The 72,089-nt window shown below is 30.4% G+C and overlaps 4 protein-coding genes, 2 long non-coding RNA genes and 2 other non-coding genes across 9 annotated transcripts in view; 6 read left to right on the top strand and 2 right to left on the bottom strand.

Annotated features, from left to right (window-relative positions):
• Positions 1-74, top strand: part of LOC148202268 (uncharacterized) — a 5,015-nt gene extending 4,941 nt beyond the window's left edge. The window contains exon 2 of the long non-coding RNA XR_015785015.1: positions 1-74. This exon is cut by the window's left edge and continues 375 nt beyond it. This is a non-coding gene — a long non-coding RNA (uncharacterized LOC148202268).
• A 3,158-nt stretch (positions 75-3,232) lies between these two features.
• On the top strand, positions 3,233-3,305 carry TRNAF-GAA (transfer RNA phenylalanine (anticodon GAA)). Its single transcript has one exon. It is a non-coding gene; the product is annotated as a tRNA-Phe (tRNA).
• Positions 3,306-8,136: 4,831 nt separating this feature from the next.
• Positions 8,137-8,208, bottom strand: TRNAN-GUU (transfer RNA asparagine (anticodon GUU)). Its single transcript has one exon. It is a non-coding gene; the product is annotated as a tRNA-Asn (tRNA).
• Positions 8,209-14,668: 6,460 nt separating this feature from the next.
• LOC148202265 (uncharacterized) lies at positions 14,669-20,528 on the top strand. The gene is made up of 6 exons (XM_088110792.1): positions 14,669-14,978; positions 18,478-18,979; positions 19,052-19,178; positions 19,257-19,535; positions 19,627-19,731; positions 19,811-20,528. The coding sequence occupies exons 1-6, from the start codon at positions 14,669-14,671 to the stop codon at positions 20,342-20,344; spliced, it is 1,857 nt and encodes a 618-aa protein (XP_087966918.1). The 3' UTR covers positions 20,345-20,528.
• Positions 20,529-21,075: 547 nt separating this feature from the next.
• LOC148202264 (Ycf1 protein) lies at positions 21,076-21,674 on the top strand. Its single transcript, XM_088109575.1, has one exon. It carries the CDS (start codon positions 21,219-21,221, stop codon positions 21,672-21,674), a length of 456 nt encoding a protein of 151 aa, XP_087965701.1. The 5' UTR covers positions 21,076-21,218.
• Positions 21,675-27,928: 6,254 nt separating this feature from the next.
• On the top strand, positions 27,929-29,591 carry LOC124831084 (uncharacterized). The gene is made up of 3 exons (XR_007028235.2): positions 27,929-28,445; positions 28,574-28,690; positions 28,958-29,591. It is a non-coding gene; the product is annotated as an uncharacterized LOC124831084 (long non-coding RNA).
• An 8,168-nt stretch (positions 29,592-37,759) lies between these two features.
• Positions 37,760-41,508, bottom strand: LOC124831081 (LOB domain-containing protein 18-like). Its single transcript, XM_047304973.2, has 2 exons — positions 40,893-41,508; positions 37,760-38,344 (listed from the first exon to the last, which is right to left on the bottom strand). The coding sequence occupies exons 1-2, from the start codon at positions 41,199-41,201 to the stop codon at positions 37,961-37,963; spliced, it is 693 nt and encodes a 230-aa protein (XP_047160929.1). The 5' UTR covers positions 41,202-41,508; the 3' UTR covers positions 37,760-37,960.
• A 28,548-nt stretch (positions 41,509-70,056) lies between these two features.
• LOC124831080 (65-kDa microtubule-associated protein 3-like) overlaps positions 70,057-72,089 on the top strand; it is a 4,865-nt gene continuing 2,832 nt past the window's right edge. For both annotated transcript variants that reach the window (XM_088110341.1, XM_047304972.2), the window contains exons 1-6: positions 70,057-70,186; positions 70,778-70,865; positions 70,998-71,195; positions 71,291-71,536; positions 71,756-71,965; positions 72,048-72,089. The exon at positions 72,048-72,089 is cut by the window's right edge and continues 114 nt beyond it. In XM_088110341.1, coding sequence (XP_087966467.1) covers positions 70,791-70,865; positions 70,998-71,195; positions 71,291-71,536; positions 71,756-71,965; positions 72,048-72,089 — 771 coding nt within the window. In that variant the 5' untranslated portion in view covers positions 70,057-70,186; positions 70,778-70,790. The remainder of the gene's footprint in view (positions 70,187-70,777; positions 70,866-70,997; positions 71,196-71,290; positions 71,537-71,755; positions 71,966-72,047) is intronic.

Raw genomic sequence — 72,089 nt, 5'->3', positions numbered from 1 at the left:
TATTTATGCATTCAATTCTAAACTAAACATGCACTGAATCTATTTTTGGGTTATAGTTTTAAACTTTTCTCACATATTCCAAATGTATAGTAATGAATTTCCACATACTAATTTTTTTTAAAAAAAATTCAAGTATCCTAAAAGTAATACAAATATCATCGTGTAAGGCTGAATTTAATCTAAAATATTAGTATGTTATGTAATTATATTTAACATCACACTCAAAGGTCAAGTTCTTAAAAATGCTATAAGTCTCCCTATACAATAATTATATTTATATGTAATATCTTGTAAATAAATCTAATTATAAATAAATTTAAGATTAATTATGTTTTTAGTTTCTCAAATTATGTTTTTATCTCTAATTCTCTTAGTTTGGAATAAAGTGAAGGGATAATATGAAGTTTTGGAAAAAAGATATGAATATAAATAAAAGAGATATATATGGAAAAAGAACATTAGAATGCATAATGAAGGAGATGCGTAACGTCCCAAGGATAAGCATATCAAAGACTAAGGCCTTGTTCACTTGAGTGGATTTGAGGGAGAGTAATTGAGGGGATTTGAGAGGACTTGAAAATAATTTTTTTTGTTGATTATTTAAATGAATTTGGAGGTAAATGAGATTGGATTTGGAAGTAAATTTTTTTAATCTGTCACGTCAATCAAATCCTACACGAATTCTCACAATCTTTACTTCCAAATTCATTCTCACTTACCTCCAAATTGACTCAAATAAACAACAAAAATTTTTTTTCTTACCAACTGGATCTTGTTGCACCCGGCAAGAAACATGCATGAACCATTTCCCGAAGTATGTGTCCAGATAATCCAAAGTCTCGATAATTAGCTCTCGGTCTTCCGGTCGAAAAACAACGTCGATGAAGACGTATAGGTGCACTATTACGCGGTAGTGATTCTAATTTTCCAAGAATTTCCCATTTATCACTTAACGACGGAACTTTGCTTATTTCTTTTTTTGAGGATCGGCGAATCAAATGATATTTCTGTTCCAATTTTTGTCTCTTCTTCTCCCTCTGAATAACACTTTTCCTTGCCATAATGGTTAATTTGCTATTAGCATCAATGATAGAAGTCGGATCCTAGATGTATAAGTGGCTTCTCTTCCCTATAGAAGGAAATGAGATTCTTGCCAGATATATATATATAATAAAGAATTCAATTAACCGAATTTGCCCGATGTAGAGGCAATTAAGAAGGCTGCATAAGTAAATATATAACCTACGGAAAAGTGGGCTAGTCCAACCAATCTTGCTTGCACAATGGAAAGAGCCACTGGTTTATCTCTCCATCGAATCAAATTAGCCAAAGGTGTACGTTCATGAGCCCATGCCAAAGTTTCAATCAATTCCTGCCAATATCCGCGCCAAGAAATTAAGAACATAAATCCAGTAGCCCAAACAAGATGTCCAAACAAGAACATCCATGCCCAGACTGATAAACTATTCATACCGAAAGGGTTATATCCATTGATAAGTTGTGAAGAGTTCAACCATAGATAATCTCTTAACCATCCCATCAAATAGGTAGAAGATTCATTAAACTGTGAAATATTACCCTGCCATAGTGTAATGTGTTTCCAATGCCAATAAAAAGTAACCCATCCAATGGTATTTAACATCCAGAAAACTGCCAAATAAAATGCGTCCCAAGCGGAAATATCACAAGTTCCGCCTCGTCCCGGGCCATCACAAGGAAAACTATAACCAAAATCTTTTTTATCAGGCATTAACTTAGAACCACGCGCATCCAAAGCACCTTTTACTAAAATCAATGTAGTTGTATGTAAACCAAGAGCAATAGCATGATGAACCAAGAAGTCTCCAGGCCCTATTGTTAAGAATAGAGAATTACTATTCTCATTTACAGCGTTTAACCAACCAGGCAACCATATGCTTCGTCCCGCATTGAACGCCGGACTGTTCGTTGAAGATAAAAGTATATCGAACCCATAGGAAGTTTTACCATGAGCAGATTGTATCCATTGGGCAAATATAGGTTCAATCAAAATTTGTTTCTCCGGAGTACCAAAAGCAAGCATGACATCGTTATGGACATAAAGTCCCAGAGTATGGAACCCCAGAAAGAGGCTAGCCCAACTTAAGTGGGATATGATAGCTTCTTTATGGTCTAACATTCTTGCCAAGACATTATCTTGATTCTGCTCTGGATTATAATCTCTAATAAAAAATATAGCTCCATGAGCAAAAGCCCCTGTCATAATGAAGCCTGCTATATATTGATGATGAGTATATGGAAACTTACCAAGTAATAATTTTCAAATTCAGAGAAACCCTGGAATTCACAATGGGCAATCCTGAGCCAAATCCTGTTTTCTGAAAACAAAGAAAAATTCAGAAAGTTATAATAAAAAAGGGATAGGTGCAGAGACTCTATGGAAGCTGTTCTAACAAACGAAATTGACGACTTTTTTTATTGCATTAGTAAAAGAATCCTTTCACCAAAATTACAGGAATGGATCACTGAAATACTCTTTCAATTTGTTACTTTTTCTTTATTTTATTAATGAAGATCGATTTGTGATAAAAATATTCACAAATGAAAAATGTGAATCAAATCAATTCGAAGTTGAAGAAACGATGGAATATTTATTGATGAAATTCTTCACTTCATCATAATCGGATAAAACCCTTGAAGAACTGATAAATCAGATGAGAATAAAGATAGAGTCCTATTCTACATGTCAATACCGACAACAATGAAATTGAAAGTAAGAGGAAAATCCGTCGACTTAAGAAATCATGAGGGTTCAAGTCCCTCTATCCCCAAAAAGCCTGTTTCATTTTCTAATTTTTTTCCTATATCCTCTCTATCTTTAAGTCCTTATTTATGTGTTTTATTGGATTTCTTATTTCCCAACTAAATTGGAATTTGTATTTTCATCAATTTCCTATCTATCATAATTTTCTTATCTATCATAATGACAAGGGACTAGTTTTGTAATAGATATAGCTAGTTTTGGAATAGATATATATGTGAAACACATAGAATTTTTTTGAATGAGAAATGTCTAAATTAATATCTTATTTTTGAGCAAGGAATTTTCATATGCGTAATTAACGATTAACAATACAAAAGAATTATAACTACGGAAACTAACTTACAAACTTTTTTTTTACTTAGTTGATATAGATTCATTAACATATATTTAAAAAATATTTGAAAATACAAGTATTAAGCTTCAAGAATGGTCGGGATAGCTCAGTTGGTAGAGCAGAGGACTGAAAATCCTCGTGTCACCAGTTCAAATCTGGTTCCTGACACAAGATTCATTTGTATGAGTATCTATCCCCCATATTCATTTAAATGAATATGGGGGGTAGATACTCATACAAATTGGTGTTCTTCTAGATTCTGATACATAACATATTTCTTTTATCTATTTAGGTATCTGTAGATATACTTTTCCTAGATGATTAAAGAATAGATGCATTTTTTAGGTATATTCCCTTATCTATAGTATCTATATATATAGATATATATAGATATATATATATATATATATATATCTATATATATATATATATATATATATATAGATATATATAGATATATATATATATATAGATAATGAATTCTTTATCTATTTTTTTCCTTTTTTTTCTGCGATAAAAAAAAAGGTTTCTATTTCCATAATATTCGAGTGGTTTAATTAGTTGGTTAAAAGACCTAAAAGTCGAAGTTCTGGGGTGGAGTGAGAATATTAAGAATTCATCTTAGAAGGATTACCAAAAAAGAATCGAGCCCCTTTTAAACCCTATCATTATTCATTCTATTATTTCTGAATTTTGTGATTTCTCAAATAAAAATATCTGAATGCGACTTCCATTACTCTGTCTGATTTAATGTGAATCAATTATTTTGTCTGATCTATAAGAGAATGTACTTCTATTCTTTGAATATCTGGGGTTGCAGAAGTTTGGATTAGTTTCTTATTTTTATCATTTAGTGAGCATCTTGTATTTCATAAAAATTTGGAGCGATATAATCTTTACGCAAAGGCCATCCTATCCAATTTTCGGGCATTAAAATACGTCTTAGACGCGGATGACTATCATAAGAGATTCCCAACATATCATAAGATTCCTTTTCTTGAAAATCCGCACTTTTCCAAACCCAAAAAATTGAAGGAATTCTGGGATTTTTTCTTGATACAAATATTTTTATGCATACCTCTTCGGGTTGATTTATACCATACTCTATTCTTGTAAAATGATATACACTAGCTAAGAGTCCTCCGGGTGCTACATCATAGGCACATTGAGAACGTAGATAATTGTAACCATATACATATAAAATGACAGCAATGGAATGCCAATCCTCGGGCTTTATTTGTAAAGTCTCTATTCCTAGGTAATCGAAACCCAAGGATCTATGAATTAGTCCATGTTTGACTAGCCAAGAAGACAAACGACCTTGCATTTTTTGCTTCTCCTAAATTTTTTTTATGTATTTGGTATTAGTATTTTCTATTTACATTACGATGAAATTTTTAAAAAAGGAATTGCTTTTTATTATTGTACTTTAAAAAAATGTGTCAGACGATATCTCTGAAGTAGATGGCGGTTGATAGAAAAATTCTTGACCATAATTGCCAGTATAAGTACTGTATCCAACATGAAACTTATGGTTGGTGGTAAAACATCTATTCTCTCGTTGAAAACTCATTGGATCTTCATAAATTTCTCGAGATATTTTCTTACGAAGTTTTGTTATAGCATCTATAATGGCCTCCGGTTTAGGTGGACAGCCCGGCAAATATACATCTACAGGAATTAGCTTATCTACGCCTCGAACAGTACTATAAGAATCGGTACTAAACATCCCCCCCGTAATTGTACAGGCTCCCATAGCAATAACATATTTAGGTTCGGGCATTTGTTCATATAATCGAACTAAAGAAGGGGCCATTTTCATAGTTACAGTGCCCGCTGTTAAAATTAGGTCTGCCTGCCTAGGACTCGATCGTGGTACTAGTCCATAACGATCAAAATCAAATCGTGATCCTATTAATGAAGCAAATTCAATGAAGCAACAACTAGTACCATAAAGAAGCGGCCATAAACTGGATAATCTTGACCAATTTGAAAAATCATTTAATGTAGTTGAAATAACTGAATTTTTGGTTGTTTGATCAAGTAAGGGAAACTCAATGGAATTCATAATTGTCTCAATAGTTTTTTTCTAATTGTCTAAATAGTCAAGAATTAAGACCATTCTAATGCCCCCTTTCGCCATGCATAAACTGAACCAACAATTAGGATAAGCACGAATAAGAAAGCTTCTAAAAATACGGATACCCCTAATACATCGAAACTCATTGCCCATGGATAAAGAAAAACCGTTTCAACATCAAAAACAACAAAAATGAGAGCAAACATATAATAACGGATTCGAAATTGTAACCAAGCATCGCCTATTGGTTCTATTCCGGATTCATAACTAGAAAGTTTTTCAGGTCCCTTGCTAATGGGGGCTAAAATTCCAGAAATTAGAAATGCCAAAATAGGAATCAAACTTGATATTATTAGAAATGCCCAAAAAATATCATATTCGTAAAGAAGAAACATAAAAGTACTCCTCTGAATGTAGAAAATATACCGAATTCATTTTCATTTTTAGTTGAAAGTCTCCATTTTTTTAGACTAGCTTAATATACTAATATTAATATTAATATTATTCTATCGAATATGAATATGTTCGAATAGAAATTTACAAATTGTTTTTCTTTTTGAGTAATAGTCTTAGTAATGAGATCTATTCGATCCTAAATATTATTAATATTATTAGTATCTGTAGGAATATTAGGGCTATACGGACTCGAACCGTAGACCTTCTCGGTAAAACAGATCAAACTAATTATTATCTAAATGATTGAAATTGTTTTCAAAACCCAACATGCATTTTTTTTTGCATTGAGCTTTTTCATTAACTGATAAAACTATTAGTTAGTCCACCATCTTTTTTTTTTTTACAGTAAAGAATAAAGAGATGATTCCCTATGCTCTTCTTTTTTATTTGTATAAAATTCAAAGAGCACTACCAAAGTGTTTCAAAGAAGGATTATCTTGACGTAGGTCTGCTTCTGGCCTAGATCAACTTAAGTTAAATGGACTCTTTATCCACCTACTAAAATTAAAATAGAAGATAAGAAATGACACTTCATACACCTTAAAGTTCATAAGATAGGAAGAAAAGATAATCTTTTTTAGGTCCCTATACCCTTTATTTTTAGCATTGACGAGAAATGGGTATTCACCTTATCAATATCTCAAATCAATTATGGATTCGATTTTATGGCGAAACCCTTTGTCAGGCTAGTGTTCTCTTGTTTTGTTCCTTAAAATGGAGTAAGACACGGATTTCTTACTATAAGATAAACTTTTTTAATTACAAGATGAACTCCTCTGAAAAAAAAAAACATTGGCGCTCGTGTAAACGAGGTGCTCTACCTAACTGAGCTATAGCCCTTGTGTTTTTGATACATATTTTATCATAGTATGAAGATAATTGCTTGTCAAGATGAATATTACATGATCGAATCCCTTGAACGGGTGTTGGTATTGCTTATCAGTAATTTTACATTTATAATCAATTAATCTGATAGATGGGTACTCTTCTTTTTTTTTTTTTTAGGAGGAGTCATAAATTACCTACTTAACTCAGTGGTTAGAGTATTGCTTTCATACGGCGGGAGTCATTGGTTCAAATCCAATAGTAGGTAAGGTGTAGTTATAACTTATTAGATACCTTTGACTGTGGTATCTAATAAGCTTTTCTACTTACTTTTTTCTTCTGACTGTTTCTTTTTTCTTTTTATTGTTTTCGGATATTGGGACGCATCAATTTCAACTTGTTATGAAATAACATTGATAGCCTCTACTCGTGTTCTAGCTCGTCTAAGAGCTAGATTTGCTTCAATTGTTTGTCTCTTGCCTTCAGCCTTATTCAAATTAGTTTCTGCTATTTCAAGAGTTTGCTGTGCTTCTTGTGGATCAATGTCACTACCCTTTTCCGCATCATTTACTAAAACAGTTATCTCATTATTATTTATTCTAGCAAACCCCCCCATCAGAGCCATTGTTAACCATTGGTCTTTAAGACGTATTCTCAAAATACCTATATCGACAGCTGAGGCAATAGGCGCATGATTAGGTAATACTCCAATTTGTCCGCTATTAGTAGGTAAAATGATTTCCTTCACTTCTGAATCCCAAACAATTCGATTGGGGGTCAATACACAAAGATTTAAAGTCATTTCTTCAAATTGCTCTCCGTTTCTAAGTTCGTAGCCTTCGCAGTAGCTTCATCGATATTACCTACCAAATAAAAGGCTTGTTCGGGAAGACCGTCTAATTCTCCAGAAAGAATCAAATTAAACCCTCTAATTGTTTCTACTAGACCAACATATTTTCCAGCCGAACCGGTAAAAACTTCTGCTACGAAAAAAGGTTGTGATAAGAAACGCTCAATTTTTCGTGCTCTCGCTACGGTTAAGCGATCTTCTTCGGATAATTCGTCCAAGCCAAGGATAGCTATAATGTCTTGAAGTTCTTTGTAACGTTGTAAAGTTTGTTTAACTCGTTGCGCAGTCTCATAATGTTCTTCACCAACGATTCGAGGTTGGAGCATAGTTGAGGTTGAATCTAAAGGATCTACTGCTGGATAGATACCTTTGGCGGCTAATCCTCTTGATAGTACAGTAGTAGCATCTAAATGTGCAAATGTCGTAGCAGGGGCAGGGTCAGTTAAATCGTCTGCAGGTACATAAACTGCTTGAATAGAAGTTATGGACCCTTCTTTGGTAGAAGTGATTCTTTCTTGTAAAGAACCCATTTCAGTACTAAGAGTGGGTTGATAACCCACAGCAGAGGGCATTCGACCCAATAAGGCAGATACTTCAGATCCTGCTTGAACGAAGCGGAAGATATTGTCGATAAATAGAAGTACATCTTGCTCATTGACATCTCGAAAATATTCCGCCATAGTTAGAATACAATAGAAACAAAGACAAGGGAAACGAGTTATCTACTCTTCTTAACGGTCAAAGCAAACCCTTTCATTCCGAATTACAGATTTCGGAATCCATTCAATCTCCCCAAGTAGGATTCGAACCTACGACCAGTCAGTTAACAGCCGACCGCTCTACCACTGAGCTACTGAGGAACAACGGGAAATTCGATCTAATAGAGTTCAATTCCCGTTCTCAACCCATGACCAATAGGAACTCGAAGTTTCCTTCGTAACTCGTCAAATTTATTCACAGCGGCTCCCTTCCATGCCTCATTTCATAGGGAACCTCAAACTGGCTCTATTTCATTATATTACATCCATAAACTAATTCCATTCATTTCATATCCCTACACTACAGCAAAATCGTTAATTTCCGAAGGAATAATACCGAGGGCCTCTGCGGCCTTCGGTAAATTTAATTTACCGAAGGATGTACCGACGGTCATGTAAGTGGTTGATTACCGAAGGCTTTTTAAGTTTACCGAAGGCCCCATAGGCCGTCGGTATAAGCATCGACCTAATGAATTGAAAATTTGGGATTTCCCTCTCCCATTCTGCAAATTTTAGTTTCCACATAAGCTTTCCCCCAATTTTTTGTGTCTCACCTCTGAACCCCCAAGCAACTTCCTCTTTCGTTCTGAAATCAAGATTAACCCCTTCTTTGCTGCAATTGTTGTGTCGACGCTAGGATAGGGCCGGTGAGGAGGGTGGTGGTTGAGGGAGTACATTATTCCGAGGGGGCTGTTCGAAGGTGGTGGTCGCGGCGTGACGTTTAGCTTGTGGCGACCTCAGGACAGTGTGCTCAGAAGTTGAAGGAAGTAGGTGGAGGGACTTCCTTAGAGGGTCGTTGTGGTCTTGTGTGGCTGTCTGGTGTAGAAGGCTTGCCATCGTCATGTGCTTTCTTGGTTGAGGTAAGTTGTGCTTTTAATAATTCATTATGAGTTACAATGTTGTTATTTGTGTTTGATGTTCTTGTGGCAGTAGTGTATGATGTTGTTTGATTGAGAAATTTTATTGGTTTGTTGCCTTTGCTTTGAATGCATGGAACTGTGTGCTCTAAACTTAAACTACGAAGTGAAGCTTTGAACCTCTAACTTCCCCTTGACCTACTTCCAATCAACGTACACATCATGTTATATATTGTAAATGGTTGATACTATAACTTTCGTAATCAGAAGTAATTTCTAGGTTTTTGACCTGATAACCTCAAGATGCACCAAATTGTATGAATTCCATGATGATGAAAGAACCAGCAGTAGGTAGCGGTCCAAACTACAAGTCCTAGCAGCAAGTCACCTTATATGGCTTAGGTAAACAAATAGTCTCGGTTTCATACATAGCTCCTAAACCAAGAGCCTCTGCTTCAAACATGGATGGTCCAATAGTCCTGATATACAGTTTCAACTTTCAACCACATAGAACTTGTCATATATAAGAAGCAAAGGAATGAAGCTTTAAAAAACATTGAAATCCACCTGCAACACTGAGGTTTACATGTGTTAAAACTTTATGATCAAAAATTGAAAAGGAGGGAAGGAGATAGTAACACTGACCAATAAATAAAGTTTTCTAAATCTGGTTGTGATGAAATATGCTAAGTATGTAACATTGTAAGTGTGTGTCACATGAAGTTGATGAAAAACCACAAAGTGTGATGGTCGAAACTGTTTCAATCTTTCCACTGCTTCCAAACCCCTTATTTCATTTGTTGTTGTTAGCACCAGTACAATTCCATTCAAAGCCAATTTCTTTCATATTCCAAACAAGCATGATGAAGATTTGAAATGTAGGAAGTGTAACATACTAAGAATTTATGTTGGAGTCAATTCACTATATCCTAAATTTAAAGACTTTAGAGATGAAAGTCCACTGATAATGCAATATCAGTGTCATTGAAGTTGTTGTAAATACACTAAAAGTGAAGGACCTCAAGATGTGTTAGTACTCAAAAGTAGTAGAAGAAGCCAACCAATTTTGAAGTTAAAATTAAAAAAGATGCTAATCACACATCATCATCATTATAATACATATCCTTACCGTTGAATACATTGAACCTGTTGTGTGATAAATACCTGTTGGATGATAAATATAAAGACTTGACAGATGGAAGGAAATTCAAAAAAACTAGGATAACAGTGAAACTATCCAGCTCTGTCTTGACACTCAAGTGAAGGACTTCCAGATTTTCCAACCCTGCAAAGTATTAAAATTAAATGGAAATAATTATTCATCTTTAACATAGTGATCAAGAAATAGAATGTGTAGAATAACCTTCACTGTGCGCATAATGTAATGCCCAATCACTATAGCTCAAGTTGAGACTCTTCAAATCTTTGAAGACAACAAGATCAGCCAAACTTAAACTTAAATTCTGATCTGTTTGGCCATCAAAATCACTATAGCTTCCCAAAATTTTGCTACTTAGACCTAAAAAGTGAACTTAGTAGGTTACAAAATGGGAATTGATCTAAAGTTACCTAAGTCTGTGTATTCTAAACATCCTAACAAGTTTAAAGTTGTTAAAGAAAGCTAAGAAACATGACACAATACATGAAGTAGTGAAAATTGATGGTTTAAGAAGTGATTTTGCATATTGGCTGGAAACAGACCAAATAAACAGTGCACAGAAGTTTGAAATGGTTAAATAAATGTGCACAAACATTGAAACAACACAGAAACACATAGAATCAACAATTGATAGTGGCAGTTCCCATAAATACAGAAAATTTCACTAATAATTGTTGCAGAATGGAGAAACAGCAGAGTCAAGGGTGGCAGTTCCCAAAATGATCAACTGAACTAGTCTTTTTGAGATTGAGTGATAATTTCTTATTGTTAGCACTTCAAACATGTATGAATGTATGAAATACACTTGTCTAAAGCATTACAATCAATAATTTTTTGCCAAAAATAGTGTGCTCAGGATGAAACCATTAGAGTAAATGCCTTTTAGCACCTGTATAATGTTTCTTTTTCACATGTTTCAATTCAAATCACAACCTAGCTTTTGTTACAACCCAAAGCAATTACAAATGCACTAATTCAAAATCAGAGTTGGATTCAACTTTCACTAGAAAAAATGACCTGTAAATTCAGGTTTTGAGTTGTGAAACTGCACAACATTGGTTATAAGTCAAATTAGAATTTTACAACAACTTTAAATCATCAAAACAAAGTCTTTTGAGGTATTATTTGGCATAGAAATAGTAGATTCCAAAATTTGATCTTATAACAACTAATAATGTAGCAAATTAAACAACTACACACCTCATTCTAAGTTATAATGATTCAAACAGGTAGCTATCAATGCAAATGACTGTAGAAAGTGTAAATACACTAAACTAAGCTTGAAAACAACAACTATGCATGATGAAACTCGAACTGGACATTGCAAGGACATTTAACAAGGTGAAAACCATCACTTTTTGAGTTAAAATAGAAGTGGAGTGGTGATTTTGAGTTACAGGCTGTTTATAACTCATTTTAGAGTTTAAAGACAATTAAAATCATCAAATAAAGTTACCTGAACATTCAGTTGTGTGTTTAAATCAGTTGCATATGTTTTTTAGTATCAAACCACCAAACTAGGGACCTTTTGTAGTGCAGAATATTTTTTCCAGCTAAGGTTTCATTCTTTTCTCTAGTTGCAGTGCATTGGTAGTCATTTATGAATGATATAAGGGAATGAGACAATGTCTAGCCTTGATTATATGTGCTACATCACTTAAAACATGAATCTGTTTCAAAAATTCTGCACAAAATGGGATCAATCTGGTGCAATCTCATAAATCAGGTTCTGCTGACATTCTTTTCCTATCAAACTGCAAAATATTTTGGTTTCATTTTAAACCGTGAATGCTATTGTTTCTTTAGGTTTTGGTACATATCAGTTCTTGGCTTGCATTTTAAACCATTGAATTTACTGTGCAAGTTTTAGATATATTAAATGATTGTCCAGATTTATGTAAAGTTTTAGATAATTTATATATTAACACTATATATTATAAGAAACCAATAATAAAATATGTTTATATAGTATGGAATCGATGTTGAATAATAGATATTAGTAAGCAGAGTGTAATTGGACATTGCAGATGAAGAGAGTTGGCACATACAGAGTATATAAAATGGGTGACTGGGGTTGATGACAATGCTGGCTAGTCTGCTAGGGACCTTAAATTAAAATATAGTTTGAAAGAAGATTGTTTATTAGTGAAATGAAGTGTATTTAATAGGAGAGTGAAGGCGTTGTTTTATATCATGAGCTCCTAAGATCACGAGCCACGAGAGATGGAGAAGTGGAATATATTACAAGGGTTTGGTTAGCGAAAGAAAGACAAAGAAGACAATTGGCAGAATAGTGGTGTTGGCTTTGAGCTCTCAGCAATAATTGAAACTTTAAAAGTGTTAGTTTAATTCAACTTAGACATCAAAGATAGATAAATCTGGTGGACTCCATGTTTCCTCTCTTTCTCTCTTGTTTTCTTTCGGCTAACTTTGCTATGTGCATAACACGCTACAATCTAAGCCATAACCTTCCCTTCCCATCTCCATCATTACATTATGGATTACCTTTTCTGTCTGTTTCTTGTTTCAAGAACACGGGCAAGCATAACCTTTATCAATGTCTATAATATCTCAGCTCATTTGACATGATTTCTTGTTGCTAGTTTTTTGGAGGAAGACCCACTGTTCAATGCAATAAAGTTGGTGTCTGCTTTGGAGGTCTTGCAAATTAGGAGGAGTTAAGCATCTGAAACAAGTATGTACTCAATCATATTTTATTGAAGTTTTCAAAGTCCTGTTTTTGGTGCCTGAATGTGCATTTATTGTAAACTTTGTTGGGTATGTGCTGATTTTAGCATTGTAAATAACCTTATTGGAATATTTTGAATTGTGGACTTGTATTTGATTTAAATTCTGATTTGTATGGTAAAAAACTACATAACAGACCTATAATCCGTGCCTTTGGTTCATGTTTATGGTCCAAACTTGATCTCACTCTCTCCCTTTATGTCCAACATCCAACCACATTTAAAGTAAGTCTTAATGTTTCACCAAGAAACACAAAATACTAAAGTAGGCTACCAAACTACACATACACTGTTCTAAAAAGTTTAGAACAGTTAAACCTACCTAGTACAAAAATGACACTACCAAAAGTACCTAAAACTGAAAACATGAGTACCTAGAACCTAAAACTAGTTAGCAGAATAGGATAAAAGTCATAATATGGACAAGGTTAAGAACCTTGTCCTTCCTAGCCAGTTAGTCTTTGGTTGTTTCTTACATTAGTGTGAAGGACCATTTGAACAGTGCACAGTAGTTTGTAATGACCAAATACACTTGCATAATTGGTTAAAAAACAGAAAGGTACACAACTTCTCAAAATGACTATTGTAGTTGCTATTTATGCAGCAAAAAGTGCTAAAACAGCACTATAAATGACCAAAACAGCAGAATCAAAGATAGCTAGATCAATAAACATGTAGGAAAAATCCTAAACAACAAGATCTAGCTTGAACATCTGAGCTAGGAGAATTAAAATGGGCTAAAACACCAAAGAAAAACAATGGCAAACAGCAATAAAAATGAACTCTGCACCTTACAAAGTGGCTGGAAAAATTAACAGCAGTGGCTAAAATGAGCAACAGTGATTGTGAGGTTCAAATGATTTGTCAAACAAGTTTATATCATCAAATTGGATGTGTGCAAACACTTAAACAGCCAAGGAATACACTACAACAGAATTTCACTACTGCACTTCCAAATATAGGCAAAAATGATGGTTTAAAAGGTGATTTTGCATATAGGTTCAAAATGCACCAAATGAACACTGCACACTAATTTCAAATGGTAAAATAACAGATAAGTGCAGATTTTTATTATTTGTATATAACAGATAAGCTTTTCAAGGGTCTTGTTTCTGTAATTTGTATATAATGTGGCTGGATTTTCAATGTGGCTTCATTTTCAATGCTGTAACAAGTTTAATACAACAATTACAACCTTTATAAACTGCCAAATAGCACAACATCCCTGCTGCACGAAAATAGACACCCACTACAACTTTTTCTTCTTCAAAAGAACTTCATAAAGTGCACTAGAATTGTTTGAATTTGCAAACTGCATAAAGACATCCATGGTTAAATTGTTGTATATATCCATGCTTTTATAGATATTTGATTGTCTAAATTATGTTGATGTGTATATGGTATGTTCATTTACCTTGTATTTCATTTCTTAGCCTATAACTTCATTAAGTGGAGTAGTCATTTAAGTACCTATGGTACTACACACATTCTCAAATCAATGAGAAGGGTAAAAATACACTAAACACTTAGAAACTAGAAATTATTAGGAAGTACTCTAGAGAAGAGAACTTTTGTTTTAATAAGTTGTCTCCTCCAACTTTAATACAGAGCCCCCCTTAGTATGTCTAAGGCATTTCAATACCGAGGACTTCTCTTTGCATGCCCTTATTGAATGCCTATGACCATAGTGTTGAAATTGCCTTCCATGTTCGACTTGAGTAGCAATAGGTTTATTACTTATGTGACATGGAGTGTTGCTGTTTTGGCTAAGTTTTTATTTGTTTGGCTTGTCACAGAACATGGCCCATTTTCCCAACCATCGTGCATGGATGTACGACCGTTGTTATAGTGGAAGGAGAGGTTTGAAGGAATCATTTGTCATTGGAGTTGAAGAGTTCGTGGAGACGGCTCGACGATATCAATATTATGCCCTTGATGGAGGGATTCGATGTCCATGCATGAAGTGCGAATGTACAAGCATTCTGAAAGATGAAGTCGTCAAAGTTCACCTTTACCAAAAAGGGTTCATGCCTAATTATACGGTCTGGACATTTCATGGTGAAGAAATTCCTTCGACCTCCACTGCAGCTGAAAAACGGCTTGCATCAGGTTCGAATACTGTTGTACATACATGTGAGATAGATCAATTTGCCTACATGCAAGAGATGGTCGACCATGCTCTTCGTCACCATGCTGCAGAAGCAGACGATAGTCATGATGAAGAGCCTCCAAATGAAACGACGCAGAGGTTTTACAATTTACTGACAGAGGCAAATCTACCTGTATTTGAAGGTTCATCTGAGTCAAAATTGTCAGTGTGCATTAGACTCATGGCTGGCAAATCTAATTGGAACGTTCCCATTCAAGCAGTGGACTTCTATACAAAACTGATGTTAGATTTGACACCACCAAACAATTTGATGCCGAAGAATTATTACCAAGCCAAAAAATGTGTTTCAAAGTTGGGATTGGATGTGAAGAAGATTGATTGTTGTGTTAATGGATGTATGTTATTCTATGACAATGACAGTGGCAAAAATGATGCAATGTTGGTGGAATGCAAGTTCTGTGGCTCACCTCGATATCAGACAATGCATGCTGGACGGAGGCAAAAAAAACCAATTCCATTAAAGTCCATGTTCTACTTACCTATAATTCCAAGATTACAAAGATTGTTTACTTCAATGCAAACAGCAGAACACATGACATGGCATGATGGTAACAAAACTCCGGGACTTTTGCGTCATCCTTCTGATGGTGAAGCTTGGAAGCACTTCAATCGTAAACATCCATCCTTTGGTAGTGAACCGCGTAACGTCAGACTTGGTTTATGCTCTGATGGGTTTACCCCGTACATTCAGGCGTCTGCATCACCGTATTCATGTTGGCCCGTGATAGTTACCCCATACAATCTACCACCTGAGATGTGCATGACAAAGCCTTACATGTTTTTATCGTGTATAATACCAGGTCCATCTAATCCCAAATCATTGATTGATGTTTACTTGGAGCCTTTGATTGATGATTTGAAGAAGTTATGGAATGGTGTTTGGACGTATGACGTTTCAAGGAGGCAAAATTTCCTTATGAGGGCAGCCTTGATGTGGACTATTAATGACTTCCCAGCGTACGGCATGTTATCTGGTTGGAGCACACATGGTCGATTAGCTTGTCCACATTGCATGGAACATACAAAGTCATTCCAATTGAGTCATGGCCGGAAAAGTAGTTGGTTTGACTGCCATCGACGGTTCTTGCCCATTGATCACCCCTTTAGAAGAAACAAAAAGGCATTTCGAAAAGGACAACTTGAAACGGATATGCCCCCGCCAAAGTTGACTGGATCACACGTGTGGAGAAGAGTGAAAGACTATCCAAAAGTGACTGAATCTGGTCAGAATAGGCTAGAAGGGTTTGGGGAATGGCATAATTGGACTAAAAGAAGCATATTCTGGGAACTTCCCTATTGGAAGGACAACTTGCTAAGACACAACATCGATGTCATGCACACAGAAAAAAATTTCTTTGACAATGTCTTCAACACAGTCATGGATGTTAAAGGTAAGACAAAAGATAATGAGAAAGCAAGAAAAGATTTACCTTTGTATTGTGGACGAAAAGACTTAGAGTTGAAGGCACAAGGTAACGGCCGATTATTTAAACCAAAAGCAAATTACACCATGTCAAAAGACGAGACAAGAATAGTGTGTGCATGGATCAAGGAGCTTAGAATGCCAGATGGATATGCTTCTAACTTGTCCAGATGTGCCAATGTTCAGAACGGTACTATTCAAGGGTTGAAGAGTCATGATTGTCATGTATTCATGGAGACTTTCATCCCTCTTGCGTTCAGTTGTTTGCCAACACACGTGTTACATCCACTGATAGAAATCAGTAACTTCTTTAAAGATTTGTGTTGCACGACACTAAAGGAAGATTCCCTTAAAAAGATGGATGAAAATATCCCGATTATTCTCTGCAAATTGGAAAGAATATTCCCTCCTGCATTCTTTGATTCAATGGAGCACATTGCAATACATCTTGCATATGAAGCTTGGCTTGGGGGACCCGTGCAGTACAGGTGGATGTATCCCTTTGAAAGGTTTATGGGAGAATCCAAACGCTCAGTTAAAAATAAAGCTAGAGTGGAAGGCTCAATTTGTGCAGCTTACTTGCACAGAGAGACAACTTATTTTTGTTCACATTATTTCAAGAACTTCATGTTGTCCCCCACTCATGTCAGAAATGAAATGCAATGGCAAGTTGAACGACGTGAAGGTGCATTATCAGTTTTTCGACAAACAGGCCGTCACGCAGGGAAAGAATTCACTCACTGGTTAACTGATGCTGAATTCAACTCTGCTCATGTCCATGTCTTGATCAATTGCAGTGAAGTAAAGCCGTACCTTGAGTATGTCATCATCCATCTCTAATCTATCAAACGGTTTAATTGTTATACACTAATTAATTTCATTTGTACCAGCTCATTTGTTGTGGCTGAGCAAGTCGCAGAAGGAAACACTTCTGCTAGAATACACTCAGAGTTTCCGCATTGGTTTAGAAATCAGGTCCGTAGTTTTTCCTCCGTTTAGAGCAAGGTAAATTTGACCATTGCTTTTATAATTTTGTTACTACCTTTGTAGGTTTTTAATCAGGCATTAACTCCCACGGTTCAAGAGTTAAGACATCTCTCCAATTGGCCAATGAGATGTGTCAAAGAATGGCACACTTACTTCATCAATGGTTACAAATTCCATACACATGAATGGTCTAAAGGAAAGAAAACATCAAATTGTGGCGTGTATGTCAAGGGCCTAACAGAGGGGTCTTATGATGATTTCTACGGCATCATTCATAAAATATATGAGTTAGAGTACAACAGCACTACTTCTCCAAACAGAGTGGTACTCTTCTATTGTGAATGGTTTGATCCTTCTAGAGCTGGTACTAGAGTCGATCCACGCTTTAATATTGTCGAACTGAACCAGAGATTAAGATATGGGCCTTTTGATCCTTTCATTCTACCATCTAATGTGAGACAGGTTTATTATGTGTCATATCCACCATTTCGCAATATTGACAAGCGTGGTTGGGCCGTAGCAATACAAACGAAGCCTAGAGGTCGCATAGACTCAAATGAAGTTGAGGAAGATGTAGCCTACCAACTTGACCAAATGTCACAACCACAAGAAATTATCGAAGTTGAACGTATAACCGCATTGGTCGACCCTGATGGTGATGGAGATGAATTAGAAGCAACAGTACAAGGTGATGAAGAACAAGAGGAAGAAGAAGAAGAAGAAGAAGAAGAACAAGAAGAAGCAAATGAAGAAGAAGAAGAAGAAGATGATGATGATGATGATGACGATGAAGAAGAAGAACAAGAAGAAGAAGACGATGATGAAGATGAAGATGAAGATGATGATCATGATGACGATGATTGAATGTTGAACATCTATTGTAGCAAATTGGACTATCATTCCATTACCATTATCTAAAATACCATCTTTAAGTTGTATGCAATTACTTGTACATTGACTTTGAAAACAATTCATCCTTCTTTATTTATTTATATTTATTCGCTTTGTTTGTAACCATTTCAATGCAGTAATGACAGGACAAGGTTCAGAGCGTCCTGATAAAGGAAAAGGGGTAGCAAGGCCTACAAAGAGGCAACGGCAGACACCAAAGTATGTACTTAGGGTGCCTGCTAGACTACCTACCCCTGCTCCGGGTAGTTCATCATCTGTGGGGCCTCCTCCTACCCCTATTATACAGACTCCTACACCAGCAGTAGACCCCACTCCTCCTCCTCCTGCAGTACACCCTTCTACTACCACTGCAGTAGACCCTTCTCCTCCTCCTGCAGCACACCCTTCTACAACCCCTGCCACAGACCCTCTTCCTCCTCCTATTATTGCCACCCCCACTCCTCCCCCTATTGTTATTACACCCACTCCTCTCTCTGACCCTACTTCTATACCTTCCTCATCTTCTGTACCTCCTTCTGAGACCGTCACACCACTTGGTGATCCAGATTCAAGTGGTGATGGTGAAGATCTTGACCCGCCCCTCCATGATCGACCATGGATTGAGCCCTATGGTAAAGGGTAAGTTTATAATCTGTTGATATCATTTGATGTTTAAACCATATTGTAATTGAAATGAGTTTTGTTATGCAGGTTTATTCCATCTAGGGTTGCTTCCCAGGCCATCACACGTTCAATAAAGCAACAGTTTTTAACTCCATGGCCTACTTGGGGAGCAATACCCAAGGACGACAGGAAGCCATTCTGGCAGCGCTTTCAGGTGAGCAATCTATTACACTAATGTTGGGAATATTTTAGTATGTTCTGTAATCAATGTTTGTTCTCTTTAATGTTACAGATGAAGGTGCAGTGGAAACCTGAACATGAAACTCAGATACACAGAAATTTCCACATGAAAGCATCTCATCGGCTGTCAGAGATGTTTAGGGATGCCCGGAATGCAGCACAGCGCCCTAACTGGCTGGGTGAGCACATTTGGAACTCTTTACTGGCCCATTGGAATACAGTAGAGTTCCGCAATAAGTGTGCCAAAGCCCAGCGGAACAGAGCGTCTGAAAGGGGTGGCACCCTGCATACTGGTGGGTCGATCACCATTCATGAGCATGCCATTCGTATGGTATAATCTCATTACATAACTTTTTCTTTCATACACAAGTTATGTATATTGTATTTCATATGTACGCTTGTAATTCTTAATTATGTTACAGGCACAGGCTCTAGGACGGGCGGTCCATGTTGATGAGGTCTTTGCACAGACTCATGTTCGGAAGGGAACTAATGAATTTGTTGATGAAAGATCTCGGAAGACTCATGTAAGCAAATAACACTATTACTAATTTTTTATTTCTGTTATACTGTCGTTCTCTGACATTGCTTTTAATGTTTCAACAGGAAGACTTTTCTACGAGACTTTCACAGGTTAGATCTGAACATGAGTCAGCTCCTACACCGGATGATGCCAGTAATGCAGATGATGACATCCGTAGGACGCAGTGCTGGATCGACACCGTTGGTGGGAAGAAAAAGGGACGAGTGTATGGTGCGGGACAGCTTGCTGCAAACTATACAGCATCCAGAGGAGGTACTCTGAAGCACCAGCCTTCTTCTTCCACCAGTACTCCTGACGAGGTTCTTCAACTCAGGCAGGAACTCCATCAACGTGACCAGGAGCTCACTGATCTCAGAGCAGAGTTTTCAAATTTTAAGGCCCTGGTCATGACTGTCTTGCCTCAAACCTCACAGGACGTACAAAATATCCCTCCCACCCAATCACGACCGTCCTCATCACCTGCTGCCACTCAGCAGCCCACTTCAGTCCAACCCTCATCAGTCCAACCCTCATCAGTCCAACCCACACCAGTCCAGCCATCAATAGAGGAGCAGGATGATGAAAATCATTCTGATGATAGTTATGTACATTATTAGGTTTCATTTTCTCATTACTTGTTAGACAAACTTTTGGATATTAGAACATTTTGAGTTGATATCATTTCAATGTTAGATGTACTTACAGACTTTGGATGTTACAACATCCTTGTGTTACATTGTTTTATGTTTGAACTATAAATACATTATTTTTACATTAATGGATGTCCTGTGGATTATTTGATGTGCCTTGGATATTGATCATTGATTGGATCTTTGAGATGCACATTATGCATGTTTGTATGTGTTTGAAAATTGTTATGCAGGTCTGTTTGTAAATTAAATTTGTTATACAGGTCTGGGTTGCAGAGGGAAAACCATTTCTCTAAAACCTGCTCTGCATTTTACCGAAGGCTTTTGCCCTTCGGTAAATGCCCTCGTCTGGCCATTACCGAAGGCTTCCGCCCTTCGGTAAATACCCTCGAATGCTCATTACCGAGGGCTTCTGCCCTTCGGAAATTACCGAAGGCTTTCGCCCTTCGGTAATTACCGAAGGCTTTCGCCCTTCGGTAATTACCCAGGGCTTTCGCCCTTCGGTAATTACCGAAGGCTTCTGACCCTCGGTAATTACCGAAGGTCAGAAGCCCTCGGTAATGGTTAGCGACAAGGGATTTACCGAAGGATTTTTGGCCGTCGATAGGCCTTCGGTAAACGTCCATTATCGACGGCTTTTGGCATTTTCCGAGGGTTTCTGGCCTTCGGTAATGCCCTACTTTTTTGTAGTGCTATCTTTGGTGTTATTGAGATAAGAGATGTCGTTTCTATTTCTAGTCTATCTATTTCTATAAATGGAAAATTATGCAAAATTTAAAATTGAAAAATCGTTATATAATAATCCAAAAATTGCAATAGAAAAGAAAAAGAGAGGTTTGAGATGATTTTTCAATCTTTTATACTGGAGAATCTAGTATTCTTATGCATGAAGATAATTAATTCGATAGTTGTGGTCGGACTCTATTTTGGATTTATGACCACATTTTCCATAGGGCCCTCTTATCTCTTCCTTCTTCGAGCTAGACTTGTGGAAGAAGGAACCGAGAAGAAAATAGCAGCAACAACTGGGTTTATTACGGGACAGCTCATAATGTTCATGTCTATCTATTATGCGCCTTTGCATTTAGCATTGGGTAGACCCCATACAATAACTGTCATAGCTATACCCTATCTTTTATTTCAGTTCTTCGGCAATAGTAAAAAAAACTTTTTGAATTATGGATACAAGAATCCAAATTCAATACGTAATTTTAGTATTCAAAGAAGATTCTTTCAGAATCTTCTTTTTCAATTTTTACACTTTTTTTGTAAAATTAATAAAATGGCTAGAAATTGATTTTTGTGGTAACTTCTTTTAGTGTATATTTGATATTAAAGTCTTTACATTTGATATTATGGTAATAAATTTTGAGATACATAAATTTGGTAGAGATAATATTCAAACACTCATAACTTTTACTACAAAATTCAACTATGCACTATACATGAAAGTTGATCAAAAAGAGGTGAAATATGTTGATCAATCTCCAACATCTTAAAAAAATTCCATTTAGTAAAATTTTATTCATTTATTGTTTTGTGATTTTTAATCATTTTTGTACGCTTATTTAGTTTACATAGCTATACTAGTTATAAAATTCTGAAAATTTGTAGGGTCTTTTCTTATGCCAAATAGAGATATATCAAACCTTTATATATATATATATATATATATATATATATATATATATATATATATATATATATATATATATATATATATATATATATATATATATAATATATATATATTCTATATTTCATGTTAAAAAAAATATTTTGTCATTTGGATCTAGAGTAAAATAATGATTTGTTAAACTTCACTGTGCATTCTATTCATAAGGCTTCTTTCAAGTATCCTTTCTAATAATGTAAACATTTCATTAACTTTATACATTCAATCCAAGTCACCTTAATTATCACAAAATTTTAGAAAGATATATAATATAAATAATTAAACTTAGGTACCATTGTTTTAAATATTTGTTGAAGAAAAATTATTAAAAACTATTTATTAAATTTTGACCAATCTGCCCATTTCGTCATGCTTATGACGCAATGTGACATTTCATAATGACAAGTTCAAAAATTTGATTTAACTTGATTCTATTCATTCGGATAGGCGGATCGATACGTAGAACCCAGCCCATTTTATTACCTGTAATCATATTATATTTGGATGTTTTCAATTTAAATTTATTTTATTTAAAAGATAAGTTAATGTAATTAGTTTTATTTTTAAATTCAAAATAACAATGACATTGTAAGAATCGAGAATTTTAAAGATTTTGGAGTGGACAAGTGTGTGGGAATAATAGAACCGAATGATTATATTAAAATAATATTACTATATAAAGGAAAATTTCAAATGTTCGTCCCATTTTCTGATACAACCATTTCTCTCCATATCTTCTCTTTTCTTTTCTCATCCTTCTCTCTAAAAATCTCTCATCTTACTTCATCTGATTTTCAATCAAACCGAGCTTAAGTAATCTTGGAGTCAAAAACATCATTTTCCACCGATCAAAGTCTTGTTTAGAGCTGTGAGCTATAGGTATTCTTGGGATATTTTGGAAGTGTGAACAAATTTCTGAAAGGGTAGAAGATTCTCGTTCGGTTAAGAGGTAAGGGAAGCTAGTTAATTTAATTGTGATTTTCTATGTATGAAATTATTGTTTGGATGGTTGCATGTGTGTAACTTGAATGTTTGATTGAATTGTGTTGAATCTGTGAATGCTGGAACCTGTGAACTGGTTGGAGTTTCTCTACATAAGTGTCCGGTTTGTTCTAAACTTAAGAAAATGGGTATGTGAATATGATAGTTTGGGGTTGGGAGTGAAATCTAGTATGAGACTTTTTGGGATGATGTTAGAACGATTTTAGGTACCTTTGGATAGGCTTAAAATGGTATATGAATCATGTTTAGAGGATTAGAAGTTGGGAAGTGGTAGAAATTGGTGAAGATAATTGTTTATCTTCTGTAGAATTATGCAGATCGTCGAATGTCATTCATTGACCTTTCGGCTTTCTTCTTGTGTTCGGTCTTAACTGAGTTCCACTTCTGTAGAGCTTTTCAGTTAATGATCGATCGGTCTTGTACTAGTATTCTGTTTTAGTAGCGATCGGTCATAGTGGGTGTGTGGTCTCTTAGTAGCAATCATTATTAGTGGGTTGTGTGGTTCCTTAGTAGTGATCGGTCATAGTGGGTGTGTGGTCTCTTAGTAGTGATCGTTATTAGTGGGTTGTGTGGTCTCTTAGTAGCGATCGGTCATAGTGGGTGTATGGTCTCTTAATAGCTATTGTTACTGGTGGATTGTGTGGTCTCTTAGTAGTGTTTGTTCTTATACTAGTGCTCGATCTCGTACTTGTATTCGGCCTAAATAAATTCGTTTGAAATCACAACATAAATAAATACTTCAAAGGAGTAAATTATTACAACTTGAAAGTTTAACTATTCAAATCCAACAAGAAAATAAAGAATTTAATATCATCCTTAATCGTTTACAATAAATAAAACTTTAATAGAACTCTCATTATATATCTCCTCTCTCTTGTCAATTACATAATTTCAACAGCATCTGCATTCCTATTTGAGCTTCCATATAACACACGATCATCGCCACAAGCACAAACCAAACAAACAAAATAGAAAAATGTATGAGTGAGCTAAACATCCATTAAAACAACATTACATGAAAATAATAAGTAAACACTGATATATATAATCAAGCCCCATTAATATTCCCTAAGTGATCTAACCATTTCAAAACTATATCTTTATTGGGCGGTTGAACACTCTTACTATCTCAGTAAAGACCTATTTCCCCTATTCCTCAAGGTATTATGAGTAAGAACTAGTGTTGTCAAAACGGGTCACTCGCCCCAACCTGACCCAACCCACCATGGGTTGACCACTTAGTGAGCCAACCCAACTCGACTCACTTAGTGACCACCAAGTATTATACTTCACTTCAAGTAGGATATAGGGGTAAACAACTTTCCTCTCTTCACTGTCTCACACAGGCAAGAGAGTACAAAACTCGAACCCAGGCAAGAGAGTACAGAACTCGAACCCACTCTTATTGCCTCTCACAGTCTAAAGAGTGTTCCTTTCCACTGTCTCTCACAGACAAAAAAGAGACCATAACCTTAGATGTATTACCATCAACGATCCTAGACCATTTTCTACTCTTGAATCACTCAAGAGTAACACTCAAGGTTTCACACCACTCTTAGTTGGATTTTAATAACTTGGACTATTTCCTATCTATCCTCAACTCATTCTCATTGTAAAGGAGTATACCTATTGATACTTAAAGAAGATATGGTTAGGCAAACTAAAACAGTATACCATAATCAAAGCAACTAAATCAGTATACCATTATCCAACACATACACTACAATGACCATACAAAATAGTACCACAATTTATGAATATAAGTTCATTCCAACAAGTTATACAATACAATCCATGAGTCATCAAACTGCATTTTTGAAAGAGATTTTCTGAAAAGAAATAAGTTGGCATTTTTGAAAGAGATTTTCTGAAAAGAAATAAGTTGAAAGCTTGTTGAATAGACTTCCAAGAAAAAAATATATGTCTCAATGAACAACTTAAATACCTTATCTTTTCTTAAAGTGTTCTTCAATAATGAATCTTATTTTGAAAATCATCAAGTAAGTAGTATTAGACATTCTTATTTATGATTTTTTTATTTTTATCTTCTTTTACTTTAATTTATTTGTTAAACATTCTAGAAAAAAAACAAAAAAAAATAGAACCGGTCCAAATTGAGCTACCGAGTCCAACAAAAGTCAACTCTGCTTTCCTTTTCTTTCTTTTTTTCACGCCATCTTCCTTTTTGGTGCAAATATTTGACTCAGGTGGAAGGGTGAAACCCTTGCTTTGATTTTCATGAAGAAAGTCTCTGAAGTCCAGGAGAAGGTTGGGCTAACCTAACCCTGATGGTTTTTGGTTTGAAAATAAGAGAGGGTTTGGGCTAACCTAACCCATTACTTTTTGGGTGTTACTCCCTCCACCACCACATTTTCTCCCTCCACCTCCCCAATTCTATTACATATTTTTTGAATTACAAAACTAACCTTTTATAATTACACAAATAACCTTTTTATTTTTTAATCCTAATTTTTTACTTTAACCCTAAAATCTATCTTTCTATCCCTTCTCACCCACCTCCCAACCCTCTGAGATTCTCACCCAAACTCCATCACATTTGTTTCTCATCTTCCATTTTTCCTCACAAGGTTAGTGATGATATTTTTAATTTTTTTTTAAATGCAATGCATATATCTCTGTGTTGTGCTGTGCTCTGCGTTTTTTTGCTGTGTGCGTGTGTTGGGAGAAAGGAAGAAGATAACCAGGCCAAAAACGGATGTCGGGTATCCGTTTGGATCTGAAACGGATGTCGATATCCGTCGACGGATGTTGACATCAGTTTTCCCTTAAACGGATGTGGACATCCGTTGACGGATGCTCACATCCGTTTAAAGATTATATGGTTTATATTTTAGGGTTTTATTACGCACCTTCACGCCTCTGAACCTCTCACGCCTCTGAACCATCACCTTGAAGCATCACCACACTCACGGCTGAAGATGAATTGCTTTCCCCACTTTCAATCTTACTAAACACAAAGTCCACCACACTCTCACGTCACAATTCTATAAAAGAGAAGAAGAAGTAACATAAGAAACAACCTGGGAAAAATAATAAAGAGAAAGAGGGAAGAATGATAAAGAGAATGAATGTCTACGTAAAATTTTAAATAATATTAACCCTAAAATTTTAATAAGGGTAAACTAGGAATGAAAAAATGAAAAAAAGGGTAAAAGGGGAATGGGGTGGTGGAGGAAGCAAGTTGTGGTGGAGGAGTAACACCCTCACTTTTTTTACATCCTTGGTCTGCTTTCTGTACCCTTTTCAGTGGGCTAGGACCAGCAATTACCCATGGCATCTCACCGCTAGTCTTGCACCCCCTGACAGATACAAAGATAAAATTACAAAAATAATGATAAAAAGTAAATATTATAAATAAACCCCTCATAGTTAAGTTATTCAACACATACAGAGTAAAACATATAAATGCATGTAAGAATACCAGAATATGAAAGAACAAACTTAAGAATTACAAATGTTGTAACAATTTATCCTATGTAAACATAATTTTTATAGGAAACATAAGTAAATAAGGGATATATGTGAGACGGTTTCTTACAAAATCTTACCTGAATTTGTTGAAATATAGAGTTTGAAAGATTTGAAATGGTTGTAGTTGTCGAACTCACCAAAGGTTTTGAACAATAACAATTTCAGCCTTTTTAGTATGAATATTTTACATTTAATTAATTGAGAGAAATACTTAAGCATCAACGAATTAATCACTTAATGATAAATGTAACAACTTAAAATATTATAGGATAATCATCTTGGATATACATAAAGTTAAAACTATGAAGAGAAAAATGTAAATTGAATGTTTCTTATAAAACAAAATTGTAAGTCAATTGATAATTCAAAACTTAACCATTAGTTCATAGTAAATGTTTAACAAAACTCAATATAAAATTTTGAACAAATAGATTGACTTAAAATTTTCGTATAGATATAAATTATTTCATAAATGTAAAATGGCATAAAAAAATAACATTGCATAAATATGACTACTTAAAATAAATTAATTTTAAAATTGAAAAGATATGATTATGTAATATGATTTTAATTAAACAATGTAAAATTGGCTTGATGTACAAACATTTAAAAAAATCTATTATCAATAAATTTAGTGATAAATTTTAAAAAGATATATAATTGGCAAATTTTATTATAAAATAATCAAAATTTAAAATAAAAATCTGACACTCATTTGCTTAAGAAATTTATCAATGAAAATACCTACTATAATAAAAAATTAAATTTGTTGATGAATTTTGTATTATCGACAAATGTTTTTTCGTTAATAAAATTAAATAACAATATGTCATTTCTTTATAATAAAAATTTACTCTTTTTTAAAAAAATCTAATTAATTATTAATATTCATTGATTATTAGACTAGGACAAAATATGATCATAATATATTAAAAGAAAAAAATTAATAAAAAAACAACAACTTTACAAAACTGTTTGTGATAAATGATAAATATAAAATGATATAAAATAACATAAGTTTTGTTATAACTATTTTCTAAACAAAATAAATTTCTATGTATTATAATTTTAAATCTTTTAGAGAAAATTAAACTCTAATAGAACTTTATAGTGTTTAAAAGGAATGGTGTAAAATTTTTATTTAGATAAATAATTTTATTTTAAATAAATGATTTAACAAATGTTAAATAAATTTAAATTTTATTTATTTTATAATTTATATTTTTCAGTTTATGCAAAACTGAACATATAGATAAAAGAATTAAAAATGATAAAAAAATATATTAAAATATAAACATAATAATAATAGTAAAGAAAAAGGTTGAAGAAGATATAAGATAGAAATTAAATAACCAATCTCATATTATATAATCAACCCTACATCAGGTTTTGATAAAAGTGGAAGAGGGGAAATAGCAGCGCCGCCAGTAACACCACCTTCTTCTCAAGATCTAAATTCGAATCATGCCAAGATTGCCAAGACTACCACTCCGAGGAGCACCACCTCGCGGGGCCGGAAGAAACTTCGATTGACGCTGCAAAACCTAAAGAGTACCTAGGAGAAGCAGGTGGAAACCCACTTTAGAGAAGGAGCTTGACGCTTATTCCCTTATTATAAAGAAGCCGTGACTGAGAAAGTGCACGAACTGAGCCGGTGCATGGTTTACGAAACGCCGTCATCGTGATTCTGCTGGAGGAGAGTGACTTCCTTTGAAGTTTGTTGACGAGATCTACTAACAGATTGAATGGGGAGTTCAGTAGCGGCGCAATCGTGCTGACGGAGTCGGTAACTTACACCACTGTGAAGAGTAACTGTCGTTTGCGGGTGACTTATGGATTGCCTAATGTCGATGCTGTGTATTAAAGGACTAGACCGAATCGTGTTTTTAGTGTTGGAAGGTGATTGAGAATTCCTGTTTATCTTGATTCCGGTTCATGTTTATTACATTAAGTATTCAATAATATAACATGCATGCTAGGACTTGATCATTTAAATCTAATTGAAACTTCTTTTATCGGTGATGCAGACGAGAAATTTGAAATTGTTGACGCAATCTGTCCGAGGACAGTTTGGTGTTCGATCGCATGTGCCTGAATGGATGCATGTACCGGAGAGGATTATGATAGCATTATTGTGGTCTCTGGTAATGTGCTCGCTACTAGTGTAGTTAGTTTTGGTTGTTGAATGTATTTTGATTATAATTAATTAAATTATTTATTTTTCTTGAAAGCAAAAATGTGAGATTTTATAGTCGCTATTGGTAATGTGACTTTCTTTCTGTGCATTTATCTAGCCATATTAAGTTGTAGTTGTAGTTGGTGTTTCATTGTTTTCACATTTTCATGAGTTCTTTCTCTGATCATGTTTTGGGAAAGAGATTGTTTGCTTATTTACTATTTTTTCTTTTCAGAAATGATAGAAGCTCTATAAGGGCTAAAGAAGGCATCGACAAAGCTCAGTAAAGTAAAGCTATTCCTGAGGCAGATATCCGCTCGATAGTGGATTTTTCGATGCAGAAAAATAGTGAAGCCATGTGCATAACACTTCCTAACATAATTTGGTCTGTGTCTCAGATATTCAAATGCCTATGATGAATGATTTAATTTTCTAACATATGATGTTAGGCAATCCATAAGTCTCTCCCCGCAAACACGCTAGTCTTTACAGTGGCGTAGGTACCCGACTCAGCCAGCACGATTGCGCCGCTACCGACCTTCCCATTTAATCTGTCATTGATCTGGTCAACAAGCTTTAACGAAGGTCACTCCCCTCCAGCACAATCGGGATGACGACCTTCCGTGAACCACCGCACTGGCTCAGTTTGACTTGCACTTTCTCAGCCACGGCTTCCTTATAATAGCGGAACAAGGCGTCGAGCTCCTTTTTTAAGGTTTCCGCTTGCTTCTCCTCGACACTCTATGACACAATGACACATTTGTTCATAATTGTTTATTTCATTAATAACATGTCATTTATGTCATACGTTATTATTATAATGTTGTTACTATCAATTTGATCAACAAAAAAACTATATTAACTTGTTATTTTTTAAAATGACACTAAATTGAGAAATTAAAATAGTGGCGTTTTATACAAGATAAAAAGTACATGTTCAATTTAGAAGATAGACATTACATGTTTAATATTAATGAAGAATGTAAGACAAAGCGAACCTGACTTTATAGAAGAATTAAAAAAAGCGAAGAAAAAAGTAACGCCATTATTTCAATATCATGTCAAAGATAAGAGAATTGGATTCCACCCACATTAAGCATAAGGTAAACAGTTCTTCACGTGAGTGATTAGTTTGTGTATTTATACAGTCCCTTAGGAACACAATAATATGCAGTGTAAGTTCAAAAGTGGTCACACTGAGATATCTTTAGGTTCATCATCAAATCGAAGCAATAAATTATCGTTGTGCAGGTCTATCTACTGTCATTTTCAATTTTCATGCTGCTTTTGTTCATTAATATTCATTACTTTCATGCAGCAGCTTGATATGTTTAATATTTATATAATATATAAAGCTAACAACACTTCCAATTAGTTTTTTATATGTGAAATTTTAAAATATGCTCATGAAAAAGATTATATAGGAAACATGGACAAAAAGGTTGTCACAGTATATGAAGATTAAAATGTTAGTTACCTTTATTTCCTTTTATGTTTGAATATTAGCTCAAATAGGCTTCGGAGTTTATGAGAGAATGCTATAACACGATTCATTCCATTGATCTCCAAAGCGCGTGTTGCGTTTTTTTATTCGTGTTTGATTTTGATATATCTTATTAATGGATTTCTTTTTAATTTTGTAGTTTTTACTAAATTTTGATGGTAGGTTATAATGGTTAAAAAATAAAATTTAAATCTTATTCAATCTCATTAAAATAATTTATTAAAATAATTTATTAAAATAATTTATAAGATAAGGTTTGTAATTCATTTATATATTATAAATTATTATAAACTGATTTAATTTTAAGTGACAGGGAACTTTTCAACCGTTTCCTTTTTATGTTACTGAAATTATGTTAATTAAATTTATGGTAGTGAAGTTTGTGTTGGTCAAAACTTATATTGATGAACCTCTTAATAATCTTGAATTTACACACTTTAAGAAATCTATTTTGTTTGTGATTTTATGAAATTTTTTTACAATAGACCTTTAGCATATATATATATATTTTGTTATATAAAATCTAATATCAATATTTCTTTTCCTTATTAAAACTAAAATTTGAGATTTAAGTAGCCTACTATGGACCAACCTTGGAATGTCTTCTGATAAAGGAAAAAAATGCATCACGTATACAATACCACCGAGTAGCTATAATTTTAGAGTGTTTTTTTTTACTCGTTTTATTTGCATTTTTGTCTATAAAGCTGATACGTGATAGAGAAAAATATAACTTAAATAATTTTTCATAAACTAAAATTAATGTAGAAATTATTTTTATATAATATTTTAACGCAATATTATTTAAACTCATATAAACTATTTAAATTTATGAAAAAAAATATTTATTGTTTTTCTAATGTTGATAAAAGGTTTGTTTGAAACATATCATAATATAGCTGTTAGAACCCTTAAAATTCAGTGTGAGTGGAAGCCAGGTGTCAGTGAAAATCAAAAAGTGAAAGACAGGTGTGGGCAGTAGAGTGGCCGATCGGTTTGTTGAGGGTAGTATATAAGAAAATTTTTCAAAACTTCGAGCCACTTCTGCATGCATCTTTTCTCTCTTCAAACTTTCTAAGTTTTTCTCCTCCTTCTCTCTACAATTCTCATTCTTCTCTCTATGAATTCTCATCTTTTTCTTCTTCCGATTATCATTCAGGCAGAGCCTGAGTCTTCTGGTGTCAATGGCTTCACTTTGCACCGATCAAGTTGTTGGTTTGAGTTGGTAAGTTCATTCTTCTCTTAGCACGATTGTTTTCTGGCACATGCAAGCCAAGTTTCTGGTTGCATGAGATTATTATCTTCTTCCATGAAATTCTGATAGCAATTCTAGTCTTTTATTTGGTCTAGTTTCGTAATCGAGGAACTCTAAGTGTATAAGATTGGTAGTAGTGAGCCATATCATGCACCGTGAACGTTCGACTAAGTTTAGAGGTAAGGGAAGCTTGTTTAATTTAATTATGATTCTCTGTTTTGAATGGTTGTATGTTTGAATGATACTTTGTTTGATTTTTGATGGATATGAAATATTGGTGTTATTGCATGTTCGACTGTATGTGTTGATGATTTACAAATGGTATGAACTGGGTAGGAATATGATGTGATTTTGAATTTGCAATATTCTGCGAAATTCTGTAATTGTCGCCGATAGTCATTCTTGACCAATCGGTTTTCTATTAGTATACTTGTAAATACACGTTCTGTCTACGTATAGTTTCCTATTTATACTTCGTAATCGGTCTAGTTAAGGTATTCAATAATACTTAAATTCTTAGATATTATGTTTATCCTATGTTGAAAATAAGTGTTAGGTAATTGTATTTAGAAAATATTTATTCATTTTGTATAAGCTCAGTAGTGCTCGATCTTGAACCAAGCGCTCGATCTCAGTAGTGTTCGATCTTGAACCAAGCGCTCGGTCTCGTCACAATACTCAATTATGTACTTATATTTGAAATTAGGAGTGTTAGGCCCAACTCAATAGTGTTCGGTCAAAATAAGTTTCAATCGACTTATTATGATGGGTGAATAAGGTGGGTGATCAATAACATTTTTGTGATAAGTATTTAGGATTCAATTCTAAATTAAACACTAAGTCTATTTTTGGGTTATAGTTTTTAAACTTTTCTCACATATTTCAAATCTATAGTAATGAATTTCCACGTACTAATTAACAAAAATTCAAAAGTATCCTAAAAGTAATCCAAATATCATCATGTAAGGCTTAATTTAATCTAAAGTAGTAGTATATTGATGTAATAATATTTAACATCACACTCAAAGATTAAGTTCTTAAATACGCTATAAGTCTTCATATACAATAATTATATTTAGGATTAATTATGTTTTTAGTTTCTAAACTATAATGTAATTTTGATTTTTGTTTTTATCTTAAATTATGTTTTTAGTTTGGAATAAAGTGAAGGGATAAGATGAGGTTTGACAAAAATATATGAATATAAATGAAAGAGATGGGTAGCAATGAAGGAAATGAGTGGAAGAAGATATATGAATGGGAAAAAAAAGGAGAAGAGTGAGAAGAGATTGATTTATATAGAAAATGAGAGAGAAAAATTATGAGTGAGAGGTTTGTCATCTTCAAATAATCTTTAAATTAAAAATAATCTACAATTTTTATTTATTATCATCAAGGTATACAAATTCGCAATATATAACTTAGTATCAACAAACACTAGTTTTAATAAATTTAAAATAGTTTGTGTCGTTAGAGTTGACTTTATTAGTGTCCAATATTAAGAAAGTTCTATTAGAGTCAACTTAGCTTATGTTAATCTAACACTAACATAAATATTAAAATCATAAATGCTTTTTCTGGTAGAATATTGTCAAAGACACTTTTATCCAATAAAAATCAATGATGGGAGAAGATTGACGGAATCAACAAATTAAACAGAAAAGAAGTTAATATATAAGAGAAAGAAATTGATAACTAAATAAAAAAACAAATTAAGAAAAAATTTCAACATAGAGAAGAAATAAAGAAAGAGAGAGAAAAATGATACTGTAATTTTTAATTTTATCAATAATATATTTGTATTTTGAGTGTTATTATTCCACATTTATATTTTCTCTCACAAATTTGATTAAGAGAAATTTTGCTAAATTTCTCCACAACTGGTATTAGAGTGGGAGAAATGAATGCAGATGAAGCAAAACTATAAAATGAGAAGTTCGATGGTACGAACTTTGGCTTTTGGGAGATGCAAATCAAAGATTATTTGTATGAGAAAAAGCTATATCAACTTCTTTCGGGACATAAACTAGAAAATGTGAAGGATGAAGATTGGGCTCTTCTTGACCAACAAGCTCTTGGAGTTATTCAATTGACATTATCTCGCAATGTTGCATTTAATATTGCAAAAGAAAAGACCATGTTGGGTCTTATGACAACTCTTTCAAGTATGTATAAAAGTCGTCAGCCTCAAAAAAAGTTCATTTGTTGAAACTGTTATTTAACTTGCGGATGCCAGATGGCATAATGGTAGCGCAACATCTTAATGAACTCAATATTGTCACAACCAAATTGATTTCAGTTGAAATCGAATTTGATGACGAAGTACGAGCCTTGATACTTTTGTCTTCTCTACCAGAAAGTTTGAATGCTACAGTCACAACTATGAAGCAGTAATAAATTGATGTTTGATGATGTTCATGATCTGATTCTCAGTTAAGAGATTCGACGAAAAGAGTCAAGAAAATCTTCAATCTCTTTAGTTTTTCATAGAGTCAAGAGGAAGAAGTTTGATTAGAGGATATGGACGTGGAAAATCCAAGGAGAGGAGGTCCAATTCTAAGAATCATCGTAGTTTCCAAAACTCAAAGACAATTGTGTGTTGGAATTGTGGAAAGGTGGGACACTAAAAATCAGTGCAAGAGTGCACAGAAGAATCAAGAGGATAAAGTAGAAGTAAATGTTGCTTCAATCTCTTCTTCTCCTGAGGTTGAAGCAACATTGATATGTTCTTTAGAGAACAAGGAAAAGTTTTGGGTGTTAGACTCTAGAGCATCCTTTCGTGCCACCTCCCAGAAAAAATTCTTTAAGAATTATGTCCTAGAAATCTTAGAAAAGTTTACCTTGGTAGTGAGTAATCTTGTGAGATTGTTGGTAAAGGTGTGGTGAAGATTAAGTTAAATGGCTCTGTATGGAAATTGAAAAATGTTAGACTTATTCTCGACCTAAAAAAGAATTTAATCTTTGTTGGCCAGATGGCCAATGATGGCTACACAACAGTCTTCCATGGTGATCATTAGAAGATTTCAAAGGGTGCAATGACAATTGCTCGTGGTAGGAAACGTGGTCTCTTTACAAGACATAAGAAGCTTGTCATTTGATTGCAGTTGCAATAAATGAAAATTTCAACCTATGGCACTAAAGGTTAGGTCATATGAGTGAGAAAGGGATGAGGATCATGCACTCAAAGGGGAAACTACCAAGTCTTCAATCAATAGAAATTGACATATGTGAAGACTTTATACTTGGAAAGTAGAAATGAGTTAGCTTTCAGACAAGTGGAAGAACCCCGAAGAAAAGAGAGACTTGATCTTGTTCACTCTGATGTTTGGGGCCTAATAACAGTCTCATCCATTGGCAGTAAATGATACTTTGTGACTTTTATTGATGACTACTCTAGAAAGGTGTGGACATACTTTCTTAAAAATAAGTCTAAAGTATTTGAGGCTTTCAAAATTTGGAAAGTCGTGATAGAAAATGAGACGAGATTAAAGATCAAAAAGTTTAGATCAGATAATGGTGGTGAATATAAAGACACTAAATTTAAGAAGTTTTTGTTATGAGAACGAAATCGGAATTGAGAGGATCGTGCCAAGTACGATTGAACATAATGGTGTGGCAAAACATATGAATTGAACGTTGATAGAGAGAGTTAGAAGCTTGTGTTTGCAATCATGCTTACCAAAGCAGTTTTGGGTAGAACCAGTCAACACAACAACTTACTTAATCAATTGAGTAAACAAGTCCTAAATCTTCATGTGGAAAATATTAATCCCTTAGATATTGAAACACAATATTTACATTAAGAAAAGATGTCAAGAATGACCAAGAGCCTTAATCTATGTCTAGAACCAAGCCTCTTTGTTGTTCTATTCCGATCTATGTTCTAAAACACTTTCCAATGATTAGATACCAATAATTTTGGCGGATGAATTTATTGTCCATGTGGGCTGGAGGGAGAGAAGCATCGATGTGTCAGCAACAACTCCCTTTCCCTTGCAGAGAGTAGTGATGAATGTTGGGAAGCCCAGCTTGACATTAGAAGCTTCTGTAGTATAAACATTGTCTTGGGAGATGAGAGCATCAATGTCCATATCGAACCCCTTCATTATCCCATAAATGAAATATGACCGCTCAAGATTGATATCTGAAGTGTACGTATTGGGCTTGAGGTTGGTGAAGGAAAAAACACTCCACATTTGAGCTAATGAATTCAAATGTTTTCAAAACAATAGATAACCAAAGGTCTAGGAAAGAAAAACAAATTGAGAAAAATTTTTAAAGTTGAGAAGAAATAAAGAAAGAGAGAGAAATATGATAGTGTAATTTTTATTTTTATCAATAATATTGCAGTATAATTTAAAGAGTTTTATTTTCAGTGTTATTATTCCACATTTATATTTTCTTCTAAATTTCTCAACATTTTCTTTTGTTTCTTCTTACAAATTAATATTTTGGTTCACAACCTACTCTAATTAATCGAAATTTAACAAAATTGACTTGTAAGGTGAAGTAAGTACTCATATGTATACTCTAAATTATCCTTATCTATAGTCAATGTGAGACTTCCAACACACACCCCTCACACCGAGGTATATACATCTCGTGCGTATAATGACTAAACATTAATAATTGCCCAAAAATCGCAAATCTCGCTACCAAGTTCTGATATGATAATAAGAAGTGAACTTTAAATCTAATTCAATCTTACAAAATCAATTTATAAAGTGAGTTTTACATTCAGTTGTATAACTCGGTGTGGGTAACACTAATAATTAGAATCTAAATTTAGTTTTTCTTTAAGCAAGTCCAATTGTACCTACTTCTTTATTCGATACAAGCTTTATTTATTAGTTTGTAGAATTTATTAGTGTCCTAAGTAGCATGATTCGCAATAAATATTACAAACTTATTCAATATTGTAGTTGTTTTAATAAGTTTATTGAGTTAACTATGTAACATATCAAATAATATATTAAATTGAACTGCGGTTGATAATAAAATAAAATTTTATAATTATTTTTTAGGTAATTATTTTAAACGAAAAGTATGTGATTTAGAACTAATAACATTTTAAATTGTTTAATGATGATAAAATTATTTGATGATAAAAATTAAAAATTTAAGTTATATATAAATTAATTATTTCAGTTAATATTGTAGCTTTCTATCTATTTAAATGTATTAGAAATTTTGTATCTAAATAATTTAAAACAAATATTAAAATGATAAGAAAATTCATAAATTCAATTTTGAAAAAATAAATCAATAATATATACAGAATAGATAAAAAAATTATAAATTCATTAATAATAAAAGACATATTAATTATTAAGTGACCTCAAAATAGAGTATTCAAGTATTTTTGTTTTTCTTCTAGGTGATAGTTGTTTTATATTTTTAGGAGGCTCTTCTAAGAAACTCTTTGGTTAAAAACTTGGAGTACTAGAAAACAAATTCCATATATTAAAAACATAAAGTACTAAAATATAATCTATTGTGATTAATATTGTGGTTAATAATTTGGTCTTGGATATTGGACTCTCTCATGAGAAAAAGAGAAAAGACTCAAAATTTGAGAATGTTTCTCTTAATCCAGTTAAGTCGGGTTGAAAAATAAGAAAGACAAAAAGGAATAGTCTGAATTCACTTATAATACCAAGACATCGAGAAAGAGAGAAAAAGGAAAAAAATTACTCACAGTTTTCACAAAGTTACAATTATAAAATCGATACTGCAGATTTATTCAACATTGGATCATGTTGAAAATTTGACATCAGATTTGAGACATCATGTTCTTCGTTATAATCGCTTGGATCTTAGATACAAGATCTGAATCGGAAAATATTCAGTTTGCAGTGTAATTATGTGTTTAAATTTTATTTATCTTCTTTGTTATCTATTTGTAAGTTTTGCTATCTTCTTTCAAAATATTTTTTAAAAACAAAATCAGGATAAACAGATTTCAAAGGGAACAATCTCTTGTATGTAGTGGATTCTTATAGGATTATTTGTTGGTTCAAGAGCAAGGTGAAAACTATGAAAAAACGGTGATTTCAATACAAATATGGTCATCAGCCATGCTTGATCGCTACTCATAACTCTAACTCATCGACGATACATTATTTTGCAAAGTGTTAGTGAACCATGGTCAACAATGACCACTATATATATGATCATCACAATGTGCTCTTCTTTCAATAATTCACAGCCCAATGATCAGAGCCACGTAATTTACTCGCAAAGAGAATACCAGCAAGCAATTCATGTGCATCTTAGTAAATCCAGTGCAACGAAAATAAAAGATAAACAAATGAAGAAAGCAACAATGATATACATATATAACCATAGTTATTATATTAAATAAATACTAGATCATGCGTTTGAAAATTGAAGATCCCTTGCTAGTCTAATTTCGAATGTACGAACCAAATTAAGGAAAAATATTAACTAGTTCATTCAGAGAGCGAAAACATGTTTGATCATTTGGAAAGAGACAGAGATGGTGAAGCGTTGCAGCTTGATGCAGGAGGTGATGGAGGAGAGCCATGCCTACGAGGAAGGTCACGTGCCACTGCTTCCACGTTAGCCCTAGTAGAACTTGATGGAGGAGCTGCCACGTATTGACGTGGGTCAAATGCCCTTTGTTGCATGGCCCATGAAATTTGCCCCGACGTATCAAAAAGTGAAGACAAGTCATAGGTGGTGGCCGGCGCCACAGCTCCGGTGGCCGCCGATGGTAAATCAGCCATTGAGAATCGCAGTGCCGTCGCCGATTGAGATGGAGGAGGTGGTGGTGGATGAGGTCCCTCCATCTGGGCAAGGTGGCCTTGTAGGTATGAGAGTTCTGCTTGCAAGCTCACCACCTTTATGTGTAACAAAAATAACTCATTGAATAAATTATCATTTTATTTTCTAGCAAACAAAAAATATATATAAATATGATGAAGAAAATAAAATTGAAACAAATGATATCATCGATCTTTTTCTTTAAGATCTTCCCTTTTCATGTAAAAATAATAAGAATTTCCTTTTCATACAACTTTTTTCTTCAAATAGAAAAATAGAGAATGATAAAATTATTTATAAATGAAATGCGTAATTCTCTCTCTCGATAATATAATTATAATAATGTCGCATTTTCTAACTAATTTAGTAATTATGGATAAAAGAAGGTGAGGATCCCGAGTAAGATTAAGACTAATTAAGGAAAACATAATAGAAGTATCAACACGGTAACTTTAAACAAACTTCTAGAAAATGTACAAGCAAGAATTTTGTACAAACAAAGGTACTTCCAAAAGATACTCAAATAAACATGATTAAACTTGAAGGAAGAAAACAATATATGATTCTTTTAAAAATCAGAAATTGACAGATTCTAACAATAACAATATTAATGAAATAATTTCAACACTAACACATTTTCAATAATGACTAATATACATCCGAACATAAATACGATGAGCTAATTAATTTAGAACATATATATATATATATATATATATATATATATATATATATATATATATAAAGAAAGAGAGACAAAAATACATTCCATTTGAAAAATGCTAAACATACTTTTTTAACTTTTTTTTATAAATTTTCTAGAAACTCAGCAAAAATTTATTTATAACTTATTTCTTTTCCTACTGTGTTACGGCAAAGCGAGATGTATAGAAAATACAATCCTAGGTAGATTACTGCAAAAGGAACAAAAACTTCCTTCTACGAAACCATATTCTCCGCTACTAGAAATATTTCAAAACTTAATAAAAATTAAGAGAAAGTATTAAAAAGGATTAACACCTTGCATTCACAATAATGTACATAATCTTCTCAACAAGCTTATAATTTTGTCCAATTGTCAAATAATGTTATATCTTTCATTAGGTTAAAATTATTATTAGTAAGTTTCTATGAGCACTGTACTATGTGAGACTCAAAAATGGTTTATGGGGTAGTCCATGTTTTAGTTCTAGGAAACTATGATGCACTACTAGATATAAATAAGTTAATTAGTGCCTTAATTAATCTAATATTTTCCTTAAAAAAATTAGAGAACACAGTAATAGTTAATTAACACAGACTACGCATTTAGAAGAAATGGGGAAGAAAATTTGACATGCTAAGATTTCCTAATCTATATTAATGTTACATTGATATATAGAATTTGTTTTTGCGAATGTGATTTTATGAAAAGATATAGAGAGACAAAAATGTTTATTTTAATTTCGTGTATGAAATCTGTTCGAAGGCTTGAACTAACCGACCACCTCCTCAAAACATGCAAGAAGCAAGGAAGTAATGGCCCATGGCATTTGTGTAACAGCCGACCACATCATTTGTTAATCAAATAAGAGTTAAGGAATTAACTGAAATGCATTGAAACTGTCTCCCTTATTTTCCTCTTTCCTCAAACCTCACCTTTCTTTCTTAGGGCACACAACCACAAGCTACTTCTACTACTACTACTACAATGCATGTTAATCTTTCTTCTCCTTCACTTCAACTATTGAAGCCACAAAACAAAAAACTAAAAAAACAAACTAAAACAAATACACAGATGTGTCCCTTTTCTCAACAGTTTAACAAAATTGTTTTTCTTTCTTAAATTAAAATATAAAATTAAAAAAAATATATTTTCTAAATTTTTTAATACATTTTTATTTTTCTGCTTTAAAAATAAATATTTTAATTCAATTTTATTAATTTTTTTTTTATTAAACAATATTCAAAATAAAATATGTTAAACAGTATAAACGTAACACATAAACGTCAATTTAAAATATTATTTGACACGTCAAAATATTTAATGCAATTATATTTATTTTAAAGTTTAAAGAACCAAATTATATAAAAAAAAAAACACAACAATAAAAAAAATAGTTATTATTTTGAGAATTAAAAACGAGATTGAAAACCATGGAAATCTTGTAAGTATTATAAAACACGGCTTTTCTTAGGTTTCACTTTATTGGCCAGGAAAACAAACAAAATAAACTGGAACGTTACATGAGTTATTTTACATACATACATACATACATACATACATACATATATATATATATATATATATATATATATATATATATATATATACACGGTTTCTAGAAACAGAAAGTCTAAAAGAAACTCAACACCCCCAATCTGATAAATTTTATAATTTCTGATATGATTCTGATTCTACAGTCAATAGAAAACGTCTTGAAAGCATACCGATTGAAGCGATTCACTGGTTAGCTTAGTGTGGGAGAAGAAATTGAAAACTGATAATTAAGGTATAGCCAGATTGAAAGCAAACGATTAATTGACATATATAATGCGCATGCCAAGAACACGCATTAAGAAACCATGGTTAATCACATATAATTATATCAAGAGTTAGAGTTATAATCAAAATCAATAGTTTACCTGTTGCTGAAGGGCAAAGATGTGGGAAACACAGCCGTAAACAGGATCTCTGAGGCGTGATTGTGCTTCATAACAAATGGTGATGACAGCATCAAGCCTCTTGTGCACAGGAATGCTAAGGAGAAGCTTGGACACGTTACTAGCCCCAAAAACCTTATGCACAGAAGCGAAATGGGCTGTACCTTGCTCCGCATCAAAATACGGAGCAAAGATACAACCCTGAATGCATTTCCTTCTGAGGAACTTGCAAGCCCCACAAGGGTTACCAGAACTACTGTTACCGTTACTGTTACCGCTACCAGTATTCATGTCGGAGTAAAATTATAAAGGTGAGAAGGATATGAAATGATTAGGTTATGGAGGGAGGATTTTGTGAGAGGTGGAAAAAGGAAGAGAAGAAGAAGGAGAAGGGTGGAGTGTTGTGAGGAAGAATTTAGGAAGGATAGGTTTGGTGGGGTTAGGGAGATTTAATGAGGGGATTTAATGGGAAAGAAGAAGTCTTAAAAGGCACGCGAGGGAGCAAAGGCTTAACATCTACATTTAGCTGTTTGCGTGAAGAAAAACATGAGGTATAAGGTGGCTAGCTATGGCTTGTTTGCTCGCACTCAAAACTTGTTTTGGCTTCGTTCCTCTCGTGATGGTGAATACATTTAACACACAAACATGCTCTCTCTTCAAAAACACACACTTTTGAGACTTCCCCTAGTTGCTATCATGTGAGGATAAAGGTATGTGTTGGAAGAGGAAGCTTTGAATTTGGACCAAGAGATGATGTAATCATAAAAGAGGTTTTTGTAACCGAGCCAGGCCAAACTAAAGACAACAATTTTTTTTGTTATTTTTACGCGTTTATAATATGATATACATCAAAGAGAATGTGTCCATTTGCATTATTTGGCTTTATGTGGACAAAAACAATAGAGATCTTCTCTTGATATTTTGGTGTTGTGACATTGGTGTCTCTTCATAATACTATAGATATTAGAAAAATATTATTAGACACACATAAATTTTTTACATTTATTTAAAAAAATTTTTTATTCTCTTCTTTCTTGAAAAAAATACAAATATTTACACTTTTATGACTATTTTACTCTTATATTGTGTGTCAAATTAATGTAAAAGTGTGACATGATACGATTACTCTAGATATTAAAATATATTTAAATTCATGAAAGAACTAATTTATTACATGTTCTAATCAGATTAGATTAAAAAAAATATTAATTTTTTTTAAATGTGGACGAAACGGAATCTCATCATTTAATTTAAATTAAATGTAAATTAAATGGATTGAAGTCGAGTTAAGGAGGAGATGATCATTAATTTATAAAAAACAATTTCTTATTATTTTTTCGTAAGTTATTTATTATAATTATTTATTACTTCTAATTATTTAGTTAACATTTTGATTTCTTTAAAATATTATAATGTTTTTAATAATATTAAATAGTTTTGATGTTTAATTTATTTTGAAAAACTATGTAGGTTAATACTTTAATTTTAAAATTATCTTTATAATCATGTTTGATGAAATACATTAGTTCTTGGATGGTAATGTTATAAAAAAAAATTATTCAGTTAGTTCATTGACTGTACGTAACAATTATATACAATAAGTTAAAAATAAAATTTAAGTGAGTTAATTCATCTAATCCACCAATTTTGTCAGGGATCAAATTAGATTACTCGTCATAGAATAAATTAAGTTTGATTTATTTATTTTTAGTTCAACTTGTAGTGAGTTAACACGCACAAATATAGTTAACTGACTCTTAACACTCTTATAATATATATTAAAAAAGTTTTTAATATATTTTAAAATATTAAAATTAATGTACATAGATGTATTTTGAAAATATAAGGATAACATTTGTCAAACCCCATTAAAAACACACCCAAAAACCCCAAGTAACGGGATCCATGTGCCAAGAAGTGAGTGAGCATCTCAGTTAATGGAGAACAGGTGGCTGCAGGAGAGTGGTCGTTCGTTTTGGGCGACGGCAGTATTTAAGACCAAATTTCAAATGTCGTGCCACTTCTCTACATGTTTTTCTTCTTCCCCACCCTGCTGAAACCATTTTCTCCTTCTTCTCTCTAAAATCTCCTTCTTCTCTCTAAGAAAACCTCACTATTTCTTCTTTCGATCACCTCTCAGGCACCGCTGAAACATTATCGACGTCAAGAGCTTCCATTTAAACCGATCGGTTTGTGATTCTGAGCTGGTGAGTTCTTTCGCTTTAAGCACGTTCGTTTAAGACTCGCATGCAACCCTATAATTCTGGTCACCTGAGTGGGTGATATTATTCTGAGTGTTTCTGGTTTTCTATATGGTTCAGTATTCCTAAAACGTGGTCGTTGGACTTTAAGTCTTTGGTAGTAGGGAGCTCTAATCCTGCATAGTTGAGTGTTCGGTTACGTGTCGAGGTAAGAGAAGCTTATATAATTTAATTTAGCTTGTTGTGTTAAATGTTTGTATGCTTGCATGATACGTTTGATTATTTGATGAGTATGAAATATGATTGTACTGCTGGTTTGGACGTGTGGATGGACGTATGATATACGCTGTGAACTGAGTTGGAATAGAGTTTAATTTTCGAACCACAGTATTCTGAGCAAAGGTGATAGTATGGTCGAGCATCATTAGCGAGTGTTCGGTCTTTCTTGGGAGTGCATGGTCTTACTTGAATTATCATGCGTTAGGGATATTGTTTAAGAGTCTTTCTGTAATATGATATAAGAATAGGTAAACTGTAACCGAGAGTTTGTATTCATCGGTCAGTTTTCGTTGAGCGTCCGTTCATGTTAAGTTCTTCTTTAGACTTCCTAAACAGTTTAGTTAAATGTGTTATATACTACTTAAGGTCATAGACATTATTGTTCTTTTCATTCAGAATAAGTGGTGGCTCAATTGTGTGTGTATATATATATATATATATATATATATATATATATTCATTCGTTTTATGTGAGTTTATTAGCGATCGGTCTTGGACCAATCTTTCAGTTTCAGTAGCGCTCGTTCCTGATAAGCACTTGGTCTTGGACCAGCGCTCATTCAAAAGTGTTCGGTTTCTACAGGGCTCGGTCTTAAACCAAGCGCTGGGTCTTGTTTTTTGTAATATAGTATTACTGTGCTTAGAATCAGAGTCTTTATTCAAACTAGATAGCGTTCGTTAATTCATAGTTTCTCATCAGTATTATTGATTAGTATAAGTCAGTGTTGGTCTTTAAAAGGTGTTCGGCCTAGAGTCTTAGTACTCGGCCTAGGCTTTGTGGCGTCTGGTTTGAACTCTTAGGAGTTTGTTTATTAAAGTAGATGAGTAGCGCTCAGTCTGGTTAGTTTCTATGAAGCGTTATTCCAGTCGTACTTGGGTTATGATAAGAGCGTATGATCTTATTTCCTTTGAATGTATGGATGATTAAGTATGAGGAAAATTGAGATGTGATGTGTATGAAATAGTTGATTATGAACGAGTATTCCAGGGAGGAATATCTCAGAAAGTGGTTATTGATTGGTAAAGTATGAATGTGGGCAAAGCTTAGCGGGCGTTCATCCTGATATTCCATGATTACTTGTTCTCATGTAGAGAGGAGTAAGTCACGTGTGAGAATGGCAAGAGGTCCTAGTCCATAATGTTAACTTGGACAGAACGGATCAACCTCGGGTGGCAGCTGTTGAGGGTATCCCAGTTACTACATCACCCGGGTGCACGAACGTCGTAGCTACACAGGATTCATACAGTCCGGACAGTCAGAGTCATGTGGTCGTTATTTGCATGTATGGATGTATGAATTATGATGTGGTCGTTGTTGGTTTTGTTATGAATGTTGTATGTTGTGATTGAATAAATTAAATTACATAAGCTTACCCTGTTTATTATTTTTGTCTGTGTTGTGCGTCCTATCGTTGTCCTGTTGTAATGATCATCTGTGTGGATGTGAGCAGAAGGAGAAGAGCTGCTGGAAGAAGTATTGGAAGACGCGGCGGAAGTGAAGATTGAACCTTAGGGACGTTCGGCCTGTTATTAGCTTTATATGTTGTAAGAGCGTTCGGTATAATTTATTTTGTACACCGTTCAGTCTAGTAGTAGCTAGCGTACTTTTTAAATTCCCTGTTATTATGTAAGGTCGTTCGGCCATAATAGTATCTCGTTCTGTGTAGAACTTATCTGTAGTATTGTTAATATGTGATGATTCTCGTATATGGTTTTACACTGTATTTTTGGGATGTTACAACACTAAAAATTAAAATTAAAATCCAAATTCAAAAAATTAAATTCCAATACCTCTTTTATTTGTTTCTTAATTCAATTCCAATACATTATTGCTTAAACTTGAGAGTGGCTGAGACAGACTAAATAAGGAAATTATGCTAATTATAAACCTTGTTAATTGTGGGAATAAATTAATAGTGCATTGTATATGGTTATTTTGTTTTATCAACCTTTACTTGGGTAAATTACACGACTCTTTGTTGCAATTGATTCAGCCACTTGGGTTTGTCTTCTTTATAAACAAAATGCCAAAATGCTTAGGCTTGAAAGTTATGGTAGTAAATTGGTATGAATGCATGTGTTTAGGTTATTAATTCACATTATTAATTCAGATTTGTTGGGTTGTATAAGTGAATGAGTGAGAGAGAAAGAGAGAGGATCTTGGATACCATTGTTGATGTTGAATATATGCAACTTAAGAAAGGAGAAACAAGGGTATTAGTTTTTTTTAATTAGTAATTTGATTTTTATATTTAGATTATCATTATTTTTTTTATTTTTTATTTTTTATTTAATTGAATTTTAATATTTTTAAATATAATCAATTTGGTTTCTTATTTTAAGTTAATATTTGGAATATGTTATGTATCAAACCGTTTAGAAAATATCACGAGTCAAAATTTGAAATGTGTTACCATCAAATCAGATAATGACAAAATAAAAAATTATCTAAATTTTGATACGTGACTTTTTTCAAATGAAGATAACGTAATTTGCAAAAAAAAATCTAATTAACCCCTTTAAAACATATTAGAACAAGTAAAAAAAAAATATAATAAGTAAAGTAAATTATGTAACAATGAAATTACTAAAATTTAAGTTTTTTATATTTGTACATATTATATTTAGATCTTTATATATAAAAGTAATCTTTTGTGTTTATAGAACTATTTAAACGGTCTAAAAACTCGTGCATTTATCAAACTAATCTTTTAAAGTTTGTTAACTTATTTGATAGGTAAATTTCGGTTACAAACATATTGATTATAATCAAGTTATTTGACGTCTTCCTTTAAGTTTGAGTTATTTTTCTTTATGAACAATGGTGAAACTCAGGATTTAAATAACTAGAGATTATTTGATTTATTGACAGCTTGCGTACCATTAAATGTGAAAGTTAGTTAAATGAATATGTGTTTAACTTTAAACAAGTATAGACATGCTATTAGTGTAATAATCTCACTTGTTAAAAGCGAGACACACTTTACATTTCATATAAATGACAAAAATACCATGATTAAAAATGTGTTAAAAATCTAGTTAAATTGCTTTCCAACTTTCATATATACTTAGATATTTTTCTAAAATTTTAATATTATCTTATTTAGAAATATACATTACAAGAAAATTTTTAAATAATAATTAATTTTATATACAAAAAATAATTAGTCAATACAATGAGTAATTTAGATATTAATTTATAAACTAAAAATTATTAGTTTTTAAAATAGTCACTATTATAAATAAAAAATTGTAATTAGTAGCTAATTACACTTTAAATTTGTCATTAACATTAATTACCAAAGTTTTGGCTAAAATATAATTAGTGTCTAAAATTGGTTATAACTTAATAAATTAGTGACCAATTTAGATAATAATTATTTTTTAGTCAAAACTTTAGTAGCTAATATTAGTAACCAATTTATATAATTTCTTATTCATAATAATGACTATTTTATATACCAATAATTTGTAATTTATAAAATAGTGTCTAGATTATTTATTATAATTGTTTCGACCGGATCTGGTGGGACCCTGTTAAAACACTCACAAACGATGAAGACTGGCGGATGGATGATATCGCATGCAACGGATCGAACGGACGCTTGGTGATGGACGAACGTCTTCTCACAAGCTCTTGGCGGAGGGCTGGACGCGCTGGGAAGGGCCGAACGGGCTCTCGTCTTCAAGTCCTGGTTGTAGTATTCGTCCTCTCCCTCCTCGCTCTCCAAGCCGGGCGGTCGTGTACCTATCAAAGGCACTCCAACGCTTAAGTCAGTAACATGACCAAGTGATTTGTAATGCATATGTATATTGCATTGTAAGCAATCTGTCCAGAACTCATACCTGGAACCTTTATTTATACTGATTGTAATGGGCTTTTACCTTTCGTGGGCCTGAAAATGGCCCAATCATACCTTAATCTTCATTAAGGGCTTTAATGAGTCATTAGTATTTAACCGCGTAGTCGACACTGTGAGGCACGGTCATGACGGCTGGTCAGCAGGGTGATCGGCCAAGAATGTCAACCTGGGTGGGAAGCCACTCGGTTCTGCCGATCGGTCACGATGGACACTCGGTCATGTCGGTCGACCTAGATGGACGACCTTGGAGGGTCGTTCGTTCTATGTACGGTTGGCCAATAGGTCAGTCCTAGCTCGGACGTGCGGTCTTGATTGTGACCTGGGTGGGCGGCCTTGGAGGACCGTACGGTCTATGAAAGCTCGGATGGCGTTAGTTTGGACGCTCGGTCTTGATTGTGACCTGGGTGGGCGGCATTGGGCTAACCGCTCGCTCGGTCTATGTGTTGGGAGGACCGGACGGTACAATAATAATTAATTATTTTTTATCTTTAAAATTGATTGGTATTTAAGGATTTTGTTTAGTGACTCTCGGTTACTTTAATTTTATATGAAGCAAACTCTTTAATAGTTTCTTTATTTGCATTTAAATGATGAGTTTCTTTTATCAACATTAAATAAAAGAATTAAAATGTCAAAATTGATTATCGGTTATTTGTGGTTAGAGACTCAAAAATAATATATTTTACGTTTATTGTTAATAACCTATAAAAACACATGCACATACGCGTATGTAATGACCACTAAAAACATATGCACATACGTGTGTGTAATGACCACTAGAAACACATGCACACACGCGTATCTAACGACCACTAGAAACTCATGCACAGCATGTTTTCCACTTTTTTATTAGAATAACAAAAAATAATTTGTATTATGATTAAAAAAAATATTAGATTTAAAAATCATAAAATAATAGTTATAAAATAATTTTTTTAATAATTTTATCACATATAATCTTTTATTTTACGTAGTTAATTTTGTTAATGTCTTATTTAAGTTTGAGTTTTTTTTATGGATAATAATGGTTAAATCTAGTTAAAGTAAAAAAAAATTAAGACCAAAAGAACAAATCAAAAGCAATTAACTAATATTTGTATAATTAAAATTTATTTTATTTTTTAAAAATAGGATTAACAAATAAATTATTCCCATTTTGATAGAGAAATATCACATTGAGAATGTGTATAGATATAAATAATACTCAATATTTTTGATTGGATATGGAATGAGGATGAGTATGTAAATATTTGCATGTCCTCTTTTCCATATCCATCCTAATACCCATCTCCACTCTTATTTTCGTCTCCATTTAAATTACTAAAATACTCACTTATTATATATATATATATATATATATATATATATATATATATATATATTCTTTAGTTTTATAACATTTTCTTTTTCTTTTAGTTACACTTTTTCTTCTTTTCTAATTATTTGATTTACCATGAAATCAATTTACATTTTCAAACATTTGTGTAGTTATATACATTACAAATAATGTATGTAAATTAAATATTTTTTATCTTATATTTAAATATTTCTGCTTCTATTTTAATATTTTATTTATTGTTTTTTTTACATGACAAGTGTTCAATAACATAAACCCTTCACAAACTAAGTAACATAAAAAAATTATCTTCTTTATTTTTATTCTTAATTTTTGTTTCATTTGAATAATTCTTTTTGTTTCTCATGATATTTAATACTGAATGTGTCTCATGAAATTTAATAAATGTTGGTTCTTATAAAATTTGATGTGGTAGTCTAATTTAAAATGTATATAATTATAATTTATTTTTAGATATATAATATTAAAGAAATGTGAATACATTTTATATTAATATTGAATATTTGATAATATTATATTTCTCTTATAAATTTTTTTATTAATTTATAAAAATTAATTAATTGATATTGAAACGGTAGAAAATTAAGTATAAATATGAGTATATACTCATTGAATTTAGGTATGAGGATGAAAATGATTTTTTTTTTTTTAAATGCATATAGAATTATGAAACTCGTTCTTATCCTGCTCTGCTGGCATGCGTACTTGACAACTCACGTTTAAATACCAATAAATATAAACATTTCACATTTAAGAATTTAAACAAATATTTAGACTTACATTTAGTGTAATTAATAACTTCACCTATTAAAAGTGAAAATTACTTACTATTCACTTCAAAGGTTTTTTTCTCATAAATAAATTGACAAATTAAATATGCTAATTTGGATCCTATCACAAAAAGAAAAAATTGACCATTCATCCCATGATGAAAAATGTGTTGAGAAAACTAATTAAACCACTTTTCAATTGCCTAAAAATTTTCTATTTACCTAATTTTTTTTTAAAAATGTTTAACTTCGTTATCTTAGTTAAAACAATTCCAGTTACTTTGATTATATGAACCAAATTTTAATAGTTTTCCATGTTTATATTTAAATAATGAGTTTCTTTTATCATCTTTAGAGGACAACTAGATTTTGAAATTTGAAATTGATATCGATTATTCGTGGTTATAGATTTAAACAATACTATTTTTACCATCCAATAGAAACACATGCACACATAAGTGTATGTAATGTCACCAGAAACGTATGTATAACACGTGTTTGTACTTTTTTATTACAATAACAGAAAATTAAGAAAAAAATACTATGATCAATAAAGTAAAAAATATTATATTTAAAAAATATATGTATGTAACATCCAAAAAATATAGTCTAAAACCATATAATAGTATAATTACATTAATTAATAATCCAGATCAGTCTTGCTCTAGAGTCGAGCGTACGCTCATGGCCAAACGGCCTTACAGAAAGAGTTACAAATTTAAGCCGTACAAGATAAGCAAACCTGACCGAACGGTTTACAAAAGAAAATACCGAACGATCATACTTAACAAAAGGGAAGGTGATCGAACGACCACCTTACTATAACTAGACTATTGATCGAGCGTCCTACTGTTCAATCTTCACTTCAATTTCTTCCAAATTTTCTTCTTCCAGTACCTCTTCCAAGAGCTCGTCTCCTTCTGCTCACATTCATAAGGATGATCATTACAATAACAAGGACGGACGTACAAAACCAGACAACACAGGAAAACACAGGGTAAGCTTATGTAATTTAATTCATGCATAAACATACATTTCAAACAATCCAACACACAAGATACATTTCATCATACATATCATACGAAGCCTATTACCAGACTGACTGTCCGGACTGTATGAAATATGTGTAGCTACAGGCGTTCGTGCACCCGGGTGATGTAGTAACTGGGATGCCCTCAACAGCTGCCACCCGAGGTTAGTCCTATTTGTCCAAAGTACCCCTAAGAACTAGGACCTCCTGTCGTTCCAACACATGACCTACCCTCCTCTACGTGAGGACGAGTACTCACGGAACATGAAGATGAACAGCCAGCTTAGCATGCCCACAGTCATACTTTACCAATTCAATAATCATCCATGAGTCGTTCCTCCCCGGAACGCTCGTTCATAATCCAACACATTTCATTCATATCATATTCTTCTCCTCTTCCATTATCAATCATCTTAGTTTTATCTTTCATTATTCATCATCTCAATTTCATCTTTCATTATAAATCATTTCAATTTCCTCTTTGTTCAAAGATTTATAAAGACACCAGATACCGAACGTTCAATCCTCACTCAGAACGAGGACGAACACTTGAGAGAGAAACCGAGTGTAATAGATATAGCAAGAAACGAATGGATCGACCGTTCATTACAAAGTGAATCAATTATATGAACTGACCCGTGATAGCTCTAACAGAACGCTGAAAAGACCTCGCCAAGTGCTACGACTCTAGGCCGGAACCAATCGATACAGACACTTCAAGACATTCCAATAATAATACTTAGAAGAATTCACATGAAGAAACCGAACGTTTATGTATATTTAGCTTATTTGAATTTACGTCAAGAAATCTGAATGCCAGTCAACGACCGAGCACGGTAGAGAAGAAAATTCAATTGAAGTTAGACAAACACTATTTTTCATCAAGATAGATTATACAAGAAACGAGTACGAGCGCTTGGTGTAAGACCGAACACTAATAAACTTATAATAAAAGGCTTGATAAATATAATAAGATACTATTGAAGTAGTGTTTACGAACAACGAAAATATACAATTACATAGATATAAAAATTTAAGTTTAGCACAGGATAACCGGATACAACTGTGCTTGGCCGAACGCTCAAGCATAGTATTACCATACGAGGACGCTCATCCTCAACTAGGATTCTTCCCAAATGAAAGAATCTCATATCAACTATGTTTACCAGAAAAACCGAACGGTCAATGACCGTTCAGTAACGAACGTACACTTTCATATGAGAAATTTCATACCAAAATCATTTGTTTTCAACCTCATTTCTTAACATATAGTTTCATAACCTTATACATTCATATCATAATCAAGTTTCATACTTCATAAGATCCATATCATATAAGTTTCATATAATTCATACATCAGAACATAGCAACCATCATATATCATATAGTCAAATATCACAATAATCATACTTCACTTTAATTTAGCAACTCGAACGAACGTTCATGCAACACCGTAATCATACAAATTAAATTAAATAAGCTTCCCTTACCTCTGAGCGTGAACGAACGTTTCCAGAGGCAGAATACAATTTCACCACTATCGGTTTCCCTATCGTCAATGCTCGACAATTCCAACTACACAAAGTGACAACCCAACACTATCAAAACCACTCATTTTGAGAATGGTGATCAACACAGGAACCCAGAACTGGGTTTGCATGTTTAGGAAACGAACGACTGGGTGAAAAGAAAGACTTACCAGCTCAGCTTCACAAACCGAACGGTTTATCTGGAAGCTCTTGACGCCGGAAGTGCTTCTACGGTGGCTGAACGGAGATCGGAAAAGGAAAAGTGAGTGTGTTCTTAGAGAGAAGATGAAGAGGATGTAGAGAGAAGGAGGAGAGAATGGGATTCTTCAGAAATTTGAAAAGAGAATGCATGCAGAGAGTGAAGTAGATTTTCTGAAAATCCAAGTTTTGCTTCCCACGTCAAAACGAACGTCCCCTCATCTGTCGACACCTGCTTTCCACTAACTGATTTTCGGATCCTCTTCGCTTGACACCTGGCGTCCGTCATCTGAGTGTCGAACCCCCCTCTTGACACGTGAACTCCACTAAAACGATACGTGCGTGGATTTTACTGGTTCTGACAATGTAGATAAGAAATATTTACAAAATAAATCGTTTTTATAATTTTATCATATATAATTTTTTTTATCTTAGGTAGTTAACTGAGTTTAATGTACTTTTTATTTAAACTTGAGTTCTTTTTCTTTATCAACAATAATGGTAAAGTTAAAAAAAAAAGAACTAGAGGCTAAAGTTTAAAAAAAGAAAAAGAGCAAATCAAATGAAAAGGTACCAACTAGGTTTTGGATGATTAAAGCTAATTTAGTTTATTGACAACTCATGTTTTAACAATATTTTATACGGAGATACTCATATATTAACATAGATAGAGATAGAGTTGATACCAAGATATTAGAATAATAGTATAAAAATAGAGATAACATATATTCAATCAACTCGGATATACATATATTAATTATCTTTATTTTGAATATGTTCTTTATTTATGAACCTAAAAAACTTATAAATAAAAAATATTACATAGGGATAAATACTCAATTCTCTTTCATCAATTATTTTACAACGATATATTCTTTAAATTATTACTAACTTAACATTAGAAAATTTTCTATTAAATATATTGAGGTTAAGAATTTAATCTATATGGTTTCATGATCAAAATGTATGATTTTTATTATTGCTTGTATGCATTTAAGTGATTAATATCCATATATGTATCTTAACGAAAGCAAGAAGTTTGGTAAATTCAAAGGTCAAATATAACATTAGCCGTATCTAAGAAATAGACGAGTCAAGGTGTTACATGAGTCTAACACTAGTAATCATAAAGTTTGAAGCATTAAATGACCCAAGTCATTATATCTTGGTATTCATCACAAAACATTTAAATGATAGAATAAATTATAATGCGCTTCGTTATTATGAATGATTTATTCTTTGAATGATAATGTAAATTGATATATTGATCTAAGTGTTGAAACAAAAAATTAAGTATATGAATTTTAAATGTTTATGAAAATTATCTTGTGATAATTACATTTTGGAAGAAGAAAGTTTTGGAATCAAATGGTGAAGCAATTCGAGCACTAAGCAAATATTTTATATGACTAATAAATTAATTGTTTGATTGATGATTAAATATTATTATTGCTCTAACAATTTAAATGCATAATCTAATTGCATAAGTTTCCTTAACAGGACAATTATAAACGTTGAAGAAATAGTAGAATTCAAATCAAGTATGAGCTCAATCATAAAAGGAAATGAGATATCCTAAAGAGCATAATTTGATTTAGAATTGAAGAATGATGTTCAAGGTTCAAGCTGAAAATTGAATTGAAGAATTGATCAAATCATTTCATATCAAGGAGATTACAATGAAGAGTTGCAATTCAATATATCAACGACTATCAAATCTAACAATTATATAAAGGATGCAAAACCTTATGAGAAGAAGTATGAAAGAAAACAAACAAAGAGAATTGAGGAAGATCAAAGTGTTGAGAAACTATCATATCATTAGTGAATAATTAGTGAATTGGGTTGAGAGCTTACAAATTGTATTTCACTCAGTGAAGTTGTAACCTGTGAGATGTATTGTACACTCTTGTTGTGACAGTCTTTTATGATTATTCATTGTAATTGAGAGTTTTTATGGAAGGGATTAAGAAGGATTCCTGAAGAGGTTAATACTCTATGTAGTTTAGAGAGGTTTATACTTATGTTTCTTGAAGAGGATAAACTTGTGAACCTGGAGAGGAGTATCATTATAACCTAGAGAGGTTAATATTCTGTTACTAGTTAAAGTTGTTGATTAGTAGAATTTCATAAGCATGTTACTTAAGAGATTATACATAGTCTTCAGGTGGAGGTGAATCATTATAAATTTGTTTAGGGCATTTTCTCTTTCCTTACACTTTTAATTAGACTAGTTAAGTAATTTGCATTTTTATATTTATGAACATAGTTTTTTAATTTATTTTAAGATTCTATTCATCCCCTTCTAGAGTCACTTTACACCAATAGTTAAAACAACATATAGTATTTTCAAAAAGAAAAAACTCGTTATTAGACTAAAAAACCCATCACTAATGTACTTTGAATTCACACCTTTGGTTGACATTAATAATAATTAAATAGTCAAAGGCTTGATACTACAAAAGGTCATGGAATTTCGACATTGGCCACAAAATTCCAAAATGATGGTTGTTAAAAGACAATCTCAAACTTTATTACTCAAGAATTAATCAAACCCGCTCATACATAACTCGATTTACTTGCACCTCATTGTTCCTTTCAAGCTTAAGGATAGTGTGTACCTATATCCTATCATGAAATATACGAAGTTGATGTTTAAATATTTGAAAAAAAAAATGTAAATAAAGATAACATATATCCAAACAACTCATATATATATATATATATATATACATGTATATATATATACATGTATATATATATACATGTATATATATACATGTATATATATACATGTACATGTACATGTATACATGTACATGTACATGTATACATGTACATGTACATGTATACATGTACATGTACATGTATACATGTACATATATACATATACATATATACATATACATATATATATATATATATACATATACATATATATATATATATATACATATACATATATATATATACATATATATATATATATATATATTAATCAATTGCATTTGATTTATTGGTAATTAGATTTGTTCATAATATTTATCCATGGGTCCAAAAAGCCTACAAATACAAAATACCATCACCAAGAGACCTTCAATTTTCTTTCATCAATTATTATATAATCATACACAATATTATTTGAATTCTTATCTAAAGATTAGAGAAATTTGAATTCTTACTTAAAGATTAGAGAAACTTTTACAAGCATATTCTCCTTAATCTACTTCAATGATCTAGATTATTAATAATCATAGTGGTCTTTTTCACTAGAGAGCTTCATTCTTTTCACATAAAAAAAATATGCATTTATCTTCTGTAAAAATAAAGTTATTTAATGTCTTTCTTATTTAAGCTTGAGTTCTTTTTCTTTACAAGCAATAATGTGGAACTTAGTTAAAGTAAAAAATAAATAAAAAACGCAAAAATTTAAAAAAAGAAAAAGAGCAAATGAAATAAGAGACACCAAGTAGAATTTAGATAATTAGAGCTACTTATTTGTTTTTTTTACAACACGTTTTAACACATTAAAAGTAAAAGTTTTTTAAACAAATACACGTTAAAAAAGTAAGTAAACATGTTATTAATATAATATAACCTCACTTTTTTAAAAGTGACACTCGCTTGTTCTTCATTTTAAAGTATTTTTTTTCTCACATATTAATAAGAAAATAAGCTAATTCATAAAATGTGTTGAAAAATGTTTGAAAAATTCATCGTATCAACAAAATAGACAATTCATAAAATAAAATAAAATAAAAGACAAATAATCCTGTTATGAAAAATGTGTTGAAAAAATAATTAAATATTTTAATGGTCTGAAAGCTTTCCTATTAACCTCCATATTTCTTCTATAAGGTTTAACTTCATTATCTTTTCTTTTAAATAGTTACTTTGATTATATATGAACCAACTCTTTAACGCCGTGTTCACTTCGCATGAATTTACTGTTGATGAGGGTTACCGAGCGATGGAAAGGAACGAAATTGTGTTCACATTAAGGGATTTGCAACGATTGATTCTCGCTGATTTGCGGAATGAGGTGCTTTTTTCATCCACAGGGATGCAACGAGATTTGGAGGTGATTATGCTGAAAAATATTTTTTACCCCTGTGAACAAGCATAGACCACATGAAGCATAGTTACTCCTCCTGCCCAACTTTATAACAAACAATATTTTATATGATGTGAAGGGAACGCTGTTTTGTCTCTCTTGACAAAATATTTTATATAATTTTTTTTAACATCACAATTGTTTTATACATAGTTAATAATAATAATAATAATAATAATAATTAATAATAATAATTATTATTATTATTATTATTATTTCAATTTACTAAATTAATATTTTTTTACATTTTAACAATTAATTTTATTTATTTTTCTTATTTAAAAAAAAATTCATTTCAATCAAGTCTAATTTAATTATATTTTTTAAATTATTTTTAATGATTATTCCAAATTTTTAACTTTTAATAAACATTTTTACAATTAAATATAACATTAAGAAATATAATTTTATATTACTTTAATACCTAGGGACATTTTGGTAATCTTCAATTTCTACCAATTAAACTAATTTTTTAAAATCGTCACATCAATCAAATCCTACACTAATTCTCACAAACTTCAACCCAAAATTCACTCTCAATTACCTTCAAATCCACTCAAATAAACACACAAAAAAATTACCCTCAAATCCCCTCAAATCCACTCAATCACTCTCCTCCAATCACTCTCCCCCAAATACCTCCAACTAAACACACCCTAAAAGTTTTCTACATTTTTATGATGAGTTTCTTGTATCAATTGAGGACGTTGACATTTAGAAAAGTGAGCATTGGTTATTGGTTATATGTGGTTATATATTCAGAGAGTAATATTTTTAAATTGATCATTGATGACAATGTATATATACACTTATGTAATATGCTTTTCACTTTTTTATTACGATAAAAAAATAAAAAAAAAATATTTTTTTACAATTATTAATATAAAAAATACTATTTGATTTAAAAAATTATTTTCATGACAAATATTTTTGAAATAAATATTTTTTATAATTTTATCACGTGTAATTTTCCATTTTAAGTAATTAATTGAGTTTAAAAAATAGTTATAAAACTTAAATGGTAAAATAATAAAATAAAATATATTAATAAAGGTAAAGTGGTAAAGAATTATGTACACAAAAAATTATGAAAAAAAATCCCTTGTGTAGATGAAATAAAAGATAAGACCAACAATGCGTAATAAAATAAGATTTTATTTTATTATACCACCTATTGGTGTGAAAAGTTATTTTTTCGTAAAATGAGATGTTGATTTGTACGTGAAAAATCATTATTATAAAAAAATCACTAAATAATAATTAGTTTTAGAGATAAAAATAATTAATTTTATATTGACTAAATAAAATATTATTTTATATAGACATCTTAAAATAGTTTTTATTATAAATAAAAAATCATAATGATCTTTAACATTAGTTACTAATCTTTTAGCTACAATAAGTTATATATGAGCCTATAATTTAAAATTAAAAACCAATTTAAAATCAACAATAATAAATAATTAAAATCTTGATAGCTAATATTAAAGGCATTTAAATTAGACATTAATTTATATATTAATTTATTAATAGCTAAAATTTTGATAGCTAGTATTAAAGATATTTAAATTCTAATTCATAAATAAATTATAATCTTTTATTTACAATAGAGATTATTTTCAATACCAATAATTTTTAATTTATAAAGTTATCTCTAACTTAATCAATATATTAACTAATTATTTTGATCTTTAAAATTAATTATAGAGACTAGTTAATTTGATCCTAAAATTGATTATTATTTAAAAGTCTTCTAGTAATGCACATATCACAATTTGATTGATATCCTATTTTTAGTGTATAACGCAAAAGGATACGCTTAACTTGAATAGGAAACTCAATCATAATTTTTTACTCAAATCCTAAAATTAATCCATATATAATAATAATAATGATAATAATAATAATAATAATAATAATCATAATAATAATAATCACAATAATAATAATAATAATAATAATAATAATAATAATAATAATGATAATAATAATGATAATGATAATAATAATAATAATAATAATGATAATAATAATGATAATGATAATAATAATGATAATAATAATAATAATAATAATAATAATGATAATAATAATAATAATAATAATAATAATAATAATAATAATAATAATAATAATAATAATAATAATAATAATAATAATAATAATAATAATAATAATAATAATAATAATAATAATAATAATAATAATAATAATAATAATAATAATAATAATAATAATAATAATAATAATAATAATAATAATAATAATAATAATAATAATAATAATAATAATAATAATAATAATAATAATAATAATAATAATAATAATAATAATAATAATAATAATAATAATAATAATAATAATAATAATAATAATAATAATAATAATAATAATAATAATAATAATAATAATAATAATAATAATAATAATAATAATAATAATAATAATAATAATAATAATAATAATAATAATAATAATAATAATAATAATAATAATAATAATAATAATAATAATAATAATAATAATAATAATAATAATAATAATAATAATAATAATAATAATAATAATAATAATAATAATAATAATAATAATAATAATAATAATAATAATAATAATAATAATAATAATAATAATAATAATAATAATAATAATAATAATAATAATAATAATAATAATAATAATAATAATAATAATAATAATAATAATAATAATAATAATAATAATAATAATAATAATAATAATAATAATAATAATAATAATAATAATAATAATAATAATAATAATAATAATAATAATAATAATAATAATAATAATAATAATAATAATAATAATAATAATAATAATAATAATAATAATAATAATAATAATAATAATAATAATAATAATAATAATAATAATAATAATAATAATAATAATAATAATAATAATAATATAATAATAATAATAATAATAATAATAATAATAATAATAATAATAATAATAATAATAATAATAATAATAATAATAATAATAATAATAATAATAATAATAATAATAATAATAATAATAATAATAATAATAATAATAATAATAATAATAATAATAATAATAATAATAATAATAATAATAATAATAATAATAATAATAATAATAATAATAATAATAATAATAATAATAATAATAATAATAATAATAATAATAATAATAATAATAATAATAATAATAATAATAATAATAATAATAATAATAATAATAATAATAATAATAATAATAATAATAATAATAATAATAATAATAATAATAATAATAATAATAATAATAATAATAATAATAATAATAATAATAATAATAATAATAATAATAATAATAATAATAATAATAATAATAATAATAATAATAATAATAATAATAATAATAATAATAATAATAATAATAATAATAATATAATAATAATAATAATAATAATAATAATAATAATAATAATAATAATAATAATAATAATAATAATAATAATAATAATAATAATAATAATAATAATAATATAATAATAATAATAATAATAATAATAATAATAATAATAATAATAATAATAATAATAATAATAATAATAATAATAATAATAATAATAATAATAATAATAATAATAATAATAATAATAATAATAATAATAATAATAATAATAATAATAATAATAATAATAATAATAATAATAATAATAATAATAATAATAATAATAATAATAATAATAATAATAATAATAATAATAATAATAATAATAATAATAATAATAATAATAATAATAATAATAATAATAATAATAATAATAATAATAATAATAATAATAATAATAATAATAATAATAATAATAATAATAATAATAATAATAATAATAATAATAATAATAATAATAATAATAATAATAATAATAATAATAATAATAATAATAATAATAATAATAATAATAATAATAATAATAATAATAATAATAATAATAATAATAATAATAATAATAATAATAATAATAATAATAATAATAATAATAATAATAATAATAATAATAATAATAATAATAATAATAATAATAATAATAATAATAATAATAATAATAATAATAATAATAATAATAATAATAATAATAATAATAATAATAATAATAATAATAATAATAATAATAATAATAATAATAATAATAATAATAATAATAATAATAATAATAATAATAATAATAATAATAATAATAATAATAATAATAATAATAATAATAATAATAATAATAATAATAATAATAATAATAATAATAATAATAATAATAATAATAATAATAATAATAATAATAATAATAATAATAATAATAATAATAATAATAATAATAATAATAATAATAATAATAATAATAATAATAATAATAATAATAATAATAATAATAATAATAATAATATAATAATAATAATAATAATAATAATAATAATAATAATAATAATAATAATAATAATAATAATAATAATAATAATAATAATAATAATAATAATAATAATAATAATAATAATAATAATAATAATAATAATAATAATAATAATAATAATAATAATAATAATAATAATAATAATAATAATAATAATAATAATAATAATAATAATAATAATAATAATAATAATAATAATAATAATAATAATAATAATAATAATAATAATAATAATAATAATAATAATAATAATAATAATAATAATAATAATAATAATAATAATAATAATAATAATAATAATAATAATAATAATAATAATAATAATAATAATAATAATAATAATAATAATAATAATAATAATAATAATAATAATAATAATAATAATAATAATAATAATAATAATAATAATAATAATAATAATAATAATAATAATAATAATAATAATAATAATAATAATAATAATAATAATAATAATAATAATAATAATAATAATAATAATAATAATAATAATAATAATAATAATAATAATAATAATAATAATAATAATAATAATAATAATAATAATAATAATAATAATAATAATAATAATAATAATAATAATAATAATAATAATAATAATAATAATAATAATAATAATAATAATAATAATAATAATAATAATAATAATAATAATAATAATAATAATAATAATAATAATAATAATAATAATAATAATAATAATAATAATAATAATAATAATAATAATAATAATAATAATAATAATAATAATAATAATAATAATAATAATAATAATAATAATAATAATAATAATAATAATAATAATAATAATAATAATAATAATAATAATAATAATAATAATAATAATAATAATAATAATAACCGGCGTGGTTGGTCGTCACTCGAAGAGACGGTCCAGATCCGCAGGTCACCCGTCGAAACTGTGATGGTGGCCGGCGGTGGCGACGACGACGGCAGCGGCGGTGGCCGACCACGGACAGAGGTTGGCAGTGGACAGTGGCTAGCGATGGTCGACGGCAGAGGCGACTGGCTGCACTGGTACTGACTGTGGCATAGATTTAAGAAGAAAAGAAAGGGCTGCCCACTGAAATTTTAGGGGCTGCCGGCGGCAACGGCGGCCGACCCCCGGCAGACATCAGAGACCACCAGAAGAAGATCAGAGAACTTGCTCTGATACCATGTTGAATATACTGAAAAACTATATTTGGATTAATCTCCCTTGTTTAAATACACACATAGGGTTCTCTATTTATAATAGAAGAAATATGGGCTAAGCCCAAAATACAAATGAGAAATAATAACAAACTAACTAAAAGTTAAAAGATATAATATATCTAACAAAAACAAAGTATGATCTAGATAAAAAAAAAACTTAAAAACAATAACATGCATGAGTAAAAAAATTGGTTTTTAACGCATCATATACGCTTCGATTTTATAAAAACCGAAACATATAAAAATGTGATGACATTTCTATAATAATAACGAAGTTATATGTCTTGGTTTCTTGGCAACCGAAGCAGAAAGGGTTTATTGCCTCAATTATAAAAGCAACCGAGGCATAATAACCTACAGAATTTTCGCAAGTCAGACTTTTCATCTGACACCTTTTCTGGAAGAGGCTTGCTGCCTCGATTGAGAGGGGAACCGAAGCATAAAACCCTGTCAAATCCCTCTACAACCACTGATATACCCTGACATAGCTCAGAAGAGGACCTATTGCCTCGGTTATTCACAGAACTGAGGTAGTATGTCCTGGCCAAGACCTGACAGTTCTACTTTTTGAATATTCTAATTCATTTTGTCAACCCCTATTGACTCGGTTCCTTTAGACCCGCTATCAAAAGTGCATTATGCTTCGATTATAATGTCAATCGAGGTGTATAAGTTGGAAATAATTTCAAAATTGTCATTTCCTTTTTTATTTTGAATTTTCTCTGAGCACCTTAGGCATCGGTTATACTAATAACCGATGCAATAAGGGGTTTATTGCATTGGTTATTGGAAGAACTGAGGTAGTATGACTTACTTAACTTCAGAAACGTAAAACATTTTAACCTACGTTGTTCATTCTCTTCCTCGCATACCCTCTTCCTCTCGCGTTCTTTTGCTTCCTCTGGCGTTCTTCTTTTTCTTCCTCGTGCAAGAATTGTTCTTTGTCTTCCTCGTAGGCCATTGGTGCTTCGTCTTCCTCGCGGGCCATTGCCGCAATGTCTTCCTCGCGGGCTATTACCAGTGGATGGGAAACGATAATATTTTGGTTTAATTTTATTTTCTCTGTAGTTTAGCGTTCATATACACTAATTAAAATCATTGTGTTTTATGCAGAGATTCAATTTTACTACTTCAATTCCAGAGAAGTCCCTTAGACACATAAGGAAATCACTTGCTAAATATGTAATTCAACTCTATAATAGTATGTACATATTAGGATATAGTTCTACCTTAGCATATTTATGATTAGCTTAACTTTGTACATTGGATTGATTTATGCTTCTAAGTTCATTTATGATTATATTGAATTGACTTGTGCTTCTAAGAAGTTGATTTATGATTACTTTGAATTGATTTCTGTTTTAGTATAATTTTTATTGAAAAATATGCTTTTGGATTGTTTTTTGTTGTTAAATATATGCAGGTCTGTTTCTGTAGTTGGAAATGTTGCAGAAACAGACCTATTCTTAAAAAATACAGGGGAATACGTCTCGATTGTGACCATAATCGAGGCAGAAAGTACTATATGACATCGATTTAGGTCACAACCGAGGCAGAAAGGCTGGCAAAAAACAAAAAAATAAAAATAACAAACACATTGTAAGACTCGTGAAAAATATTTATAATAGTAAATTTTACCATTTTATTTGTAATAATAATTTTATGGATAAAAAAAAATTAAATTTTTGGATATAAAATTATTGTAATTTTAGAGGTTCAAATTTTTAACTTATTCAGAATTTTTAAGAAAAGTGAATAGTGAATAGTGAATAGTGAATAGTGAATAGTAAAAAAAAAAAAAAAAAAAAAAAATTTGGAAGGATAAGAATTCCTACGTAGCATGGAAGGAGATATGATCAGATTGATCAAGTTGTTCATTAAAATATTATTTTTAAAATAATATTAAAATAATAAATAATATTAAAAAATTAATGAATAGTAAAAAATTTTACCTATAAATAGAGATCAGAGGAATGGAGTTTTTGCACCAAGAAGTAGAGAGAAATTAGGAGAAGAGAAGAAATTAGGAAGTTTTTGGAGTAGGAAGAAATTTTAGAGTAGAGGTTCTGAAGAGTTTTCGGGGAAGCAAATTCAGAGCAAGAGAAGTCTGGAATAGAGGTAGGGGAGCTAACCTTTCTAAGCTTTTATGTTATGATATAGTACTGTTTTATTACTATTCATGTCTTGAAATTATGTGTGAATACTGTTAATGCTTACTATTTATTTATCTTGAATTTCTGTGTCAATATTATATGCTGTTATTTTGAATCTGTAAATAAGAAATTTGTTAAAACTAGTTGAGGAACACTTTGGCTAAGGAAAGACTTGGTACTTAAGTTGTCCATTGTGACGCACCTCTCTTTCCTGGAAGTCTACTCGACAAACTTTTAACTTAATTCTTGTTGAACAGATTATGTACTGTTAAATTATTATGCAATATATCTCGTTGGAATGAATTTATGTTATTGTGGTAGATACGAAATTGTGAATTTTAATTGTGATGATTGTAATTTATTATATTGAATTTAAATTTATGCATCCGAACATGATATGAGTATTATGGGGAGATTTCGTAATAGTATAATGTGAGTTGAGGAATGTGAACATTGTATGAGTCTCGTGGAGAGATTCTGTATTGATGTGGTAATTGTGTATATGTTGATGTTGAGGGTCCTGTAGTTGGAGGTTATCCTGATACTCTAATAATCATCCAGTCTCAAGTAGAGAAGGATGAATTATGTGGTGAGAGGAGCAGGAGGTCCTGGTCTATGTGCCGGTTTTGGACATAGTGAGGGGACTAACCTTGTGAATGGTATGAAGTATTTTGGAAGTGTATTTGTAAGAAGAAGTAGAAGTCATCACAAGTGCATAACCTCCCGTGACCGCTCATCAACGTATCATCCGGATGAGTGTCTTTTTGGGTATTGTGGGATGAGTGTCTTTTTGGGTATTGTGGGATGAGTGTCTTTTTGGGTATTGTGGAATGAGTGTCTTTTGGGTATTTTGGAACGAGTGTATGATAGGAATTATGGTATGATGGTTTGAGGGTGTATGACATAATTATTATATGATGTTAGTATCAAAGCAATTATGCATGTTTTATAAATGAACTGTTGCATGTTAGCTCACCCTACTTGTTTGTGTTGTTTGTGTTTGGGTATATACGATGATCGTATAATTCGTTATACGGGAGTAGATGAAGGAATGTCGTATGATCCAGTACCAATGAAGAAAGAGATTGAAGAATAAGTTAGAAGAATTCGAGTTATATTTAGAAGTTTATAGTTGAAATCTGAGTTTAAAATATGTATAGATATATATCAGCTGTAAATCTTTAAGTGTGAGATTACGGAATGTTACCGTAAATGTAATGTTACAATATATAAATTATGAATTATCCAGTGTGAGATATTGGGATGTTACACACATTACTATCTCGATTCAGCCCCCAACCGAGACAATAACGTCTCACATCTATCAAAATAAAAAAAATAAAAAAGAAGGAAAAACTCTACTACTTCGGTTACCTAAGAGGCAAAATTCTACCCTTTTTTGCTCGGTTCAGAACCGAGACAAAAACCTAACTTTTTTTGCCTTGTCTGCATATATCTCGGTTGCGAAACCGCTACTTATAAGCGAAAATAACCGCTACCGTTTCCCTTTGCTATACTAGTGATGATATGAAAATTAATTCTAAAATAGTAAAACAAAATAAGTTCTAAAGCATAAATAATATTTGTCATAACGGAGATAGAATATATTTTGTTAATATTCTATGTAAGTATTGAAAATTAAAATGTGAATAAATAAAAAGTTATATATTAATTTAAGTCAATACAAGTAATACAACTATAATTATTCAAATAGTTGATAAAATATACACATTCACAAGTTTGATTTATTATAAAGTTTCCACTTGGTTGATTTAAACAAGCAATAATAATAATCCATCCTTAAGTCAAAGAAAATGAATTTAATAAAACACATAATGACTGATTAAAATGAATTAACCAAACATGTGTAAGAAATATTAATTAAGTATGTTTGAAAGTGACATTATGATGTAGGTAGTTGAAGCAACATGGTCCCAAAGCACATGATATAGAGATATATTCATGAATGTACTCTTTGAATTGCATTCAAGCTTGTCTCTCTAGTGTCCTTAAACTAGACCTGCATACCTATGACTTCTGCTAACTGTACAAAAAATATAGACAGAACCAAAGGGTTGCAATCTTTTATTCTTGTTTAAGGAGAATCCCATGATCCACCACTCGTGTGGTCAACACTTTCTAATTTATAATTATATCATTATTACTTGCCGCAATTTAAGTTTGAATATTTCTCATTCCAACTACAGGATGTTACCTGAATATGCGGCAACTTAGCTGCTATAACCTAATGTCTAATAACTATTATCTCCTGCAAATCATTATATTAATTATAACTTTTTAAGACTTAGATGATTAAATCACCCAAGATACATACATGAATATTCTATTATAAATAAATTTAATTTATAATAAATAAATAAATAAATATAAATTTTATTTTATAAATTAATTTTATAAAATTAAATTACGTTCGAAGTTTATTTTTAAATATAATATCAAATTTAAAGATTAGAACATATTTTAATGAAATTTATCGATGGTTTGATGATCATATTTGATATCAAAAAATTTATTATTTATTAAATTTGTCGTGATTTTGACTATTTAGTGAGTGCATGAAAGAATATCTTTTGAATATATTCCGAATGCATGAAAGTCAAAGTATCCAGAAATCTGGTGGTTCCCAGCTTATTTGATTAGGTTTTATTCCTCTGTCATGATCTTTGAGTGAATAAGTTTCTTCTATACAGTGCATGAAATAGACATATGTGAGATTATTTTATATTTGTTTATGTGGGTTCATTACTTTATACTCAAAAGTAGAGAGAAAAAGGCAGATTATTAATAGGACATTGTTGCTTCTGATAGTGATGGTTCTGTAAGATAGATAGATAGTTGACGAAAAGGGAGTGATGATGAACAGGAGAAAAGGGATTTTTTCAAACAGCCAAAGAAATTGATTCTTCTGTCATCGTCATGGATTTGTTTATGCATTCATCACTGCTGTTCTATGCATCAGCTTCTGCTAAATAAATTAATACAATACAATTTTGTAACTCCTTTTCAATGAAAATTTTGTTCAGCTTTCTCACATCACTTCTTTTCTTATATATTTAATCATTAATGCAATCGGTTAAACACAGAGAAATATTTAGTTAATCAAAATAAAACAGACCTACATTTTAATTAAAATATTTTTATTATTATTTTTTATTTTTAGCTTTGGTAACAGAAATAAGAACACATTTTAAAAAATATTTAATTGGACTTTAAAATTTTAAAATTTTAAAATAACCATCAGGGTAAAACATTTAAAAATAAAAGAAAACTACATTTAAAATGTGTTTGATAAGATAGTTGCGTACTTATGAACTAGTTTGACTTATCCAAAGATCCTATTTTTCAAAATAACTTATTAGCTAATTCAATTTATTTCTAGGTTTTATTTTGTTTCATTCTATTTTACTATCATGACTTATGTATATTTATATATTTTCTTACATATTTCAATCTTATAACCATAATTAATTATTTTACCATTAGTATTTATCGAGTTCTTTTTATATTTTGTTATGGCATTTAAATTTAAAAAGATATTCATAAATTAAAATAACAAATATTTCATTACATGATGATGTCTGAAAATTACATACAATAATAGTTGTAACAAATAAATTCAAGGTAACAGTGGTCTTAATTATAATAAATGAAAAGTTTAATTTCTGAAAAATAAATAAATCTAAATTTGATTCGTTCTCATTAATTATTTTTTAAGAAAAAATTAAATTATAATCGCATTATAATATTTTTTTAGAAACAGAAATTTCACGTATGTAATAAAATTTATGTAATCCTACTTATGTCATTTTACGTGTATTAACTAATTTATCGATTAGTTTATTAAATATTTTTAATTTAATGAGTTAGTTTATATTCAAAACTCACACGTTAGAAACTTTTAAGTTAAAAAATAGTTTATGAGTTACCTTGTAAACTAATTATGCCAAAAAAAAGACCTTAGTTTTTACAATTCTTTAACCCATTTTACTCTAAAATACCACATATTCTTCTAAATATTTAGAGAAATGATATTTTGACATAAATATATCTTTTACATTTATTTGATACTATTCATTTTTATATTTTACTTTTCTTTCTTTTTGAAAAATATAAAAATTCACTCTTTTATAACTATTTTATTTTTGCAAATTTCTATTCTCAACCTTCTTTCACCTCCATATTTTTAATGCAATTTTTCCTTGAAACTACACCACTGAACAAAAATATATATGTACTTTTTGTGTGTAAACCATTGTTTTTCCGAAAACACTTAACAAAACAGAAAAACTCAAACAAGGTGTTTTTGTATGATTGTTGAACAATACTAGTGTTATTTTTATATAGTCGTGAATTCATTTATTATAAACACGAATAATTGTGTAAACATGTTATATATCGAGAAATGTGATTTAAAATTGAGTAATTTAAATTAATTCGATCACTTAATTAATTGATATTGCATTATATTTGTGTATGGTTGCTCTAATACTTTAAAGTATAATGGTGTGAAATACGGTTGTCTGTGAATAAATTACAAAAGTCAGCACAAATCGATACTTAACATTGATTTTGCTGTGAGAAACATTACAAAGTTTGAAGTAGAATCTTGGCTTATCAAAAGTGGCATTACTTTGGTTCCTAAAAAAATGGATAGTATTTTTGTTTAATTATGTAAAATAATATGAATTTGGTTATTTATACTTATATATTTAATGGAGATTTTTTGTGTCAATGTTTGTTTTTTAATTTTATTCTTTAAATAATTTTTTTATTTAAGAAAATTATGTATCAATTTTACTTTTTAAATGACAAATTTAATCTTTTCTTTTATTTAAATTTCTTTAAATTTAATTATTTTCTAAATTATAAAATCACCTTAAAACAATAAAAATTATAAAAAATATTTAAATTTAATTTTATAATTATAATGGTAATAATAATTTTATTATTTTTTATTATCATAAAAACACATACACATATCTTTTTATTACTAATAATAATACCACTCGTATAATGTAGATATTTATTTAGTTTTGATTAAAAAAAACTAGATTATATTAACTTTTAATCTTGCATTTGGTGCATACTAAAAATCACGAAGAAAAATAATTTTGACTCATTGTTATGATTTAGAAAAAATGTTCATATTAAAAGATCTAAAGAATGCCATTTTCGCTATTTAATGGCTAAAAGTAAAATATACTTGCAAAAAAAAAATAGAAAACTATTTTGGTGGTCGAAATTTTACACGATTATAATCCTATCTAAAATTCAACTTTAATTCCATCAAGTTCTTAAAAACAATAGGAACCTTAATCTGTAAATTAAAAACTTTAAAAAATAAATTATAGATTTATTTTAAAAATATAATCTAGACAAATATTTTCCAACAATGTGACCTCCGTAAGTATTTGATTGTTTCCTTTTTATATATATTTAGAAAACGGAAATCAGACATTTATTCAAAATTTAAGTATTTAATCATTAATAGGAATTAATTAACAATATTCAACCATGATTAATGAAAATAAATATAAAGTTCACCGTTGTAAGAAAAAAAAAAGAGAGAGAATTTTTACGTTTTATTTTTTTGAAATTCAAAATGAATAAAGACTACAGTTGTCCACAGATTAAAGTAACGATCACTTGCCACGTCATCAATATTTGTGTCTCCGTGATGACGTGTCAGTATATGGTTCGTTTCTGAATCTCGAGAAAACGGCTCCTCCCTTTGCTGTGGTTGTTCCCTGCAACTAGATTTCTTACGCATTTACGAGTTTAGTGAATCGCAGCCGTGTATATTGATCGAACGGTAAATATGTTATACCATAAATTGAAATTAAAACAGGCATCTGATATATGAGCCGTTGATGATCTATATCGAACGGTTATATTTCTCTGCATGAGTGAGTGCACGATAAATGTGACTGCATTTGATATGACTCTCCGGTTTCCCTCTCAAAACCAATTTTGATTCTCAAGCTTTGCCCCTTCGTCACTGTCAAAAATTCAACTCTGCAAATTGCATTCCAATTTCTGAAACCCTAAAAAGTTTCCCAATTCATCGTCTTCGTGTTAAACCTGAAGGTCAGTTTTCCTCTTCAAATTTTACAATTAAGCTCTTTTCTGTTTCCTACAAAAAAAGGTATAAAAAAGACACAATTTTTATTTGAGCATTTTCTAAATTTCCGAAATTTTTTTATATGTAATATTTCTTTGTCTTACCATAAGAGAGATAAGACAAAACACTCTTTTTCAATAAACGACTAATAAACATGTAAGCATGTATGTAGTACGAATGTATGTTCATGCGTATGTATATGTGCATGTGTATGTGTAAGTGTATGTCTGTATACATGAACAGAGAGCGTGCTTGTGTATGTGTAAGTGTATGTCTGTATACATGAACAGAGAGCGTGCATGATGCATGATGCATTTCATACATGACATTTGGGCAACTTGCAACAAATTTCCTGCGACTAATTTGTGCTCTTCTATCCGCAAAAGAAAATTTTATTCTATATCGCTTTTTCCGTATCCCCCTTAGAGCTTTAAGCTTAGATGTAATGGGAATTTTCAATATTTGTTTTTTTTTTTTTTGTGAGCATATGTATATATGTACATGTTATGCATTTTCTAATAATCATATTATTTTCATTGTTTTTTTCTTTCTTTCAGCATACTTGTTCCTATGTTCAGCAATCGAAAAAGCAGTCAGTTTGCTCAACAAGAAACAACATGTCATTTGTTGCTAAAAGAACTACAGGTTCTGTCCCTTATCTAATTTGTGAAGAGTCTCTCTTTCTTATCATGTTTTTTCCTAACATCTCATTCTAGAGGACTTTGGACTAACACTGTTTATGTTCTGTTTGCTTGATACTTGTGTGTGGAATTTCAGATGATATGGGATGAAGTTGGAGAGTCTGATTCTCAAAGGGATGCAATGTTACTGGAAATAGAACAGAAGTGTCTGGATTTGTATAGAAGCAAAGTGGATGAAGCCAAACTGTATAGAGCACAAATTGAGCAAGAAATTACAGATTATGTGGGAGAAATTGCTGGCATATGTGCAGCATTGGGTGAACAATCACCACACGTAAGTATTGTTGGAACTCCAGAATTTAGTGTATTGGATATTTTTTTGCCACTCGGAAACTTTACAGTTGACAAGCTTTGATTGTGTGTCCTCAGTTTGATCCAAAGTCTTGTGGAAGCTTGAAGAAAGCACGTGAAAAAGTGGTTTCACAACTTGAGGAGATGCGCAAGCTGAAAACGGAAAAGAAGAAACAGTTTGCAGAGGTTTTATATCAGTTGAAGAATATCTCTATTGAGCTTCACGGCTCCAAGGTGGTTAATGAATATCTAGATGAGAACAACTTGTCTTTAAAAAGACTGGAGGAATTGAAGAAGCAATTACTTCAATTACAAAATGAAAAGGTGATTTCTGTCTTTTCTGATGATTTATTCATTCAAACTTTTGATAGACCGAATTGCACGTTGTTCATAATGTGTTTACGAATGCTGCAATGCATATTCTTAATGCTTGAATAAATTTAGATGAAGGATTGCTATTTTGTTTTCTTCCAAACCTATTCTTACAATCTTACCATGAGAAAGAATAACTTTATCTGCGTGTCTTCTTTTAAATTGGAGCAGGCCAATCGAATGAAGCAGGTGTCTGACCAACTCAACACTCTCAATTCATTGTGCTCGGTCCTTGGTTTAGATGTCAAGGACAAAATTTGTGATATCTGCCCCACCATGGTTAATGCATCTCTGACAAAAGATGTTAGTGACGATACAATAAAGAATCTGACTTCTGAAATACAAAGTTTGAGAGAGATTAAAATACACAGAATGCAGAAGGTCATCATTCTTGTTATTGTCCTTCATCCTTCAAACACAGATTTATTTTGAGTACCATTTCTCACTTTACATGCTGTCTCAGCTTCAAAGTCTTGCAGCTGCTCTATTAGAGATGTGGGATTTG

This window comes from Vigna umbellata, chromosome 3 (genome assembly GCF_029865625.1).
Source record: "Vigna umbellata cultivar VRB3 chromosome 3, Vumbellata_1.0, whole genome shotgun sequence".
Taxonomy (NCBI): domain Eukaryota; kingdom Viridiplantae; phylum Streptophyta; class Magnoliopsida; order Fabales; family Fabaceae; genus Vigna; species Vigna umbellata.
Note: the sequence above shows the minus strand (reverse complement) of the source record. Positions and strands in the feature narration are given on the sequence as shown.

Excerpts from the sequence above, each read along its gene's own strand:
- LOC148202264 (XM_088109575.1), top strand. The coding sequence starts at position 21,219 with ATGATTTTTCAATCTTTTATACTGGAGAATCTAGTATTCTTATGCATG.
- LOC124831081 (XM_047304973.2), bottom strand. The coding sequence starts at position 41,201 with ATGAATACTGGTAGCGGTAACAGTAACGGTAACAGTAGTTCTGGTAAC. Across the intron at positions 38,345-40,892 it reads TCTTTGCCCTTCAGCAACAG|GTGGTGAGCTTGCAAGCAGA; the intron begins GTAAACTATTGA and ends TTACACATAAAG.
- LOC148202265 (XM_088110792.1), top strand. The coding sequence starts at position 14,669 with ATGGCCCATTTTCCCAACCATCGTGCATGGATGTACGACCGTTGTTAT. Across the intron at positions 19,536-19,626 it reads ATGAGCATGCCATTCGTATG|GCACAGGCTCTAGGACGGGC; the intron begins GTATAATCTCAT and ends ATTATGTTACAG. Across the intron at positions 19,732-19,810 it reads AAAGATCTCGGAAGACTCAT|GAAGACTTTTCTACGAGACT; the intron begins GTAAGCAAATAA and ends ATGTTTCAACAG.